At 37.8% G+C, this 57672-nt stretch overlaps 1 protein-coding gene across 1 annotated transcript; it reads left to right on the top strand.

Annotated features, from left to right (window-relative positions):
* Window positions 1-4760: 4760 nt before the first annotated feature.
* On the top strand, window positions 4761-46861 carry SNX4 (sorting nexin 4; the record flags this gene model as incomplete). Its single annotated transcript, XM_084231564.1, has 14 exons — window positions 4761-4901; window positions 14661-14782; window positions 16153-16288; window positions 16366-16515; window positions 17266-17313; window positions 24811-24866; window positions 28963-29035; window positions 30853-30914; window positions 32888-32953; window positions 35416-35505; window positions 39534-39633; window positions 40331-40476; window positions 41605-41719; window positions 46814-46861. The coding sequence occupies 14 exons, from the start codon at window positions 4761-4763 to the stop codon at window positions 46859-46861; spliced, it is 1353 nt and encodes a 450-aa protein (XP_084087690.1).
* Between the last annotated feature and the right edge of the window lie 10811 nt (window positions 46862-57672).

Here is a 57672-nt window from a genome sequence, read left to right as displayed (position 1 = left end):
ATTACGACTGTCATCATTCGTTCAAGTATTTATTGAGCACCTACTTACGGTGCTCAACTCTTGTTACTGCAAACTACCTTAATTTTCCAAGAGTGGTGCCTTACTCTGTTTCTCTCATGTGGTCTTCCAATCAGTGTGTGTAACATATACCTGTTATTCATCAGCCATTGTAGGTGGCTGCATCTGTTGTATCATCATAAGTCTAAGCTTTGTGCTCTGATAAATTGTGTTTTATTGAAGGGGTTATTAGGATGAAAACAGCATAACAATTTTTTCAACAAATTGTAAATTATAAGAAAATAATTGGTTTATGCACAACCATTTTAATGATTCTTTTGTTCATTTTTTGCTGTGAAATGCACTGAAAAAAAATCTCAAAATGGATTGTGGTTCATGTGTTGGGAAGATTGAAGAATAATAAAACTGGAGAACAATGATGTCTTTGTGTGTTTTATGAATGAAAAGAAATAGAAAGGTTCTATTTAGTGGAGTTACTGCCCTTTTCATTTGAGAGGGACATTGATTTTTCTTTTTAAATTCTTCAGGACTCTTAGGGAGATAAGAGCAAATTTATAAAGAGTCTCTAAAATTTAAAACATTTTAATTTTACTATCTTTTAAATATACTAGGAATAGATTAGGAATGTAACAAGAAACTAGAGGGTTTTTGTTTTGATCTTTGAAGCATTTGAATGCCCATTTATTTATTTGAATTCTGATTCATTTTAAGAATTATTGAACTATGATTTTTAAGATTCTTAAGAAAAAACAGTACATTCATGAGTAATTAAGATCTTTCCTATTTTATTGGATTGAACCTTCTGTCAGATATGTACATATTCCAATTCACTGTATTTTGAATAGATACGTTTTAGGCTCCTAAAGGTAAATTTAGATTGTGTGTTGGTTGAGGTGTGGCATTTCCATATTGATTCACTGAACTTGTAACCTACTTACTTCCAATGCCTACTTGTCACCAAAAACAGTGATTAGGAAGAATAAAATTACTGAATACCTGACTCCATAATATGTAGTTATACTTTACTCCCACTATAAAAGCCTGGTTTTAATGAACCAGTTTATGCAGATGAATTCTTAAATGATTTATTAATTATGTAATTCTGAATTTTATTACAGGTATTGCCTTAAAATAAAGGCTAACTTCTGGCAGCTCTCCTGCCCATCTGTGACTATGTAGGGTTTCTTTAATCACAAACATTTTCCCATTGCATAGCAGAAGCAGCAGCTCTCCTGCCCACCTATGATTATGCAGGTGCCTATTTCTCTCCTTTTCCTAATAAACCTCTCCTTTTCCTAATAAACCTGTCCTTTTAAAATGTTAAAAAAAAAAAAAAAAGGGTGGATGGGGGCTAACTTCTGTTCAATGTTTTCCTCCCAGAAAAGGGCAACTTGGTGTGATTTTACTCCAGAATCTACATTTTGGAGTCATATTACAGTGACTGTGCAGTGATTCACCAGAGATAATAGGAGAGGGAGAAAAGATTCTATCAGATGGGGGTAAAAAGACAAAACTCGAGACTTCCCTGGTGGAGCAAGGGGTTAAGCGTCAGCACTATGAAGCTATCTGCAGCCACTGCCAGGCTTGGGAGGTGACGCACATGGCGCAGCAGCCCTCTCCCATCTCGCCCACTGCTCTCCTTAGCAGTGTATTTCAGCCAATCTAACTGTTCTGTTCTCCACTCTGTCTCTGGTGAATCCTCTCGTCCCCCGCACCTCTGGCCTGCACCCCAGCTCTTGTATGCATAAATAAATAAATCTTCAAAAAAAAAAACACTCATTGGTGTAAAAATGAAAATTTTAAAAATATATATATTAGTGGCATAAAGTCCATAATTGTTCCAAAAATCAAGCTGGATTAAAATTTCCATGTACTAAAAGCATTTTCATGTTTTACTTATGTTTACAACAACCCTGTGAAAAAGTCCTACAGATATACTTGGAGGATCTGCCAACAGAAAAGTCCTGACAACCCTGTTGATTAAAGTCAATTCAGCAACTCCTAATACAATCCTTAAACCTCTCACCAACAAATTACACACATCTCATATACCTACTGACACATAACAACACACTATGCCTTATTTTTCCCTCAATTATGTTTATTGAAGTAAAATTGGTTTAGATCATTGTATTCTGCCTTCTTTTCATAGATTACAAACAGCAGACATTTGAGGAAAATTTCCAACATAAGACAAAAACAAAGTAATTAAAAGAAATAGATAATTTGAAAAAGGGGAAATAGCTTCAGGAAAAATTAAACCTTAAGTGGGCCTCCCCGGTGGCGCAGCGGTTGAACGGTGGGTTGCCAAGCTGCCGGAAGCCTCGGCAGCGCCGGTTTGCTGTTTGCTCCCCGGCTGCTCCCCGGCCACCGCAGGAGGGTCCCACATGGTGCGCAGACCTCTCCTTCCATCCCCTGCTCCCCTCAGCAGTGTACTTCGTCGGTCTGCCTGTTCTGCTCTCTCCTCTGGCTCTGGTGAATTCTCTCACCCTCCCGCGCTTCTGACTGTACCCAGTGCTTGTATAAATAAATAAATAAATAAATCTTTAAAAAAAAAACAAAACACAAAAAACTTAAGACAGATGAGATCTTGTTACTTCAATGAAACATGGACAAGATGCTATTTTAAAAATGGGCTTCAGAGAACACAGACAAGTATTGCAAATAAAAATCTAATAGTTCAAATTAAATATTTAATGCAGGTTATAGAAGGTAATCAGAAAAAGTCAGCAAATAGAACAAAAGGACAAGAGGTGGACAAATAGGAGAGGAATGATAGGGAAATTAAAGGTGCATTCCAGGAAATCTAACATGTAATAGTAAGAGTTGCAGGAGAGAAAACCAATGGGAGGGGAGATACTTCAAAATATGTAAATATTTACAATAAAATTTCCCAAAACAAACTGAAAATGCCACAAATAGTTGCACAATAGGGGAAAAATAAAAGCTTAAAACCAAGCACATCATTGTGAAATTCTGTAACACTGAGGATAAAGAGAATATTCCAAAAACAGTGGCATCAGCCTCCTCAACATCATCAAAAGCTAAAAAGGAATGGAACAATTCCTCCAATTTTGCCTAGAAATTTATCCCCACCCAAAAGAGGAATCTGGCTTGCAAAACCATAACACAAAGGGGAACAGCAGGAACTGGAGAAAATAAGTGCTTAAGTAAAACAGGATCCAGCAAAGGAAGTCAAAAATAGGCATCCACTCTTCAATATCTAGACAAATAGTCCCCCATGAGCTGCTTCTCCAACAGCTATTTTATCTGTGGACAGCACTGCCTCTAGAATGTTCTTTGAACCAAAATCTGCCTCACCGTCTGTTATTGGTTCTAATTGTGCAAATAAAAGAATGTTTCTTTTGGGCCTCTCTGGTGGTGCAGAGGTTAAAGTATCAGCACTTTCAAGCTACTCCCTGTGGCATGAGTTTGATCTCCACCCAGGGAGCTAACAGACCTCTCCTGTCTCACCTGTTGGTCCCCTCAGCAGTGTATTTTGGTCAGTCTGCCTGTCGTGCTCCCCACTCTGTCTCTGGTGAATCCTCTCCCACCCCACCAACTCTGGTCTGCACCCCAGTTCTTGTATGTATAAATAAATTTTTTTTAAATGTTCGTAGGGGCCTCCCTGGTGATGCAAGGGGTTAATCACAGCACTCTGAAGCTATCCACAGCCTCTGCAGCACCAGTTCCATCCCCAGCCAGGAAGCTACCCACATGGTGCAGCAGACCTCTCCTGTCTCACCTGCTGCTCCCATCAGCAGTGTATCTCAGTCAGTGTACCCCAGTTCTTGTATGCATAAATAAATACATATTTTTTAAATGTAGAAAAGTAGTAGAAGGTCTCCAGGCCTTCAAGAAACACTTCAATAGAACTCAAGCACTCCTTCAGGTCCACTTCCCTCAAACACTTGGAAGTGTTACCTTTTAATGAAGGTATTACTCAACCTGCTCCAGGTTAATAATTTATGCTAACCTTTCCGGGAGAGAAACAGAACCATTAAAGTATGTCAGGCAGGAGAGAGCCTGAAACAGCGGTCAAACCATGCCAGTTTCTTCTGAGTTTCCTATTTCCTTCAGATAATCACCACCCTGAACGGTCCCAATACCCTACCCTCGCCTTTCTTTCCCTCCATCGCCTCCAGGATTAGTGGTTAACTAGTCTTGTAGACCCTGCTTTTCCCCAACATAGCCGTGAGAGCCCTCTAGCTCTCGGGCGTCACTAGCGAAACCCGGAGGGGGGCGGCCCCGAGTGGAGGGGGGCGGCCCCGGGTGGAGGGGGGCGGCCCCGGGTGGAGGGGGGCGGCCCCGGGTGGAGGGGGGCGGCCCCGGGTGGGGGGGGGCGGCCCCGGGTGGGGGGGGGCGGCCCCGGGTGGGGGGGCGGCCCCGGGTGGGGGGGGGGCGGCCCCGGGTGGGGGGGGGGCGGCCCCGGGTGGGGGGGGGGCGGCCCCGGGTGGGGGGGCGGCCCCGAGGGGGGGGGCGGCCCCGAGAAGGGGGGGCGGCCCCGAGAAGGGGGGGGCGGCCCCGAGGTGGAGGGGGGCGGCCCCGAGTGCGGGGGGGGGCGGCCCCGAGTGGAGGGGGCGGCCCCGAGTGGAGGGGGCGGCCCCGAGTGGAGGGGGCGGCCCCGAGTGGAGGGGGCGGCCCCGAGTGGAGGGGGCGGCCCCGAGTGGAGGGGGCGGCCCCGGCGGCGGTTGGAGCGCGGCGGCGCAGGCGCACTAGGGCCCCTGCGCCGAACGGCAGCTATGGAGCAGGCACCTCCCGAGCCCGAGCGCCAGCTGCAGCCGGCGCCCACGGAGCCGCTGGGCCACCCCACTGCTGCACTAGAGACGGGGATCGACGAGGAAGCGGAGGGGCCCCGGGAAGAGGGCCAGGGGGACGCCACGGTGAGGAGAAGGGTCGGCCGAGGCCGCGGGGCCTGTATCGGGGCCTATCGGGCCGGGCTGGGCCGGGCCGGCGGCGGCGCGTGGGCTCGGTGGGGAGGCCCGGCGGCGAGAGCTTGGCGGGTGGAAACGCGGGGCGCCGGTTGCAGTGAAGGGGGGATTAGGGGGGCGTGGGTAGGAGGCGAGAGCCGCCTTGGAGAGGGCGTAGGATAGAGAGGACGGCGACGAGGGGAGCAGAGGGAGTCTGTGGGTGCGGTTGCGCGGCGTGGAGGTCTGGGCCGACGGCCAGGCCAGAGCTGAAGCCGCCCTCAGAGACGGGGATCGCGGAGGTTTGCCTGGAGAGAAACGCCGACGTTTCTGGAGTCTGGTAAGGGCTTGTGCAGAGGCGCTTTCACTGAGGCTTCCTGGGGCTTGGGCAGCTGTGTGAGAAGGTCGGGGGTGAGAACTCGAGGAAAAGTTGGAGGCGATAAGGGTGGTTAGTAAAGTATCACCGTCAAGAAATTGGAGAAAGTGCTTCAAGAATAGGTAGAAATGAACAAATGATAATTTCCCTCTGAGACACGCATGTCCCGTGTACCTGCCTGCTTTGCAAAACCCAGTTGGTAATTAGTGATTTAGGTTTGATGCAGGAAAGAAGATGTGTCATTTTACATTTGTAATTGCCTTCGTTCCGAGACGTATAATGTAAGTTGGATAAAACTGGTTAAATTGAAGTATTTAAGAATTCAATCGAGTGCTCCGTACCAGACCCACCCTACCCGGAGTACGCCTTGCTCAATCACTTTGCTGATTTTTTCCCTGGAACATGTGTTAATGCTAACATAAAACTGTCCATCCTTAATAATAGATGGAGAAAGAGTTCAAGTTTGTTTACTGAATGTAAAAGTAGAAAGAATCTTAATTCTTTCTATTCTAAACTTCAACACAGAAGTTGAAGGCTTTGCCTTCTCGGGGGCATGTTGAGGGATATTGGGTAGCATGGAGAGTTTTTTTGGCGAATTTTAAGTTTCTTCTTAAAATTTTTGACTAAATTCTAGAATTATTTGGGAAAGGGTCAGGATGTCTTATTAAGTGTGGGAGAAGTGTGTGTATTATGTAGTGCATAATTTGGCGCTTAATTTGCTTTGGGTTCCTATGTGTTACTTAGTCTTTCTGTTCTCTATCTTAAAAAAAAACCAAAAAACCAACAAACAGGGCCTCCCCTGGTGGCGCAGCGGTTGAGCGCTGGGCTGCGAAGCTGCCCGCAGCCTGCAGCACCGGTTTGATCCCCGTTGGCCGGCAAGGGTCCCACATAGCGTGATAGACCTCTCCTGCCGCGCCCGCTGCTCCGCTCAGCAGTGTATTTCGGCTGTCTGCCTGTTCTGGTCCCTGTTCTGGCTCTGGTGAATTCTCTCACCTTCCTGCGTTTCTGACTGTGCCCAGTGCTTATATAAATAAACAAACAAATAAATAAATCTTTAAAACAAACAAACAGGGCCACCCCTCTGGCGCAGCGGTTGAGCGCTGGGCTGCAAGCTGCCCGCAGCCTCTGCAGGGCCAGTCCGACCCCCGGTCACCAGTGAGGGTCCCACATGGCACGCAGACCTCTCCTGCCGCCCGCTGCTCCCCTCAGCAGTGTATTTTGTCATGTTCTGTTCCCCACTCTGGCTCTGGTGAATTCTCTCACCCTCCCACGCCTCTGACTGTACCCAGTGCTTGTATAAATAAATAAATAATCAATTAAATCTTTAAAAAAAACAACAAAAAACAACAATGTGAAGTATTGTTAATGCAGAGAAGCTTCTCAGAGAATAAGTTCCTTTGGAGTCCCCCTATGTTCTCCTGGGCTATAGCTCGGTCCTCCACTACATAAATAATCTGTAGTCTAAATTTTGTATTCATACTGCTCTTCTTTTATTGTTTTTTTTTAAATAATCCACCATATGTATCTCTAAGCAATGTATTGTTTAGTTTTACGTGGTGTTTAAATTAATGTAAGTGGAATACTTTTACTATCCTTTCTTTGCTCAATATTTTGTTTTTGGGATTCACCCAAAATTTGGTTTAATTCATTTATTTTATGGTTTTAATTTTGCCATTTTATAGATATTCTGCAGTTAATGTTTCTTTTGCTTATAGATATTGGAGTTGTTATACAGTTCTTGTATTTCTAAGAAATTACTACCATGAACTTCTTCCTACATACCTCTTGGTGCAAATATCTAAGGTCTAGTATAAACTTAGGAGTGGAGTTGCTGAATTGCAGGGAAATAATGCCTTCAGCCCTAGTAGGTAATGCCAAATTGTTTTCCACAGTGATTATATCCATTTGTACTCATCAGCAGTGACTGATGATCTATCCTTATCAACAGTATTTTCCCTACCTTGAAATAATTGCCAATCTTGTAGATATGTGTTAAAGCAATTTTACATTGTTTCAAAAGGCAAGAGTCTTGCTTTTACATCATGAGTTTAATTTTGATCATCATGATAAAAAGTTTGCTAATTTTTTTGTGAAAGGCTTTAGATAATTAATATGAAGTCACAACTATAGTATGAAATCCATTTATATTAGTGACCAAACTCTGGGGTTTCCTAAAATAACCCATTAATGTAGTAATTCATTGAAACATAGACCATTTGGCGAAAACTTCAGAATCACCAGGAGTTTAAACTGACATATACATTCATATATACTCTGTGTACTGTATTCTTCCTCCATGTCAAATCTTTCCTTAGAGGGTCATCTCCTTTCCCCTGTTTCAATCCCCTCTCCAGTCCATTCCAGTTCAGAAGTAGTACAGTAACTTTAGCCAAGTTGCTGCTGTTACTGATAGGAATGTGGTGTGGGGAAAAGGTAAGTTAGATCTGTTGTTTATGTGTGTGCATACAGTAAGGTTCTGTTTTTCATTTAATTTTCAGAATTGCCTGCAAACGACAGATAAAAATGAGGAAGCAGAGATTCAGAAGGAAGTGATTTAGCTAAGGTCATAAGCTCGTCTATGCTTGGAATTTGAGCCCAGATCTGCCTGGCATTGAAGTCAGTGCTCTTTTCATTAAGTTATGCTGTTTCATTAAAAAAAAAAAAAAAAAAAAAAAAAAGTTAAAAATAATCTTGTAAATTGTTCCAATACTGTATTTAATTTTTTTTAAAGATGAGGTTATAATTTTAAGAAGAAAAAGGCTATGAAAGATGTGTTGATTTATCAAGCAGCTTTTTTTTTAACCACAAAAATATCTATGCAGGTGGTGTGCAGAGATAGCAAAACATTTATTTCACCAGTCTTATATTTGACTGCAAGTTTTGGGTGGAATGTAATGGTACCATTTGCCCTATACTAGTAGTAGCAGAAACAAAAACTGCATACGAGTTGGTAGACTCTTCTGGTTTTAAACATCACTAATCAAGATTCTTTAAATTATGCTGTAAATTATGCTTGCAGAAATTATTAATTTCTGCAAGTCTTCAAATTTCTTTCCCTCCATTGTCTAATTAGAAGACTCCTTTCTTTTTCTTTTTTGCTTTTTCCCTGTAAAGAAGAGTGCTTTAAAAAAAAATACTGTCAGTTTAGGGGCCTCCCCGGTGGCGCAGCGGTTGAGCGCTGGGTTGCGAAGCTGCCAGCAGCCTCTGCAGCGCCAGTTCGATCCCCGGCTGCTCCTCGGCCACCGGAGGAGGGTCCCACATGGCGCGCAGACCTCTCCTGCCGCCCGCTGCTCCCCTCAGCAGTGTACTTCGGTCCTTCTGCCTGCTCTGCTCCCTGCTCTGGCTCTGGTGAATTCTCTCACCCTCGCACGCTTCTGACTGTACCCAGTGCATGTATAAACAAAACAAACAAATGAATAAATAAATAAATAAATAAAGCATGCCTCTATAAAAAAAAAAAAATACTGTCAGTTTTATTTAAAATAATCTAGAAAATGGAAAAATGAGAAACATCCATTCTGAAAGAAAGCAATAATTAGAAGATAGGTACTAGCAAGGGAGTGTAGGTAAGAATATATTTTTTTTAAAGATCTATCTATTCATACATACAAGAACTGGGGTACAGGCCAGAGCTGTGGAGGGTGAGAGGACCCAGTAGAGACAGAGCAGGGAACAGAACAGGCAGACTGACCGAAACACACTGCTGAGGGGAGCAGCAGGCGAGCCAGGAGAAGTCCCCAGCTGGGGATCGAACTCACGCTGCAATGGTTTTGGACAGCCTCACAGGTTGCGTCTCAACCCCTTGGAACACCAGGGAGGCCCAGGAATATTTTTTCAGGCTGGAAGATCTATTGAGGTAGTGGTTAACAGTATTTGTCCAGAGACAAACCATTGCCTCAGGAATTCGTATGTAGTTTTTTGTGCATGTGTGGTTTTGGGGGGAGAAGGAAGCGCCTTCCACATTTGGGAGTGCTGGTGGAGACAGCTGGTACTTAAAAATTTCTACATAGCACTGATTGGCATCAGAGCACTGAAAGGAGTAGGCCAGTGCTTAGAATAAGGTTTGAAGCACTTGTAAGTGGGAATATCATAAAAGGGGGGAGGGGAATTTAAAGGCATATTTACAGAATTAATCAGTTTGGTAACAAATGATGAAATCATACTCAAGAATGTTTTCTACTTTGGACAGTTTGCAGATTTTTTTTTGAGGTAACTTATAGTACAAAATGCATTTTTTACATCATAATCAGCATACACATACAAATGTTTCAGGAAACAGTTCTTAAACATTACTTCATGCAGTGCTTTGATATTTTTCTGTTCCTTTTCATAAAAAATAAATATTGGTCATAACCTACTAAGTTAATTTCATAATCATGAAACTTCAAATTAACATCATGTTTTACTTTACATTTTTTTGGATAGCTGTGTTAGCTGAAAAATATGTTTTCATAGATAAACAGCGCAACTAAACATCCTGTGTTATAACCTAGTTTCTTAGTTCTACATCTGAAGTAAACGTCACTATTAGGCCTAAGTTAACGCAGTACTTTTTGACATAATACCAGTTACTTTTTTTTTTTAAAGATTTATTTATTTATGCATACAAGAGCTGGGGTACAGGCCAGAGATACAGGGGTGTGTTTGAGAAGATTCACTAGAGACAGAGTGGGGAACAGAACAGGCAGACCGACTGAAATACACTGCTGAGGGGAGCAGCGGGCGAGACAGGAGAGGTCTGCTGCGCCATGTGGGTTGCTCTCTGGTGAGCTAGGGATTGAACTCGTGCTGCAGAGGGTGCGGATTGCTTCATAGGGTGGTGCTCAACCCCTTGTGCCACCAGGGAGGCCCAATACCAGTTATGTTTGACTGTTGTAGACATATCCCATAAAGAAAGTAAATTCAGTGTTTTTTTAATTTATGTAACATTGGTTTATAACATTACATAGGCCTTAGGTATATAGTCCTATAAATCAAATCTGTGTATACTGCATTATGTTTGGGACTAAAAGTCTGTATCCATCACAGTACAACTCACTTCTTTTACCACATTCGCCTACTTCTGGTCCCCCTTCCCTTGTGGTAACCATTATGTTGTTTTCATAGTCTAAAAGTTTTGGTTTTGTTAGTTTGCTCATTTGCATTTTATCTACTGTATGAGTAAAAGCATGGTATTAGTCTTTCTCCATTTATTATACTTAGTATAACACACTCTTGGTCCATCCATATTGTTGTAAATGGTAGGATTTGATTTTTTTTAAATAGCTGAGTAGTGTTCCATTGTGTATTCAGTCATTCTTTGCTTAACCATATTATGTGACAGTGGTAGCTTTTCCATATAGCATAGGTGTGTAGTAGGCTATACCACCTAGGTTTGTGTGTAGTAGGCTATAAAATACTCTAATACTCTATAAAATTTACTCTATACCTAATATTCTATAAAAATTGCACACTCACAAAATTACCTAACTGCTCATTTTTGGGGAAGGTATCTTTGTCATTACATGATACGTGACTATGTATAACACATCTTCTTTATCTACACATCCACTGTTGAGCATTTACGTTGTTTGGCTTCTGGCTATTGTGAATAATGCTGCAGTGAACATGGGGGTGCATGAGATCTCCTCAAATTAGTGTTTTCATATTCTTTGAATAAATACCCAGAAATAGTATAACTGATCATATGTTATTTCTATTCTTAATATTTTGAGGAATACTGTTTTCCAGAATGGTTGCAACAATTTGTATTTCCACAATGCGTAGTTTTTAAACTTTAAATCTCTGACCTACTTCAGTAACACAACAACATCATACATAGAACAAAATTCTAAATACAATAAGTCCTTACTAACTTTATAGGTTTCTGGAAATTATAACATATGAAACTATTACATATGAACAAATAATGTTTTGTTCAATTGGCTGGGATTACTTTTTTTGCAGGGACATAGTAACAGAACAACCATTGAATGAAATGGTTGGGGAACCTGCTGTACAGGTCAACAGTAGTTAGTGCTGGACTGTATGATAGAGGTGATTTATGTTTACGTAATCTTTTACTGTACTTATGAATTTTATATATTAAGCATGTATATTAATAATCAGAAAAATTTAAACCCACAAATAACAAACACGTAAATAGGTAGTAACAAATAAATAGGTAATACTCTTGCTGTATTCTACACATATCTTAAAACTTTTTGCATATGTTAACTCATTAAATGTTCCCAACAACTTTATGAGAAGTCCACTTTGAATACATATGAAATATTGTTATCCCTCTTTAAAACATGTCCCTGGTCTTCTAGTCATCAAGACAGTTCATTTCTAAATCCGCTGAATATGTCCTTTTAAAAATTAAGGTATCAGTTGTGTTAATTGGCATTGTTCTGTGCTTTAATGTTGACAGAATAAGCAACTTTATACCATCTACCACTACTGATATTAATGTTGTTTACCTGTTTTCATTTTTTTAAAAAAGATTTATTTCTTTGTTTGTTTGTTTGTTTGTTTATAAAAGCACTGGGTACAGTCAGAAGCGCGGGAGGGTGAGAGAATTCACCAGAGCCAGAGCAGGGAGCAGAGCAGGCAGAAGGACCGAAGTACACTGCTGAGGGGAGCAGTGGGCGGCAGGAGAGGTCTGCGCCCCATGTGGGACCCTCCTCCGGTGGCCGGGGAGCAGCCAGGGATGGAACCAGCGCTGCAGAGGCTGCGGGCAGCTTCGCAACCCAGTGCTCAACCGCTGCGCCACCGGGGAGGCCCCTTGTTTTCATTCTTTAGCTTTCACGCTGTCAGAATTTTTTGTATGTAATTGGATGGCACAACAGGGCAAATTCATGACTCATATACATTATCTTTGGGGGTGGGAGATTATTTGCTTTATCCTTCATGTGCTTCAGGGAATTTTCACTCGAGTAAGTGGTGGTAAATTTTAGTGCTTGACTTTGGGCCCATATTACATATTTTTAACATCTATATTTCAACCAATGATGGCGTCATAATTCTGATATTGAGTGCTTGGTGCTTATGTAATTTCTTGAGTTTTCTTTTGATTGAATGATTTCTTCCTATTTTATTTTCTCTCTTAGGACATAAATATACCACTTAGACTTTATAAACATATGTTGTTTGATAACCAAGTGATACCTGTTTTTGTCTACAAATAATTATACCATTCCATTGGGTTGGTTGTTAGTTCTCTGTCCTTTTTATCTTCCTTTAGCATTTTTACCTTCTCTGTATTCCTTCAGCATTTTGCGGGATGCTTCCTAAGTATCATTTTTATTCATTATTGATTTAACTTTTATACCCACATATAACCTTTTCTGTCCTCATAGCACCTAGGTTTAATTTTCGGTGTAAATTATCACAATGGGTTTTTTTTTTTTTTAAACTTTTTTTTTTTTTTTAATAGAGGCATGTTTTATTTATTTATTTATTTGTTTGTTTGTTTTGTTTATACATGCACTGGGTACAGTCAGAAGCACGGGAGGGTGAGAGAATTCACCAGAGCCAGAGCGGGGAGCAGAGCAGGCAGAAGGACCAAGGGACATGCTGAGGGGAGCAGCGGGCGGCAGGAGAGGTCTGCGCGCCATGTGGGACCCTCCTCCGGTGGCCGGGGAGCAGCCGGGGATCGAACCGGCGCCGCAGAGGCCGCGGGCAGCTTCGCAACCCAGCGCTCAACCGCTGCGCCAACCGGGGAGGCCCACAATGGGTTTTACTATAGCTTTTTCTTTGACCTTTTGGTGTATCCATCATTTTACGTATATCTTTCTTCACAAACTGCTCCTAATTACCATGTAGTGTAGTGTTTTTAATTAAAATCCACCTCAGAATTTTCAAAGTGAGCAAGGGAAAAAGAAATCAAAACAGCAGTTATCACATAGTTTTGCTTTGTCTTTGCTTGAATTTGTAGCTAGTTTGGATATATTAAAGACTCTTGCTCAGTGGTGCACTTTTTACACATACAGCCAAGAACACCAATGATAGATACTTTTTTTTTAAAGATTTATTTATGCATACAAGAACTGGGGTACAGGCCAGAGGTGTGGGATGGTGAGAGAATTCACCAGAGACAGAATGGGGAGCAGAACAGGCAGATCTACTGAAATACACTGCTAAGGGGAGCAGCGGGCGAGACAGGAGAGGTCTGCTAGGCCATGTGGATTAGCTCCCTGACTGGGATCAAACTCATGTTGCAGTGGCTACAGATAGCTTGATAACGCTGTATCTTTAACCCCTGCTTCACTAGGGAGGTCCACTTTTTTTGTTCTTTTTGGTCCTTTGACACATGCTTGAGGATAGTCTAGCAGGAAAAGAAAGGATTCTGTTCTTAAATACTATTGCTGTCTCCTGGATGTCACCTACTATTACTGTCAAAAAATTTAGTCTTTTAAATTTGAATATAAGATGACTCCTTTTATTTTTTTTTTTTTAGTTAAACTGCCTGCTGAAAACCTTGCCTTTTAGCTTATGTTTATTATTTTAATTTGAGAAAGAGATTTGATTTCTGTATTGAGGGCCATTCATTTTGTATAAATGTTTTTAGATTTTGTTCTTATGCATTTATATATAGACTTATTCTTGATCACTTATATGAAATGTCTACATTTTAATAATTAAATGGATATCTGTCAAAAAGCTTCTGGACACCTCCACCCCTATGTTTATAGCAGCACTACTTACAATAGCTAAGCTATGGAAGCAACCCAAATGCCCAAAAATAGATGACTGGATCAAGAAGATGTACATATACACCATGGAATATTACTCAGCAATCAAAAAAGATAAACACATGCAGTTTGCAGCTGCATGGATGGAGCTCAAAGGGATCATGCTCAGTGAAATAAGTCAGAAAGAAAAAGAAAAATACCGGATGGTCTCACTCTTAGCAGGAATTTAGAAAACCTAAATAAGAGATCAGGAAAAAGACTAATGATAATAAAGTAAAAATCAAAATCAACAAGCAACTATAAACCAGAGACACACTATGGGGTGAGGTGGGGAGGGAGGGGCGGGGAAAGGAAGGACTAGAGTCAAAATAGGGGGGTGGGGGCTGTAATTGTATGGGGAATATAACCAAAATGAAAATGCATACATTGTGCAAAGATGAAAAAAGATGTAAGAATTATATAAAATAAAATATTTAAATTAAAAAAAAAAAGCTTCTGGAAAAAGTTGAATGTGCCACAGTATGCTGATAAAAAGCAGGCATATAACACCTGGTATTATCACTTAGAAACCCCTACCATCTCAAGAAACTCATTTGAAGTCTGTACCAGTAATTTTATTATGATAGCTGTTCTTTAATACCATTTTAAAATTTTTTTGTTGTTGTTCCATTTGTTTTTGTCCAGATGACAGAAAATAATTTTTCGTTGAAAAAGATAGAAATTAGTGTTTCAGAAGCAGAAAAGCGAACTGGAAGAAATGCCATGAATATGCAAGAAACATATACCGCTTACCTCATTGAAACAAGGTAGGTGATGAGATTTGCACTTAGCTTTAAGTAGAAAAAGCTTTAATGCAAATGATGTTGTATAACAGAATTGTTTACAGGTTATTATCTTTTTAGGGATTTTTTTTGTTTCTTTTTAACAGGTAAAATAAATAGATATTTCTTTTACTATGGTACTCTTGAAAGCTATGTTATAATGTACTTATTTTCAGGGGAGAGGAAAAGTTAGGGGACTACTTTCAGAATCTGGAATGTTATTAGACCCATGCTTTGGAGGCGTTCTGGGTGTGGGATATAATCCCTGTGCAATTTTGGTCAAGGATACCTGGTTCTCAGGGACTGTGAAAGGTCTGTGAAATGGAAATGGTTAACAAGGAAGTCTAAGAGGAGGTATACATCTAAATCATTTTAGAAAAGTTGGAAATTACAGAGAAAATGAACAGAAACACATTTGTTTAGATTTAAGCTTAAGGCTTTTGAGTAAAGTTGAAAAGACAAGTAAATCATGGAGTAAGCAATTCTATCTCACCAGGATGGCCTAGGGGTTAAGTATCACCACTAAGGCCTGAGTTCGTTCCCAGCCAGGGAGCTAACCCACATGGTGCAGCAGACCTTTCCTGTCTCGCCCGCTGCTCCCCTCAGCAGTGTAGTTCAGTAAATCTGCCTGTTCTTCTCCTTACTCTGTCTCTGGTGAATCCTCTCACCACCCCACACCTCTTACCTACACCCCAGTTCTTGTATGCACAAATAAATAAATCTTAAAAAAAAAAAAAAGAATGTTATTCTTTCATTGTGGCAGAAGTGCGGTACTTTTATTATGAAAGACTAGCTAAACCAGATTTTACTATATTGCAAAATTAATTATTGTATATTAACTGAATTATTATACATTGAGTGTTTAGAATGTTCCTAATATGGTTATTTTTAAAAAAGATTTATTTATTTATGCATACAAGAACTGGGGTGCAGGCCAGAGGTGCGGGATGTGAAAGGATTCACCAGAGACAGAGTGGGGAGCAGAACCGGCAGATCTACTGAAATATACTGCTGAAGGCTAATATGGTTATTTCTTTTGAGTTCAAATAGGTTATTTATGACAAATTGATTAATTAGATCAAGGGCTTTGGAATGAAATGGATTTTGAGTGCTCTACTATTCACAGATCTTTGTGATTTTAGGAAGAGCATACACTATAGGTGCTTACCCTCCTATAAAATGGGGACAGTAATCCTGCTTCACAGGGTTGTGGTAAGTTAAATAAAATACATGAAAAGTTCTTCATTCTGTGCCTGGTTCATAAGCATTTTATAAATGGAATTATAAATTTTAAAGGTATGTGTACATGTATTATATATTTTAAAAATAATTGAAATCTTACTCATTCTTTTCAGGTCAGTTGAAGATGTTGATGGTCAGAGTGTCCTAACAGACTCACTTTGGAGGCGGTATAGTGAATTTGAGTTGTTGAGAAACTACCTTTTAGTTTACTATCCACATATTGTTGTGCCACCTCTACCAGAAAAAAGGGTAAGAAGTGAAATGTCAGTATCATTTAGGAGTATTTAGCATTGAGACTATTTTTCATGATCATTTTGTTTACCTAGGCAGAATTTGTTTGGCATAAACTCTCTGCTGACAATATGGACCCAGATTTTGTGGAAAGACGACGAATTGGTTTAGAAAACTTTCTCCTAAGAGTTGCTTCACATCCCATCCTTTGTAGAGACAAAATCTTCTATTTGTTTTTAACACAGGTATATTTATCTTATTTAGTGTTTTTAAAAATTCACTTGACTTAGTTTCTTTTAAACTATAGAATGTGTTTATTCTCAAGGATCCTTTTATAGCAGCTTCGTTAATTTATATGCATGTTTTTGTTTTGTTTTGAATTTCAAAATTATTCTTTTGTCTAACATCTTCATACTTAAAAATAAGAAAAGTAGTACTTTTGTCTGCCACTTATGTCACTTAAATGATACGGTCATTAGGTTTAGTTTTTTTTTTAATTTTTTAAAGATTTATTTATTTATTTATACAAGCACTGGGTACAGTCAGAAGCGCGGGAGGGTGAGAGAATTCACCAGAGCCAGAGCAGGGAGCAGAGCAGGCAGAAGGACCGAAGTACACTGCTGAGGGGAGCAGCGGGTGGCAGGAGAGGTCTGCTCGCTGTGTGGGACCCTCCTCTGGTGGCCGGGGAGCAGCCGGGGATCGAACCGGTGCTGCAGAGGCTGCGGGCAGCTTCGCAACCCAGCGCTCAACTGCTGCACCACTGGGGAGGCCCAGTTTTTAGTTTTTTTTGAGCCCCAGACCTGTAAAATCTTAGGTCTCTTTTGGAATCTGATTATATGTTTCATTTTGAAGTGAAAAATTCTCTTTTTTTAACATCTCTCTCCTTCTACCTTGAAAAAAGAAGAGAACAATACGTATTTAACTTATTTGATTAGGAATATTCCTTATGGATTGTTTTGTTTTATGATGACTTCTAAAACTAACTTAATTTTTAGGAAGGTAACTGGAAGGAGACTGTGAGTGAAACTGGGTTTCAGCTGAAGGTAAGAATATTTGCATAAAATAATTTGCTGTGTGTGTTCTTTTACAGTTCTCAGCCTAATGTCATGCACTGGGTACTTGTATTTATTGAGTGAGTGAATATTGGAAATGGGGTTTGCATTTAAAGTTTTTAAAGGAACACTGCAATTTACTTTTGATTTGAGTAGATTTAGTTTCACTAGTGAGACATAATGGGCATGTTTATTAATTAAATTCTATTGAAAAAGAACATTTTTGAAACAGTAATTTAGAGACAAGAGATAGATTTTTCCTATAGTATATGTATATATTATTTTGTATCTTTTTTTCTTCACTCTGTCCTTAGCCACTGCCACTCATAGTAACCCCCACCCCAGCAATTGTTGCTCACTTTTTAAAATCAGAAATGAAAGATACTTAGGAAGAACCAAGTTCATGTTTTCTGGGATGAGTCATTAGTTATGCTTTTACTGGGATTTGGTGACTAGCTTTGGGTGGGCTAGTTTTGAATTAATATCTTTTAGTAATACACACTTACTTGGTTTTATACAACATTTCAAATTTAGTGATTAGAATTAGTATTTGAGAATAAAATTGTTACTTGTAAATTGAAGAGCATAGTGATAGCAGGATGACTACCTTAATTCCATTCTGCTCTCCCCATTGGACCCAAAAGTAGTATAGTACTGGTTTTTACAGATTTTAGAAAGTTTTCCTCTTTTATGTAAACCAAGTAGGTGAAGAGAGAAATAGGTTATAAATTGATAAATGACTGGAATTTAATACATTAACAAAAGTTCAACAGATGTAGACAAGAACAAAATATCTTTACAGGATTTTTAAAAATACCCCTTAGAGACTTAGGCACTGGCATATGAATATTTGAAATTTAGCACAGGGGCCTTCCTGGTGGTGCAGGCTGTTGAGCGCCACACTATGAAGCTGTCCGCAGCCTCTGCAGCGCGGGTTCATTCCCCGCCGGCTGGTGAGAATCCCACATGGCAAAGCAGACTTCTCCTGTCTCTCCTTGCTCCCCTCAGCCGTGTATTTTTTCAGTCTGCCTGTTCTGTTCCCCACCCTCTCTCTGGTAAATCCTCTCACCCTCCCGCACATCTGGCCTGTACCCCAGTTCTTGTATAAAAATAAATAAAATCTTTAAAAAAACAAAATGAAATTTAACACAAAAGAAACTAGGAAGAGGAAAATTTTTTTCTACACAGAATTGTAATCAAGTGTTTAATTCTCTCATAGACTGATTCTAATTTATGAATATTGACCAGTTACATGAAAAATTTCGAATTTTTTTGGTTTTTAATTTAATTTTTTATTTAAAAATTTAGAATTTTCTTGGGTATATTTCAATATTTTATGGTGCTCAGAGAGAATACTGGAATTTTGATTTAGAGATGGATTTGAAATAACTCAAAACTTAAAATACTGTATTTTGGTAGGGTTTTCTGAGAACTAGTCCAAGGTATGTTAGGAGCTGATAAAGAGCAAACTGAAATATAATTATATGGGTAATGTCTTTATATCTAGTAGAAAATTTGAAAAGTTTCAGCTATTAGTTTAGTAACTAGTTGTCAGTTGTTTGTCCTTAAACCCAGTTTTTGGCTTTAACTTTATGATCTTGAGAAAACTCTTGAATTTCTCCATCAGTATAAGACTATATGAGTATTTTGAATCTTGTGTGTTGGTGCTACTTAAGAGTTTGGCTATAATGTTTCTTTTTTTGGTAGTCTTATGATAAAGTTTTTATCACTTTCATAAAGTCTTTGAAAGGCGATACTTAATTTATAATATTAATAACTTGAAAAGTCAGACTTTTAATGAAATGAACCAGAAATAAAATGTATGCAGAGAATTTGGAAACAACATGTGTTTTATTGTTTTCCTTATTTTTTTTATGGCTATTTTTTGAGTCCTTTCTTTCATCAAGGAAATAGAATCTCTCATACATATGTATGTACATGCATGCACACATACAAGCATGCCATGTGAGGTTGTCCACATACATGCATAAATACAATCGCATTTCATTTCTCTGGACGCCATGTATTTGGTAGTCACAAACTAACCTGATCACATTTTTTTTTTTAAAGATTTACTTATTTATACACGTAAGAACAGGGGCACAGGCCAGAGGTGCAGATGGTGAGAAGATCCACCAGAGACAGAGTGGGGAACAGAACGGGCAGATTGACTTAAATACACTGCTGAGGAGAGCAGCGGGCGAGTCAGGAGACGTCTGCTATGCCATGTGGGTTGCTCCCTGACTGGCTGGGGGATTGAACTCGTGCTGCAGAGGCTATGAATAGCTTCATGGTTTGCATCTTAACCCCTTCTGCCACCAGGGAGGTCCCCTGATCACATTTTAAAGATTTATTTACTTTTTTCATTTTTGCATACAAGAGCTGGGGTGTGGGGAGGTGAGAGGATTCACCAGAGACAGAGTGGGGATCAGAACAGGCAGATCTACTGAACTACACTGCTGAGGGGAGCAGTGGGCGAGACAGAGAGGTCTGCTATGCCATGTGGGTCAGCTCCCTGGCCAGGGGTTGAACTTGTGCTGCAGAGGCTGCCGATAGCCTCGTAGTGCTGAGACTTAAGGTCTTGCACCACCAGGGAGGCCCCTAACCTGATCACATTTTTTTTTAAATTTAAATTTTATATTCCCCATACTATTACAACCCCCTTATTTTGACCCCAATCTCTCCTTTCCCCTCCCCGACCCCCCATAGAATGTCTCTGGTTCATAGTTGTTTGTTGATTTTGATATTTTCTTTCTTATAGTTATTCTTTTTCCTGGTCCCTTATTTAAGTTTTCTAGATTCCTGCTATGAGTGAGACCATCCGGTATTTTTCTTTTTCTTTCTGGCTTATTTCGCTGAGCATGATCCCTTCCAGCGCCATCCATGTTGCTGCAAATTGCATGTGTTTATCTTTTTTGAATGCTGAGTAATATTCTGTGGTGTATATGTACCACATCTTCTTGATCCAGTCATCTATTTTTGGGCATTTGTTACCTGATCCCATTTTAAAGCTGGAATTTAAATTTAAGCAAAACTAATTGCTGAGATGTTTGAGTAATGTGACATGGTTCTTTCAGATAGGAGGACCCACTTAATTTTATTATAGCTATTCAACCAAGCTTGACTATTTTCTAGGGTACAGCATATTAAAAGAAAATTTGAAAGATCTAAATACTAATGGACACAGGCATCCTGTGATAATCATGACACTTGATAGCTGAACCTGCTGTGAAGAAACAATGATACAACAGCCAGACACTGCAGTGTGGGGATATTTCGCATGCGACCATACCCCCACACACTACCCCCATGTAGGTCTTATGGCTTCATTATATCACTAATGAGTTTAGTATTTTATAGTAAATACCTTGAGGTCTGAAGAAAAGGTTGAATTATGCTTGCTGTGTAACTATACTCTTAACTCAGTGTTTTTTTCTTAAAGTCTACAACTGCTTTTTTTTTTTAATTTTTCATTACAGTATTTCTTAAAGCATAGAGTGGACTTCGTGCATCTGAATTTGTTGAGATTGTTTATTCAAAATACTGAATCCTAGAGTTCATCCCACATACACAGATTCTTCCCAACCTAAAACTTGCTCTAAGTGAACCTTTGCTGTAAGGAGATAGATAATTTTTTTTAAGAAGGTAATTTTAGAAAGTGTAAAAAATGTTAAATAAAATTTTTTTAAACTTGAAAGCAGTATCTTATCTGAATATCACAACCATTATAATTATGTGTTTGCTCTGTGCTAAACACTTTAATATATATGTGTATATATTTCTGATTATTGCCTTAGTACATTTGAGGTTAGTCAATATTACATACAGTTTTTTAGATGAGGAAGCATAGAAAGTGACTTATACAAGGTCAAATAGTTACAAGTGATGGAGGCTGAATCTTAAGTCTAGGTTTAAGTCAAAAATTACCATCCCGTATTACCTTTTACTTACTAGAAATGTAATTAAGGTAAGTTAAGACAGTTGGTAAAGGAAATGTTGGAAATGGTATTTTAGTGAAAATACAATCATTCTGAGTCAGACCAAATATTTATATTTTTTAAGAATATTTGATTGTCATTCTCAAATTGAAATATCAGTTTCCTTTTTTCCAGGCATGTTTAATTTAATTATGGAATGGGCCTACTAGATTAATATGTTCTTAAATCTTTTTAGAGTAATTATTTCACCTGGAAAGATAATTATAAAAAATGAGTTTCTTTTTTATCAGTGCTCTTTTTTTTTTTTTTTTTTTTAAAGATTCAATTTATTTATGCATACAAGAACTGTAAGCCAGAGGTCTGGGGGTTGGTGAGAGAATTCACCATAGACAAGAGTGAGGCGTAGAATAGGCCACTCTACTGAGACACACTGCTGAGGGAAGTGGCTGGTGAGAAAGGAGAGGTCTACTGTACCATGTGGGTTAGCTCCCTGGCTGGGGATTGAACTTACGCCATAGTGGCTGGTGATAGCTTGATAGTGCTGAGGCTTTAAACCCTGTGCCACCAGGGAGACTTCTAGTGCTCCACTTTTAATATATCTATGAACAAAAGATCTTTTCATTGCTTTCTTTTTTCTTGAATATTTATATATAATACTCATGTTACATATATTCAGTGAAAAGGAAAGAGTTTATATATGTAGATTAATGAACATATAAAACTGGTTACTTCAGTATAAAGTAATATTTTAACTCAGTTAGCTCAGTAAGTTATTTAGATGAAATTGTCATCCTTGTGCCCACATCTTAAATGAATTTTAGGCTGGCTCAGAAGACTCTAGAACACTGTTGCTTGGAGCTGGACTACCAAGAGGCATGATCTTGGTTTTTAGGATCTCTGCTAATCTGTATATTGTACAGGAATTCGGAGAATCAGTGTGGAGAATCCAAGTGCTGGTTGTCCTCCAAAGGGTTAGGTACTCTTTTAGGTGCTGTGGATATGATAGTCAGTGAGCTGGAAACATTCATAAATTCCATATTTCTATGGAGTTTCTATCTTGGTAGTTGGATACTTTAGTATTTAAATAGTATACTTTAAAATAGTTACAAGTGGTATAAAGGAAATAAAGCACCATGTTGAAAGAATATTATAGCAGGGATTGTTTTTCTACCGGTTATTTTTATTTTTAAAGATTTATTTTGATGTATTTATGCATATAAGAACTGGCATGTAGGCCAGAGGTGCTGGGGGTGAGAGGATTCATCAGAGACAGAGTGGGGAGCAGAACAGGTGATATGAGATACACTGCTGAGGGGAGCAGCTGGTGACATAGGAGAGGTCTGCTGTGCCAGAGGGGTCAGCTGCCTGGCTGGGGATCGAACTCATGCCAGTGCCTGGTGATAGCTTGATAGCACTGAGACTTTAACCCCTGTGCCACCAGGGAGGCCCCTCTACTGGTTATTTTGAGATAGGTAACCATAAAATTCATTGTCCAAATGTCATGTTTGATTTGCACTATTATTAATTAAACTTGAATGACAGACACAGACCAGAGCTGTCCTGGGCAAACTGGGTCACATGCTTGAAGAGAGAATGTCATTAAAAAACCTGCAGTAGAGCCAACATTGTGGGCCAAGAAAGAAGAATGTTAGAGAGCAGCTCATTCTGGATATGGTTTACTAGGCAAGATTTGGGGGAGAAACTAGAATCAGAAGTAACAAAGGAAAAACAAGGTCCAGGACAAGGAAAATGAAAGTATGTAATAGGAATTGGTAATGGGAGAAGAGGTAGGGATTAATGGAAAATGTAAAATTGGGGGTATAGAATAATTGAGGTTATTTTTTTCATTCAACCAATATGTATTGTATGTTTATTTTGTGCCAGGCTTTGTGTGGCATTGGGGATACAGCAATGAACAAAGCATATTAAAGTACTGCTGTGGCACCCCCTTGTACAATTCCAGGGTGCACCATTCACCTTGTACTTTTTTTGTGGATCTTAATATATTAGTGGACAGCTAGGAAACAACTGTTTCCGATAGGACTGTTAAAAATAATAAAATGGATCATATGAAATGATGTAAGATTTAGATATTTAAGCTTTAGATATTTAATAGGGAATCCAATAGGAAGAATGGTAACTTGTCAGATTTGAAAGTGTTCGGGTAGTTTTTAAGAGATCTGACTTTAGGGAGAAGCTTTATGCAGAAGTTTCTGGTATTGTGATACTTTAGGTGGCTTCTATTTATGAAGTCTTATGAAATGATGAGCAAATGTGTGATGGATCTGACCTGACAATAGCAGAGATTAAGAAGGTGACATTTTACATTTTATATGACTTCTAAGTTGGTAAATTGGTGATACTGAAAAAAAATAGGATGATAATGAAAAAAATTAGTGGTATTAAAAAGTATGAAATTCAAGAAAATGTGTAAATGAAACTTTTCTTCTTTACTGATGATTTTTATATAATTTTATTCCTGTTTAAAGAATCACATTTGCATACAGTCATTAACACTTGGGTACTTAGTGATTTTAATTAAAGAACCTAATGCATTTGTCTACTATATGCCACTTAACACAGGTATGCCTTAAATTCATAGGTGCTTTTATTTGTAATGGCTTTCACATGCATTAGCTCATTTGCCCTTGAGATGTAATAAAGGTCATGAATTGATGAAATATTGGTTTTAACAATAGGAGAGTCTCCTAAAATCAGTAATAAATTAAGCTTCATTAGGTGTTCTTGATCTTTGAATTTCTTTTGAAGTTCTAGGATGAGTTTATGGAGTAGAGTGTTGCATTTAAAAAATTTTCTTCATCAAGTAATTGAATATATATCATTATGGATTGAAAGTGGAAATAATGTAAATTTTCAAACTTATTAGGATTTTCAAAATCACATCATATCATTAGATTGATTCCTGAGTTATCTTGTATGAACCCTAAATTTATGTACCTGGGTCAGAAAGGTGATTTGGTCTTTGTTTACAAATGAGAATTTAGGATAGTATAATTAAGTAAGCAATTCAATTTTTATTTTACAGTTTATCCCTCTTTCCCTCCTGGAAATCAATCATATAGAAATAAAGATAGTTTAAAAGTTTTGTTTATAATATTTTCTGCCAGCTAGGAGTAATTTGATGTCAAATAGCTTGTTTTATTTTAGTACATTACTACTGGAATTTCCATGTTTCTTTCTTGTCTAAAATACTTATCATGAAAGTGAGAAAAACCATGGTACATTTGATTTGAATTCAATCTAAGAAAGTTGCTTTTTCACACAAACTATTTAAAGTATGCAAACCTATATCTTTGTTAGCATGATGGTTTTTACAGTTGTTTTACTTAGAATGTATTTAGTTTATAACATTTTTGTAGTATTTTCAGAAATAACCAAGTTGGGTCTTTCTAGATATGTTTAATGTATTTGTCATAAATGATATGAAGAAGATTACACTTGAGCATCTTAATTCTAGAAGAAAAGTAAAACTGTTTGGATTTATACCCTGAAATGTAATTGTATTAAGTGAACAAATTATTTTTTCCAGGCAGACTCCAGGTTAAAAGCGCTTAATGCAACATTCAGAGTGAAAAACCCAGACAAGTAAGGTTTTGTTTTAATAACAGTTACAGTGTTGTTTTGAGTGGTGCTTATCTATTTAATTTTTCATTTCTGAATGTATGCACTTTTATTTGCTGAATATTTTAAATCACATTTAGTGAAATCCTTTTACAGTCTAAAACTGATTTTGAAATATGGTACCTTAATTGGGTTTAAAGTTGGTGAATTTTTAGAAAACTAAACCAACACTTTTTCCTACAAGGATTTATTAGTTATTGTTGAAGCTATTAGAAAAAAATAGGAAAATTATTTTAATTTCATAGAAAATAATTTTTCTTATATGATTTTGTCAAATACATACAAATATATACAAATAATGTATAAAAATACATTATAATAGTTTTATGGAAATGCATTTATATGACAATTACTTGACTTCATTAATGTCTTTTTGGTTTTTGTGAGAGCATTTCCATGTTAAAGGAAGACTGTATTCAGAACACCTTTCCTTAGGATGGGGCTAGGTATTACTTAAAATTTTAGTTTTGCTCATTCTCTGAATTTGGTGGATAGCTCAGGCTCTTTGTTATACGGATCTTTACTTGGGATTTGGCTTAGCTAAGTTTTTCAGTTAGGAAAGTGCTTAGGCATATGAGGCATTTCCATTTTTGGTGACCAAGTCTATGAAATCTGTTAGAATTTCTTTAGTTAGGCCGTCAGCAATAATTTCTACATAGTCTAAATTCTTAGCAGATAAATTCCAATAATTTATTATGTCTAACTTTATAAGCCATAACATGTTAACATAATTAGCCTTGTTTTCAGTGTAAATTTTGAATATAAAATGAAAATAAATATTTCAAAAATTAGAGAATTGTGATAGTAACCATTGAGGTATCTTTTTATTTTTAATAGACTTTACTTTTTAGAGTAGTTTTAGATTGATAGCAAAACTGAGTGGAAAGTGCAGAGCTCCTGTCCCTATACGTGCACCCCCTCCCCCACACTGTCAACATCCCCCACCAAGGTAATACATTTGTTAATATCTATGAACCTGAACCTCTATTGATACATTATATATTACCCAAAGTTCATAGTTTTTATTAGAACTCACTCTTAGTGTTGTATATTGTATGGGCAATCATTGGTCTTTTTGTTGTTTCCATTGTTTTGCTTTTTCCAGAATGTCGTATCATGCAGCCTTTTCAGATTAACTTCTATCACTTAGCAATCCTATCATCTAGGATTCCACTGAGATTTTCATAAAGTTTAATGGCTTCTATAGTGTATTAAGAACTAAAACTGTCACTCTTCAAAAACAGCTTTAGAAAGCCTAATAAGCACACACACACCAAAAAAACCCTAAAAGGGAAAGCTTATTATTATTGCTGGGTGTGCATTCATTAGTGGAGCACATAGATGAGACTTTTTTATTAATATTTTATTTTGTCAGTTAAGTATTCAATTTAATGAAAAATATTTTGTCAGTTGTATATTGGTTTTCTCTTTTCTGACCAGGCTTTCTAGATTGTTAATTTTTTTAAAATATCTGTATTATAGATAGAATTTAAAATGTGGTAATATGACCAATAGTATAACCAAAGTAAGGTTTTGCTCCTAGGTTTTTTTTGTTTTTTTTTTTTAATATTTATTGAAGTAACATTGATTTACAAAACTGTATATGTTTTAGAGGTTTAGGTTCACAGCTCTACAAATGTAGCTGCTAAGTTTTTGCTAAACTGTGTAGTTAGTAATATAATTTTATTTGCCTTAAGTTCTATATAAGAGAATTATCTGTATCAGTCATTGTTATAACAGATTCTTTTTTTTTTTTTTTTTTTTTTTTTAGAGAGAGAGGCATGTTTATTTATTTATTTATTTGTTTGTTTGTTTGTTTTGCTCATACATGCACTGGGTACAGTCAGAAGCGCGGGAGGGTGAGAGAACCCACCAGAGCCAGAGTGGGGAGCAGAGCAGGCAGAAGGACCGAAGTACACTGCTGAGGGGAGCAGCGGGCGGCAGGAGAGGTCTGCGCGCCATGTGGGACCCTCCTCCAGTGGCCGGGGAGCAGCCGGGGATCGAACCGGCGCTCCAGAGGCTGCGGGCAGCTTCGCAACTCAGCGCTCAACCGCTGCGCCACCGGGGAGGCCCTATAACAGATTCTTAACATATGGAATCTCTGTTCTAGGTTCTAACTGGCCCATACCATTATTAAAATATACCATTAAAATATTTTATTTTCTTGGAATCTAGAAAACCAGATTGTTTCACAGGGATTACCAAAGTAATACTTGCTTCATGCATGTTTATCTTTCTTCAAGATACCTTGAGTAAGATACCTTGAGTTGTTTTTTTATGTAGCAGTATTTGGACAATATTTGGGTAATATTTAGGAGATAGACTGGGTGATTAGAATGTAATGTTTTAATTTAAAAAAATTTAACAGTGTGTGGGATGAAAGAGAAGGAAAGGAAATAGACAGCACCCAGCTTTCATTCTTTAACGTGATAAGGGAATATAGGGGTGTAAGATTTAGAGTGATAGGGGACATTAAGTTGAACTTTGGATATGCAAAAAAATACAAAATTCTGCTAGTCTGTAGACTTTATAGATCTGGCATTTAAGGAAAAGATTGAGCTGAAGGTAGAAATTTGTGTTTTAGTAGCATGTAGAGCCATAACCGGGAACCTTAGAGAATGACAAATAAGAATGTGTGATTGAACAATTGATTGTAAGATAGCTGAGGACTTAGGACTGAGCACTTTAGTGGCATTTTCCAAAATGTAACATGAGGATTACAAACATCTAAATCCTGTGGGGAAGCTTGTTACAAATTTAGGTTCCTGAGACCCACAAGAGTCTCTGTGTACAGTTGTGGTGGTTACTCACATCCCTTGCTTACTGAGAGACCCTCAGTAGTGTTTATTTTTATTTTTTATATACTTTTTACACATTGTTCATTTTTAAACAGTGTTTGCTCCCCTCCTCAGGTGTGGTCCCCATAGAATTTCCTTCGCCAATGCACCTGTGCACCATCACCACAGTCCCCTGTGCTCCTCCCTCCTCAGTAGTGTTTTTAACAGGAGTTCTTTACATACTAAAGTTAGAGGATAAGAGATAGGTAAAGGAAGTGAGTACTCAAAAGAGGGCTTAGAGAATAAAAGGGCTCAGAGAATAAAAGGAAAATCATGAGAAAAGTAACACTGATGTTAAGGGAATACATTTTAAATGAGGACCAGGTAGCCTTTCATGTTGCTGAAAGGATCAAGTAAGATGAAGCCTAAGGTATATTGTTGGACTTTAGCAATATGAAAGTAGCTGGTGACTTTGTCAGGAATGTATTTCCAGCAGAGTGGATGGCAGTAAAACTAGATTGTAGTAGGGTTAGCAATGAGTGGAGGCTAAGAAGTGGTTATTGCTAGACAGGTAAAGACTTGTCAAAGTGTGGCTATGAAAGGGATGGATATTGAAAGGGTGTTGTCAAGGAAATGTGTTTGTATTTTAACTTAGATCTAATCAATTGATAGGCTAATGAGCTTCTTGAGAAGATGTTGTTACATAGGATTATGGAATGTAGCTGGAATACAACCTAAAATATTGGAAAGAAGGATTCTAGAAGAAAGGAAAAAAATAACAGATGTAGATATAGGAAAATTTCTAAATTTGCTGGGAAGAAGTGAAGGTGGAAATAGTTCTTATCTGATGGCTTTCATTTAATCTTTGAAGCATGGTTGGAATGTGACAGATGATGGCATCAGAAGTCTCAGGTCTTTATGGAGAATAGAAGTTAATAGATTGGGGAAGTAGATTATTGAGCAACATTATGATTGAAGTTAGAGATCATGGGTTTGTGATTGGTTTTGCCATAAGATTTTTTTTTAGCACTATACATTTTTCCCTGTTTTTAGGTAATTTTTCCCAAGGAATTTTATTTCTCAGTGCCACAGTGTAAATTAGGAAGTATAACATCTTTTCTTGACTTTAAAAATATCAGAAGAAAGTATGGTGGTTTTATTTAAGTTTTTTATTGTGTGTAAATGCTCATGTCTAGTCAGTTTCATTCTCAGGAACTACTATTTGACTTTTAGTTTTTGACTTATTTTCATGAAAAAAAAAAAAATTTTTTTTCCTGTTTCAGGAGATTTACCGAACTAAAACACTACAGTGATGAACTTCAGTCTGTCATCTCACATCTTCTTCGAGTCAGAGCTGTAAGTCGTCCCCAGGAGTCTTTAGACACACAGTTATGAGAGTGTGCTCCTCATTCAATCACTGTTTTTAAGTAATGGATGTTACTTATGATGGATAACTGATTTTTATATTAAAATTTGGTTTGTTCATCCAAATTGCAGTTTAAAAAACCTGTGAACTGTTTTTCTGGCATAAACAACTTGAAGAATTTTAGCTTGTTGTTTTCTCTAGAGTTTGACATTTGTCAAAAACTCTGCCTTTTTAGTGTTGGAATATAATGCATAAGTGTGTGGTTTTATATCTACATGTAATTATATTCTTTCAAGACTTTTAAGGTTTGTGAAATAGTTTATATATGTTATGTCATGTGTCTTAAATTGTACTAAGTTAACTTACTTGGGATAATAATAGGCCATGAGAAAAGGAACTAGAAATTATTGTACTTAGCCACATAGTTTGACTATAACAGACACAGAGAAAAATACTTTTGAGTAATTAATTTACCTGGAATATGCTGTATTATTCACTCTAGTCCTTTGGAGTAACTTAGAGGAATGCTTACAGCTTGCCTGGCTAAAGGCTTTTGAAAGACAGTAAGTTACAAGGTCTAGAATCACATCTTATGCTAATTGGAATCTTTGTGAAATGAAATATATTATCTGAGATTTGTTATAATAATGATTCTACTGGTAGAGGATGGAGAGTGGGAGGTACTTTTAGCTCAAAATAGAGTGACCTTGTAATAATTGCTGAAGATGAGTGTTGGGAAATGAAAGTATGTCCTATTATTCTCTGCTTTTTATATGTTTGAAAATTTCCTTAAATAGTATAAATAAAGAGAATAAGGTATAAATATCCTTATGAAGATCCTCACATTGGCCCAATCTCCTATTTAACCATTCAGAGTATCGTTAGATTCCTTAAATAAATGTGGAATACTTTCTAGGAAAAGGGAAGTATAGTAACCTTTCTTTATATAGTGAAAATGATTAGGCTAGAGTAAAGACCTGCCTATTGGAAAGGACTATGGATTAATGAGGTAAAATTTCTAGACCTTTAGTTGCCTTGAAATTACCAAACAAAATAGACAGCAATTCTTATGAAGAGTAAGATGGGGAACAGAGACATCCCAGAAGACCCTAAGAACAGTTCATACTACTTTGTCTTCTGTGCCAGATCTTAAGAGGATCTACTTAAAATGGAGGTCTGGCTGACTGAAGGCTAATTGAAGGAAAGGAGTGGGGAAAACTTCATTTAGCAGGGAAGGTAACAGTTCTGAGAGTTGAGGTTAGGTAGAGATGTGACAACCCCAGGTATTAAGAAAATTCTCACTCACACCCAGAAGAAACTATGGGACAAAGCATAGAGTAAGATTTATCAGGAATTTCAGAGATGAGTGATGAATTGAACAAATTAATAGTTAGCTACTCAGAAAATCTATGCAGCATAGGGAATAAATTTACGTGAGAGCTATAGGAGAATGAAATGATTGTCATTGTGGGAGAGTGTGCTATAGATTACTTAGCCTGAAAAAAATGTAATGTTAACCTGTTGGATAAAACTATTACTGCCCTTCATAAGAAATTTAAAAACAATAATTAAAACCTACAAAAAGAAAGAAGTATAAAAGTAAATAAATAACATAAATATGATACCATTAAATTATTTTTTCCCATGATGAGACTTTTTTGGAGATTTAATTTTTTATTTTCCATATTTTGTAAGTATTGTATTAAGCATGTATTTATTTGCTTTTTTTATGGGTTCCACCCTTTTTTAAACAGTAATCTCTATATAACTTTTACCTAAGAGCAATTTCTTTAAATATTTATTCCAGAGAGTAGCAGATCGTCTCTATGGTGTATATAAAGTACATGGAAATTATGGGCGTGTTTTCAGGTAAATATCGTACAGGCTTTTAAAATAAATAACAATTAGGTCTAATTAATTTTTTTGTCTGAGAACTATAATTCTTGAAAACTTATGAGTCTGGTAAATAGAAGATTGTTAAAAAAAAAAACACTACTTTATTAGTGATATTCAACCTTTGTTTTATAAGCTTCCTTTAAATAAAAGCTAGTGAGGCAAGCCAATACATTGAGCCAGTAAAAGTGAAACTACTCTGATTAAAGCTGTGAGCAGAGCCTTTTACTTTTTTGGGAGAATGCCCAAGGAGATCCCTTTAGAAATCAGTCATAGAAATAGTGATTTTTCTTGTTCCTTTCTTTTTGTGTGTCATTTTATAATTACTGAGGGGTTTTGCGCGATGGGTTTTTCAGTTTTTTGATAATTTTAGTTTTGTTTTGTTTTTTTAATATTTATTTATTTATACAAGAACTAGGGTGCAGGTCAGAGGTGTGGGAGGGTGAGAGAATTCACAAGGACAAGAGCGGGGAGCAGAACAGGCAAACAGACCAAAGACACTGCTGAGGGGAGCGGCGGTTGAGGCAGGAGAGGTATGCCTCACCATGTGGGTTTCTCCCTGGCCGGCCAGGAATCGAACCCGTGCTGCAGACACTCTGGACAGCTTCATAGTATGGCGCTCAACCCACTGCGCCACCAGGGAGGCCCTGGATAATTTTGGTTTTAAGTAGAATATTTGTACGTGTAACTTGTAGTTTTGATTATTAATCTTTTTTTGTTGTTTTTCATTATTTTGGTTGTGATATTTTAGAAATTATCCAAATCTGGAGTCTCAGCTCTGTCATCACTAGGGCCTGAGTTTGATCCTGGCCAGGAGCTAACCCATATATGGCACAGCAGACCTCTCCTGTCTCACCCACTGCTCCCCTTAGCAGTGTATTCCAGTAATAATCCACCTGTTCTGCTCTACTCTGTCTCTGGTGAATCCGCTCACTCCCACACCTCTGGCCTACACCCCAGCTCTTCAATGCAAAAATAAATAAATAAAATCTTTTTTTAAAAAAGCAACAATCTGCTGGTGAGAAATAGTTTCTCACTGTAGTTCTAATTTGTATTTCTCTAGTTATGAATGAAACCATTAATTTTTTTCCTTATAGTCAGCCTTAAGCCATTTTCCCTATTTCATAAACTCTATGTATTTTTTGCCTTTTTTTCTGCTGGGTTGGCAGTTTGGTTTCTTAACTGATTTACAGTTGTTGTTTATCTTTTAAGAAAATTAGAACTTTGAGAAAGGACTTGTAATTTGTTTTTTCTAGTTTGTCATATCTTTTGACTTCAGGTGGCTTTTGAATGCAGAAATACCCCATTTATTAATTTCACTAACTAAATGATTAGTTTTTTTCCTTTCTAAAATAATAGCCTCTGATTTTTGTATATATCTTAATAAGGCCTTTCCCACTATGGATTATAGAAAACATTATCTCATTTTTTCCTACATCTTTGTGTTTTATAAGTTTTTGATTTCTCTGAAATTTATGAGAATGTGAGATGTGAATTATGGCCCATATTTATTTGATTATATTATTAGCTGTTAGATAGTGGTGGGTAACCATAACCAGGTATATTTGTCAGTCATCCATGGAACATTTAAAAATATACATGGCTCAGCTTTATCTCTTGAGATTCTGATTAAGTAGATCAAGTGCACAGCCAGCTTCCATTTTCTAAAAACTCCACAATTGATTCAGATATTCACCCAAGAAAGGAATTGTTTTGTATGATACTTACTTTGCCCTTAATAGCAGTTGGTATCAACTTTTGAACTAATATTTTGAAGTCTCTACTTCTATTTAATTGTTAAGCTTAAGAGAAAAGTAGCATATTTGAATCACAAAAAAATAAATCCAAAATATAGATACTCTACATTGTTTAATAGCTAGCTAGGAAAAAGATTCCATTTAACAATATACCATATCTAATACATGATGTTTTTGGTTTTATCTTCCTAGTGAGTGGAGTGCCATAGAAAAAGAAATGGGTGATGGACTACAGAGTGCTGGCCATCATATGGATGTGTAAGTACTAGAGGATTTAAGAGTAAAATTTGAGGTGAAGTTTAGTGGTGAAATGTTAGTGATTCTTCTGTTCTTTGTTTTTATCAAGTTTGCTGACATATATATTATGCTTTATGTACATAGATCTTAAAGTTTGTCTAAGGAATGCAAGATTAACACTCAAAACTCAATCCAGTTCACCTATTAGCAGAATAAAGAAGAAAACTCCTATGTGTATTTCAGTACATGCAGAAGAAACATTTGAACATCCATTCACAGTAAAAATTCTCATGAAACTACAAATATCTACAAGTTTTTACTACTTATACTTTCTGCCAAAGGATGTGCCATTTATCCCTACACGCTTTCCTATCGTCAAGCCACCAGCACTTTGTTTCCTGTTTTGTTTTTTTTTTTATTTCCCATACAATTGCAACCCCCTTATTTTGACCCCAATAACTCCTTTCCCCGCCCCCCACCCCCCATAGTGTGTCTCTGGTTCATAGTTGTTGATTTTGATTTTTTTCTTTCTTATAGTCATTGTTTTTTTTTTCTATATATTTTTTTTAATAATAAATTTTATTTTTATATTCCCCATACAATTACAAGCCCCTTATTTTGACCCCAAGCCCTCCCCTCCCTCCCCCCACCCCACAAAAAGTGTCTCTGGTTCATAATTTTTGTTGATTTTCACTTTCTTATAGTTATTCAATTTCCTGGTCCCTTATTTAAGTTTTCTAGATTCCTGCTATGAGTGAGACCATCCGGTATTTTTCTTTTCTTTCTGGCTTATTTCGCTGAGCATGATCCCTTCCAGCGCCATCCATGTTGCTGCAAATTGCATGTGTTTATCTTTTTTAAATGCTGAGTAATATTCCATGGTATATATTTACCACATCTTCTTGATCCAGTCATCTATTTTTGGGCATCTGGGCTGTTTCCAAAGCTTAGGTATTGTAAACAGTGCTGCTATAAACATAGGGGTGCAGGTGCTTTTTGGAATTGATGTTTCTGTGTCCTTTGGGTAAATCCCTAGGAGTGGAATTGCTGGATCATATGGAAGCTCTATGTTTAGTAGGTCCAGAAATCTCCACACAGTTTTTTTTGTTTGTTTGTTTCCTTAACAATTCTTTCAGAGTCATAGACTTAATAACTAAAGGCAATTTTTCCTACTCTTAACAATGATTCTCAGGGCTTTTTTCCAGTCACATGGGAGAAATAAATGCAAGTTTGTATTTACAAAGTATGTACTTTGCCTACTTTCGTAAACCCTATGAATACGTTGCTTTTTAATTAAGTTTATTTAATTTTACAACTTAAGTAAATTTTGTTTACATGTTACATGAAGCAGTCCTGGAGACATAGAGCATATTTTTCTTTTATTCTCCTGCCAAGGAAATAGAATTAATTTGAATAAAGGTGCTTATTGCATCATAAAGTAGTACATGATGTAGCCCACATCCTTATGGAACTTAAATGTGATTAGAGCTATAAAACAAACACACAAAGCATTGCTTTGATAAATTTAAGTTCTAAATAATTGATAAGAGATCAGAAATAGAGTAGGGAAGTTGTCTGAGAGACCTCCATGTGTTGCTGGAGATATGTGCTCAATTTGGAGAAGAAATGTAGAGAGAGTCATCACATTGCTGTACTCAGAAAGATTCAAGTCCAGAAATGAAAATGGCATGACATTCAGTGACTTAACTGCATCAAAGCAGAGTTTACTATTGAGAATTAGTATAAAATACAGCTGATAAAATTTTCTGTAATCTTCATTTTAATTTGCCTTTTGTAGCTTTCTGGCATTATTGTCTATATCTGCTACCAGGAATACTTGTGCACTGATTATTCTAAACTCTTGTTCTTTCTATAGATTTTGTAGCTCTAATATCTTTTAAAAAAGATATTACAGGGCCTCCCCGGTGGTGCTGCGGTTGAGCACTGGGTTGCGAAGCTGCCCGCAGCTTCTGCAACGCCGGTTCGATCCCCGGCCACTGGGCGAGGGTCCCACATGGCGTGCAAACATTGCCTGCCACCTCCTGCTCCCCTCAGCAATGTACTTTGTCAGTCTGCCTGCTCTGCTCTGCTCTCCGTTCTGCCTCTGGTGAATTCTCTCACCCTCCCGCGCTTCTGACTGTACCCAGTGCTTGTATAAATAAATAAAGTAAAATCTTTAAAAAAAAAAAAAAAGATATTACAGTCTTAACAATGCTTCTTAATCCACCAAGGACCATTTTTTCTTGGATTGTTTTTATTTCCAAGTCATTGCTAATATAAATAGTTTGGTAAAGTTTTATAAGTGTCACAGTGACTTAAAAATTAATATAAGTATTTTTTAATTGCTTATTCTCACTTTCTGTAGCATTGTCACTGATAGGTAACAAATGGTCTTGGACCACACACTGAAAAACACTTGAGAACATCAATACTTCATATCCTGATAAAAGTTACCCTACACAGTATCTTTTTTTTTTTAATAGGTATGCATCATCTATTGATGATATTTTGGAAGATGAAGAGCATTATGCAGATCAGTTAAAGGAATATCTTTTTTATGCAGAGGCACTGCGGTAAGTATATTTGTTCCAAATGCAGCTCTGTGGCTGATCACCATTGTCTTTGCTACTGTAAAATAAAGATTGCAAGATGATTTTTTAAGTGAATTCTTTCTGCCAGATATTAAATGAGATCTCATTGAATTCCTCTGTGTTGCAGAATGCTAGGCTAGAAATGTAAGGTGAGCCCTGCCTTTGAAGACATTTTATTGATAAAATCCATCAGTCTCAGGCATCAGACCTGTTCTAATTTTTTAGTTTGAAGATTGGAACTAAAATACATACTGAATGTGTATAGCACTGTCTGTCACTAGGCTGTGTATTGCCATTTTATTTAGTGATTTTTATTTCTTGCATATCTAATCTTAGTGGAAAGCTGTAAAACATCAGTTTTATTTGAACATCAGGATTTTTTTTTAATATTTTTTTTTTACATTATGGGTCATCTTTCTATAGTTACTGTTCCCCTTAGCTGTCGCCCCCCCACCGGTAATCCACCTGCATACCCCCCCAGCTCTCGTGTCTTTCTCCCCTGCTCCAATCACTCCCATACCTTCCTTTTTGCAAGATATGGATTGATGGTTGGCCCATGGGCCTTGTCTTTTTCCTGGAACCTTGTCCTTTTCCTGGGTGAGTGCCTGGGCTCCTGGACCACAACAGACCAGGCTGCTCTAATCCCCAGGTGGAACTGTGAGGCATCAGGAACATCTAGGACTTTGTCTTGTTTTTATGGCATCTCCTAGAAATCCAGACGGAATTTTCTAGGCAGTGGTGTTTAATGAATAAGTTACTGTATTTTTTCTGTCCAAAATAAATCATTTTCCTCAAGGTAGAAAGAATGGTCATAACCATTTTTGATTACATTTCTGTTACTTTATGTCTATTCTTTCTTTTTTTTGCATAGAAGAACTGGGGTCTAGGCCAGAGGTGGGAGGGGAGGGGAGGTGAGAGGATTTACCAGAGACAGAGTGGGGAGCAGAGTACACAGATTTACTGAAATACACTGTTAAGGGGAACAGCGGGCAATATGGGAGAGATCTGCTGCACCGTGTGGGTTAACTCCCTGGCTGGGGATCAAACTCAGGATGGTGACAGTGCTGAGACTTAACCCCTAGGCCATCAGGGAGGCCCCAACTCCTGTTACTTTAAAAGCAGTATAAGAATTTTGTTAAATAAAATAGAGGAGTATTTAGTAGAGCAGTAAGTGTTGTAAAATATCTTTATGTTGTTATTTCTCCTTCTAGAGTGTAGAACATTAAGATATTTCACTACCATATTTTCAAGTACCAAGCAAAGGAAATCTGCCAAATACAGTGGAATTCTGTACACTCTTAAAAATTTATAGAAAAGATTAATGTGTGGGTCTCCCTGGTGGCGCCGGCCGTTGAGCACCGCACTGTGAGGCTATCCACAGCCTCTGCAGCGTGGGTTCGATCCCTGCCAGCTGGCGAGAATCCCACATGGCGAAGCAGACCTCTCCTGTCTCACCTGCTGCTCCCCTCAGTAGTGTATTTCGTCAGTCTGCCTGTTCTCTTCCCCACTCTGACTCTGGTGAATCCCGTCACCTACCCGCACATCTGGCCTGTACCCCAGTTCTTATATAAATAAATAAATCTTAAAAAAAAAGATTAATGTGTATTGACATGATAAGATGTCAGTGGTATCAAATTAAGAAAAGTAGAACCTCTTTGTATTTAGTTAAGAAAAGTAGAATCTGTAGTATATTTGTAAATGCCTAGCTAGTATATGGAAGATACATTCTATATTAACAAAGATGACCTCTTGGTCATGGAGTTGGGGAAAAAGAGAGGGTTTTGGAAACTTTTTATTAATTTATATTCTTATATTAGGATCTTATTTTTTTATAGTGAATACAGGTAACTTATAATAATTGACCTTTTTTAAAAAAAGAAAAAAATTTTTTTAAAGATTTATTTATTTACACATAAGAGCTGGGGTGTAGGCAAGAGGTGCAGGGAGTGAGAGGACTCAACAGAGATAGAGTGGGGAGCAGAGCAGGCAGATCTACTGAACTACGCTACTGAGGGGACAGTGGGCGAGACAGAAGAGGACTACTGCGCCATGTGGGTAGCTCCCTGGCTGGGGATCAAACTCGTGCTGCAGTAGCTGCCGATAGCTTCATAGTGCTGATGAAAGGGCCACCAGGGAGGCCCCAGAAAAAGTTTGTTGTTTTTTTTTTTTGAAAAAGTTTTGAGATATCTTTTCAAAGGACACTCAGTTGCCTTTGACATAAATACAACAGATATTTTTAAGCATTTATTGAAAATAATTTTGCAAATATTTAGTAAACCACCTTTCTTGTGTCAAAGATTGTATGCCCACGTTTGGATAGATCTAATTTTTAATTTTGGGTTACTAAGGTCATTATGGGTGCATAAGTTCTGGGTACGTAAGTTCTGACCCTAGTGAGACATGAATGCCTCCCCTATATCCCTAAGAAATTTTACCATTTTAGGTCTCTACATGCAAAAGAATGAATCTTGACCACTACCTAACACCATGCACAAAAACCAACTCAAAATGGATTAAAGAACTAGACATAAGACCTGAAACCATAAAATACATAGAAGGAAATACAGGCGAAACACTACGTGATATGCACATCAAAGACATCTTTACAGACACATCACCCAAAGCAGTGATAGTGAAGGCAAAGATAAACAGCTGGGACTATATCAAATTAAAAAGCTTCTGCACAGCAAAAGAGACAATAACAAAAACAAAGAGAAATCCCACCAACTGGGAGAACATTTTTGCACACAACACTAATGATAAAGGACTGATCACAAAAATCTACAAAGAGCTGATGAGACTCAACAACAACAAAGAAAATAATCCAGTCAAAAAATGGGCAGAAGAGCTAAAAAGAAACTTCTCTAAAGAGGAAATGCAAATGGCCAACAGGCATGTGAAAAAATGTTCAACATCACTTGTAATCAGGGAAATGCAAATCAAAACTACAATGAGATACCATCTTACACCAGTGAGAATGGCACATATTAAAAAAACTAGCAACAGGGCCTCCCCGGTGGCGCAGCGGTTGAGCGCTGGGTTGCAAAGCTGCCCGCAGCCTCTGCAGTGCCAGTTCGATTCCTGGCTGCTCCCCGGCCACCGGAGGAGGGTCCCACATGGCGCGCAGACCTCTCCTGCCGCCCGCTGCTCCCCTCAGCAGTGTACTTCGGTCCTTCTGCCTGCTCTGCTCCCCGCTCTGGCTCTGGTGAATTCTCTCACCCTCCCGCGCTTCTGACTGTACCCAGTGCTTGTATAAATAAATAAATAAATCTTTAAGGGGAAAAAAAAAAAAAAAACTAGCAACAACAAATGTTGGCGTGGGTGTGGAGAAAAAGGAACTCTTCCTGCACTGTTGGTGGGAGTGCAAACTGGTCCAACACTATGGAGAGCTGTGTAGATTTCTTGACCTACTAAACATAGAGCTTCCATATGATCCAGCAATTCCACTCCTAGGTATTTACCCAAAGGACACAGAAACATCAATTCCAAAAAGCACCTGCACCCCTATGTTTATAGCAGCACTATTTACGATAGCTCAGCAACCCAAATGCCCAAAAATAGATGACTGGATCAAGAAGATGTGGTGCATATACACCATGGAATATTACTCAGCATTCAAAAAAGATAAACACATGCAATTTGCAGCAACATGGATGGAGCTGGAAGGGATCATGCTCAGCGAAATAAGCCAGAAAGAAAAAGAAAAATACCAGATCGTCTCACTCATAGCAGGAATCTAGAAAACTTAAATAAGGGACCAGGGAAATGAATAACTATAAGAAAGAAAATATCAAAATCAACAAACTGCTATGAACCAGAGCAGAGACACTCTATGGGGGGTGGGGGCCGAGAGGGCGGGGAAAGGAGGGCTTGGGGTCAAAATAAGGGGCTTGTAATTGTATGGGGAATATAAAAAATAAAATTTAAATAAAATGTGAAAAAAAAGAAAGAAATTTTACCATTTTAAAAGAGAAGCTGCAAAAATTAAGTGACAGCACTTTCATTCCTAGGGCTGTATGCAGGAAACATGAACTTATGCAGTATGACTTGGAGATGGCTGCTCAGGACTTAGCATCCAAGAAGCAGCAGTGTGAGGAACTGGCAACCGGGGTGAGTGTTTCTCCATTTAGATCTTTGGTGGCATTGTAGCAAGTCTTCTGTGGAATGAGCCATAGTTGCCATATTCATGTGCCTCTAACTTTTACAGGGAAATAGTTTTGGCGCAACTTTACTGATTGTTTGGGTTGTGTTCTTCATTTAAAAAGCTGTAAGCCACTGAAGCAGCAGTTCAATCCCTAGCCAGGGAGCTACCCACAGGGCACAGCAGACCTCTCCTGCCTTGCCCGCTGCTCCCCTCAGCAGTGTATTCCAGTCGATCTCCCTGTTCTGTTATAAAGATTTATTTATTTATGCATGCAAGAGCTGGGGTGCAGGTCAGAGGTGCAGGAGATAAGAGGATTCACCAGAGACAGAGTGGGGAGCACAACAGGTGGATATACTGAAATACACTGCTGAGGGGAGTACCGGGTGAGACAGGAGAAGGCTGCTGTGCCATGTAGGTCACTTCCCTGGCTGGGGATCGAACTTGTGCTGCAGTGGCTGCTGATAGCTTCATAGTGCTGATTCTTAACCTCTGTGCCACCAGGGAGGCGCTTCTTTGTGACTCTTATTTCACTTAGCATAATGTCTTCAAAGTTCATCTATGTTGTAGCATAAATCATAATTTCCTTTTTAATACTGAATAATATTTCATATGATAGATATATTTAACTTTGTTATCCATTCTTCTATTTCCATTTCCTTTTAGACTGTGAGAACATTTTCTTTGAAGGGAATGACTACAAAGCTTTTTGGTCAAGAAACTCCAGAGCAGAGAGAAGCCAGAATAAAGGTGCTGGAAGAACAAATCAGTGAAGGAGAACAACAGCTGAAGTCTAAAAATCTGGAAGGCAGGTAAAAATGCTGAGATGTTTAACAAAGCTAGACTGTCTGGCAGAATATGTAGACTGTCTGGCAGAATATTTCTTTATAATAATTCTCACTTTCATTATCATCCATGCATGGTTGTATTTCTAAGAAATTTTTTAGTGTGGAAAAAAGAGTAAGAGCTTCATGATATTCTTTTCCTGAACTTCTCATGATTTCTATCTTTTTACACACTGCCTTTGCCCTTTCTTCATTTGACAAAAGCCTATTCATTTTTTAGTGCCCAACTCTTGTGTTACTTCATTTGTGATACCTTTTCTTACCCTCACAGGCTATTGTAACAGCTTGGTAGTTTTATATAAGTGATCAGTTGTTCTTAGTGTCTTTTCCTGGATAATTTAGAGGCCCTTCAAAGTTAATGACTATCTTTTTCATCTTCATGTCCCAACATGTTGCAGAGGGTTTGGCATGGAATTATTTCATAAATATTTCTAGAAATTCAATTCTTACATATCTGCAATTAGTATGGCTTATTTTCCTTATTGTTCTTTTCACCTGATAATCAAAGAGTAGTAGACCAATACAGATCAAGGGTGTTATCATTAATTTCAAGGTGGTTTTGTCAATTATTTTGACACCTAATAATTGAAAGTGGAATATTATGAATAGAGTTTAAAAGACAAATGTCTCTGACTTTTTAAAATGCTAGTTGTCATTTAAAATAAATACATAATAAATATATTTAACATATACATAATATATATTTAATGTAAACATGATAAATATATATAATCCATCTTGTCAAAAAAGAGCGTTATTTTTTTTTTTTTCCAATGGCCTCAGGAAGCGGCTTCATGCGGCATCTCTCAGACTTGTGAGCTGTTCAAGGAACCATTAGCATCCATTATACAAATAATTTGAAGCTGGGATTCTTGTGGCAAAAATACAGGTTATTAAAAGCGAGAAAAATGTATGATTAGTCTGCTTTTTCTCCTACTGATTTTTAGGGAGAGATAAAAATAGAGCTGTCTTATAAAAGTGATAGCTTTTTCGTTATAAAGACAAAAATCATTTCAAATGAGAACTGGCTATTTGAATGTAGAATACATAGTTTATTTCATTTAAATAATAGTAATAACTTTTCTTTTATTTCAGAGAATTTGTGAAAAATGCTTGGGCTGATATTGAACGCTTCAAGGAACAAAAGAACCATGATTTAAAGGAGGCCCTCATAAGCTATGCAGTCATGCAGATCAGTATGTGCAAAAAGGTAGGTTTCGGTTTCAGTGAAGAGGCAAACATACTCAGAAGTGCTTACAAATTTCTTTAAAATGGATTTTTCTTATTTGCATCAAAGAACTTTATCATTTTCTTTCTTTAATTAATTTTTTTATTTATATCTTTTACATTATTGTGTATTCCTTTTAAAATTCCCACCACCATTTCACCCGTAAACCATCACTGTAGTCTTGCGCTGTTCTCTCCCCTGTTTTGATCCCTTTTCTTCCCCACTCCCTCGCAGAATGTCTCTGATTTATAGTTGCCTGCTCATTTTTTTTTAATTATTTTTTTTCCTGATCCCCTTTTTGGTTCCCATATATTCCTCCTCTAAGTGAAACCATTGTTATTTTTCTTTTCCCTCTTGTCTTATTTCTCTGATCATGATACTTTCTACATCCATGTTGCTGCCAATGGCATGAGTTTTATCTTTTTTTGATTGCTGAATGGTATTCCATTGTGTGTAGATAGCACATCTTGATCCAGTCATCTATTTTTTGGCATTTGGGTTGTTTCCATATCTTACCTGTTGTAAATAGTGCTCCGTAAGCATAGGGGTGCAAGTATCTTTTTGAATTAATGTTTTTGTGTCCTTTGGGTAGATTCCTAGGAGTGAAATTGCTGGGTCATGTGGTAGCTCCAGATTTAGTAGTTTGAGCAACCTCTACACAGCTTTCCATAGTGTTCGGACCAGTTTGTATTCCCACCATTAGTGTAGGAGAGTTCCTTTTTCGCCACATCCTCACCATCATTTGTTGTTTCCTGTTTTTTAATGTGTGCCATTCTCACTGGTATAAGGTGGTATCTCATTGTGGTTTTGATTTGCATTAATTATAAGTGATGAACATTTTTTCATATGTCTGTTAGCCATTTGCATTTCTTCTTTGGAGAAGTGTCTTTTTGGCTCTTGTGCCCAGCTTTTGACTGGATTGTTTACTTCGTTTTTGTTGAGTCATGTGAGCTCTTTTTAGATTTTTGTGATCAGTTCCTTATCAGTTGTATTGTGTGCAAAAATTTTCTCCCATCAGTAGGGTGTCTCTTTGTTTTGGTTAGTGTCTCTTTTGCTGTACAGAAGCTTTTTAGTGTGATGTAATCCCAGCTGTTTATCTTTTCCTTCACTTTTTTTGCTTCGGGGGATGTGTCTTTAGACATGTTACTGAGATATATGTCGTGTAGTGTTTTGCCTGTATTTTCTTCTGTATATTTTATGGTTTCAGGTCTTACATTCAGGTCTTTTATCCATTATGAGTTGGTTTTTGTGCATAGTGTGAGGTAGTAGTATAGCTTCATTCTTTTGCAAGTAGCAGTCCAGTCTTCCCAGCACCATTTATTGAACAAACTGTCCTTGTTCCATTGCATAGCCTTTGCTCTTTTGTCAAAGATTAGTTGTCCATAAATATGTGGATTTGTTTCTGGGTTTTCTGTTCAGTTCCATTGGTCTTTGTTTCTGTTTTTTTGTTCCAGTTCCATACTGTTTGAATTATTATGCCTTTATAGTATAGTTTGAAATCAGGGCGTGTGATACCTCCATTCTCCTTCTTTTTAGTCAGGTGAGCTTTGGCTATTCGAGGTTTTTTGTGGCTCCATGAATTTCACAGTATTTGTTCTATTTCGTTGAAGAATGTCACTGAAATTTTTATTGGAATAACATTGAATCTGTAAATTGCTTTTGGTAGGCTGGCCATTTTGATAATGTTAATTCTTCCACTCCATGAGCAAGGGATGTCTTTCCATTTCTTTGTGTCTACTATTTCTTTTAACAGTGTCTTACAGTTTTCTTTGTATGGGTCCTTCACCTCTTTTGTTAGGTTTATTCCCAAGTATTTGATTTTTTTGGTTTCAGTTATGAAAGGGATGGTTTTCTTAGTTTCTTCTTCTTCAGATTGATTGTTTGCATATAGGAAGGCTACTGATTTTTGTCTGTTGGTTTTGTATCCTGCTGCTTTACTAAATTGGTCTGTAGTTTTGATTAGTTTTTCTGTGGAGTATTTAAGATCTTTATATATATTATATCATTTGCCAATAGTGATAGTTTTACTTCTTCTTTCCCTGTTTGGATTCCTTGTATGTCTTTCCCTTGTCTTATTGCTCTGGCTAGAACTTCCAGTATTATATTGAAAAACAATAGTGAGAGTAGACTTCCTTGCCTTGTTCCAGATCTTAAGGAAATTTATTTTGCCTGTATTTCCTTCTATATATTTTGTGGTTTCAGGTCTTACATTCAGGTATTTTATCCATTTTCAGTTTGTTTCAGCTTTTCACCGTTGAGGATAATGTTGGCAGTGGGTTTGTCATATATGGCTTTTATTATTAAGGTATGTTTCTTCTATTCAAAGGAATTTGAGGGCCTTCATCATAATTGATGTAGAATTTTGTCAAATGCTTTCTCAGCATCTATTGATATGATCATATGGTTTTTATTTTTCTTTTTGTTGATTGGTTGGATTACATTAATTGATTTTCAGATGTTGAACCATCCTTGTGTCCCTGGAATAAATCCCACTTGGTCATGGTGTGTTATCTTTTTGATGCATTATTGGATTCTGTTGGCTAAGATTTTGTTGAGGATTTTTGCATCAGTGTTTCTTAGAGATTGGCCTGCAGTTTTCTTTTTTTGTGTTGTCCTCCTTTTTTTGGTATTAGTGTAATGTTGGCTTCTTCCAGAATGTTTCCCAATATCGCTACTTGCTTATGAAGTGTTATAACCGAAGTATCAATTACTGTGTCTCCAATATATCTAAAGTTTCAAATTTGTAGTGCCTATTCATGACTTGTATTTGAAAATATATAACAATAACATTGCTTTGACTCTATGATGTTCTTGCACAGGTTATACTTTAACTGGAAAATAACTTAAACATCATTTTGGGTAAATGCAGTTGGGATATGATTTGTTATCTGAGTAAAATCCTTCATATAGCTGATATCTGAAGATATAAATATTGCCACTTATCCTGGGTAGAATAAGCATTTGACAGTGGTGGGGGATTCTTCCTAAAATGCTGTTGTAAGAATAAAATATAAAGCATTACTCAATCTCTTTTCATAACATTTGCCTGTGTGACTACCAATTAGTATAGACCTTTACATTTGTCTGATACTTCACAATTTATCAAGAAATTATATGCATTGTCTTGGTAAATCATATGTTAAGATGAATTCCCATATTTATGAAGATTTCCTTAAAGGAAAAAATTACTCCTATCAACATTCTTATGGTTTAATTTATCCTAAATTTGTCTTTTCTGGTTAGGAATCATCCCTTTCCTAGATCTTTTCACTTTTATCACCAGCAATAGCAGTTGAGGACTAAGACATTTTGAAATGTTAACACCAGGCTCTTACATTTGGTCAAATAGACTTCTTTAGTATTGGGCAAATTCTTATTTATGTCATATTTATGTCATGAATATGTCATATTCATATTTATGTCTCAGTGAAACTGTTGGTTACTTCATGTTGTATGTCTTTGGGGTCATTTGAGAGAAGTTAAAATCATGACCAGTCAGAAAGCAAATAAATGCTGTAGGTTGGGTAATTGTAATTTGGTGGTTTTCTGTTTCTGTTGCTGTCATCCTGTCAGCTACTTCCTGCCTGCCTGGAGTGCTTCACATTGACAATCTTCTTTCTAAACTGCGTTTTTTAATCTCAGGAAGTCTAAGAGATCAGATAACAAAGGTTTGCAGAGTTGACTTTTTTTCTTTTTTAACTATAGAAGACTTATTAAGAAGTTTCTTTTGATCTGTCTTTTAAAGTGCAGACTTCTTAATACAAAAATACTTTTAAAATATATTGTACTTTATTATGATATCAGGTATTCAAAGTGGTATATGACTATAATCAAATGACTAAATTGCATATTAATGAGCTAAAAAGAATTTTAATGTTAATGTTAACATTTAAAGAAGCAAATATGACTTCTAAGTATTTTTTGGTGGACCTTTTTGATGTGAATATTCTAATTCGTTGAATCAAGGAAGTGATGCTTTTAAGAAATACTTAATTTTCAAGCTACTTGATCTTTTTAAATTTAAAATTTTGCTTACAAAGACAACATGCTCACTGTAAAAATTTTAAATAATCCAGAAGCATATTAAGTAAATGTTCTTTCTTCTTCCCCAAATCCCATTTGGAAAATTGACCACTTAAAATTTTCATGTGTATCCTTTCAGATTTTTTTGTAACTTAGATAATCATTTAGAAAATAAATGCTTTCCCCTTCCTTATGAAAATAGGATTGGCATTATATGTGATAGCATGTAGTTTTTGTTTCTTTAATTGCTGTCTCATGGATATCTTACTGTGAAAGTTCAGAAGATCTGTCATTTTTTTTTAACAATGAATATTCCATTAGATACTAAAACCAGGTGGTCTGAGACATATTAATGGCTTTTTAATTTTTTTAATTTATTTGCTTTGATTCCACCAGCAAGTGAAAAAATTAAAAAGATTTTCATTATTTGAAATCCTAGCTGTTGATACACTGTAAAAATTTTTGTTTCTACCACTTCCTTAAATTTTACTGTTAAATTTTTACAAACATGTATTGTTTAAGCTCAGTCATGTGGGGTTTGTTATACTTAGCATATGCAAAATAGACAGCTAGAACCACTGAGATGGATTTGGTAATGTAGTCTATTGGACTAATACTTTAGTAACTAATTAATTTATAATTAATTGTTACAGTAATAAGGTTTTTCTTTTGTTTTAAGTATTACATAGAAAACAACTGCCTGAAAACCTGTTTGGTCTATAAATTATGTGACTATGTGATGTGAGTGAATGAGTTTAGGTTATGAACCTTGAAAATTTAGTTTTCCAAATAGAAGTTGTGGGATTCTTTTTCTCTGTTTGGAAGATAGGCTCATTCAAAGGTGATTCTCTTACTTATTTCAGAAACATAAGACATTCATTCATACTAGCCATTGTCATGAATAGTTTTTTATTTGCTGGACTTGTTAATTACTCCCAAAAGCAAAACTTAGCTTACCAGTAAGCCAAATTCTTGGGCTTTCAGAATCCTCCGAAAGCCACATTTTAAAGTTCCTTTTTGTTTATTTCCTTTTTGTTTATTTACTTTTTTAAGGGAATACAAGTTTGGACCAATGCTAAGGAATGCTTTAGCAAGATGTAATCCTGTGAAGTGAATTTCTCTTCAATCAAAGTGCCCCAAAACAGAAGCACAAGTAGAAAAAAAAATTATAAGTTGCTAACCCAGTAAATACAAAAATATTTAATAAGTTGAATAATTCAACTTTCTTTGATTTGATTGTAGTTGTGTTAATATAGCACAAAAAGGATGTCTTTCAGTGAAGATTAAATATTATAATTTGAGGTTTTGGGGACTGGTGCTGATTCCAAAAAGTTAATTTGATAATATATACCAACAGATTGTTTGTCAGGCTTCTGAACCAATGATTGAATCTTAAGATGTAAGATAATTTCTAGATGTTCATTTCAATTCCAGTTCTTTCAAAAAATCTGTTTATGTACAAACTTTTTCCCTAAGATTGAAGTCCTATCTTTCCTTGGTAACACCCGTTAATCTGTTATAGGGGGTTATTTTTTCTTGCCTTATAGTTGAGCTGTTTGGTTTGACAAAGCTCAGCAGAAACTTAGTGTGAAATCTAAGATTTTCCCCCACATTCATTGATGCCCCCTGTAACATTTGCGTATACTAGAAAATGCCTTCAATTTGTGTTTTACCAGAATTTTGATACTGGTCGGAAATTTTATACTGCCAACAAAGAAGATGCAACTTCTCAGATAGGTAGTGGAATACATTGCTATATGATCTAGAAATTGCTATATAGGAAGTTGTAATGTTGAGTATATTATGTATAAGCATTAAATTCTTCTCAGATATTTCTTAACCTCAATGATGAGCCTAAATTTATCTGCTTGGCTCTCCACATATGGCATTTCAGGGTACAAGATGTAGCATTTCAGTGTATGGGATATATGTAGTAAATGTGTCTTTGTGTTAGTATCCTCATTAACATTTTTCATTGCTTGGCTGTAATTTTTGTAAAGATAAATTATATTGTTTTGTGTGTGTGTGTGTGTGTGTGATATATGTTCAGAAGCCAAGTACCCTCATTTTGCTAGCTTTGCAGAATCTAAAATGTGTACTCATTATTACTAATGGTGTAAAAAAATTTCCCCAGTCCTGTTTAGCATTTGACTTTTTTACATGTTTAAATGTTGCTGGATTTTTGTGCTGTTTGCCAAACTTATAAAATAAATTAAATATTGTGCTGATTTTCATATTTTTGTTATTGTAACAAACTTTTGTTATTTAAAAAGCTTAGTATTCCTTAAAAAAAAACCTCTTAAAAGAACTTGTGATGGGTATCATTTTTGGTACTATGCAGAATAAGTATAAAATAAAGTAGAAATACACATATTAGTATTTGATGCCCTGGGAGAAAATAATACATGCCATGTTATTTTTGAAGTGTTTAATTGTATATATTTGTCTTACCCCAAAATGTTGTTCTTTGTAAAAAAAAAAAATTCTGAAATGAAATATGACTTAAATTTTTACTTTTTAAAAAATTCCTAGAAACAAAAGTTACCTATATGGATACACATTTTATTCTGTGTTAATTCTTGATTAATGAAATGAAATACCTTTCTGTTTGGCATTTAAAAATCAATAGTAACCTTAGACTAAATATAAAATTTTTTCTACTTGATGACTTAATTTGACAAGACTATTATTACCTGTGTTTTATAAAATGAAATTAGGAAAATATCTTCCCTAAAATATACAAGTATTCACTTGGTTATATGTTACTCATTTGGTTATATGTATATAGGAATATCTTGATGGGTTGATTTTGAAAAAAGTTTTATTTGATAACACAAGTGTTCCTTTAAAAAAAACAAAGGAATTTTATGATGGAAATAATTTTTGGTACTATTTTGAAGAATTATAAAGAAAATAATATATATGCAATAATCTTTTTGGATATTAAAAGGCAGAACTCAAAATACATTATTAAAACAGGGTTAGATTGCCAAAGATAAACATAAAAAGATAATACAAATAATAGGGAAATGGCTTGTTAACGTTAATGTAAATAACAGGAAGATTTTTTTCTTGATATAATGTACTAGTGATGGAATTGGTATCATCGTGGCATTAAAATTAAGTCATTACTTAACCTTCATTTACTTCCAAAAACTTGAATATGGATGAATGAGTCACTGGTAATTACAACAGAGCATCCAAAACAGTAACTGAGGGTTCTTAAAATTTAAGCATCTTCAGAATAAACACACACTTAACTTGTAATAGAATGAAAAGCCTAAAGTTATGTAATAGGAATGCCAGGCTTTTTATATCTGTATAATCGTTTTTTAGATTTATATGCATACTTTCTTCCTGAGTGGATTCTCCTAAAAAGTTTTCCCTAAAAAAAGATTTAGGAATCTCTTTCAATGATGAATAAACTCAAAGAAATTGAGTAATAAAAGGCCAAATTAGTAGAATTGTACTTGTTTCCTAAGTTATGTAACTGTAAATATTTATACGTTTGAAACAAAAGTTAGAGGAAAAAATGGACAAACTAAATCCAAAGTAAGTGGAAGAAAGAAAATACTAAAAGTGGGCCTCCCTGGTGACGCAAGGGGTTAAGACGCAACCTGTGAAGCTCACCGCAGCCACTGCAGCATGAGTTCGATCTCTGGCTGGCCAGGGAGCAACCCACATGGCGCAGCAGACCTCTCCTGACTCTCCCACTGCTCCCCTCAGCAGTGTATTTCAGTCAATCTGCCTGTTCTGTCCGCCACTGTCTCTGGTGAATCCTCTCACCGCCCGCACCTCTGGCCTGTACCCCAGTTCTTGTATGCATAAATAAATAAATCTTTTTTTTTTTTTTAAAGAAAATACTGAAAGTAAGAACAAAAACCAATAATGTTAACTCTTTGGGAAGGTTAATGAAGTTAAACTTCTACCAAAAATAGATGAAAAAAGCACAAATTATACCTAACAGGAATGAGACATTAAAAGAGTAATAGGGAATATTATTGACAACTTTGTTTTATTTTATTTTTTTAAAAGATTTATTTATTTATTTATACATACAAGCACTGAGTACAGTCAGAAGCGCGGGAGGGTAAGAGAATTCACCAGAGCCAGAGCAGGGAGCAGAGTAGGCAGAAGGACTGAAGTACACTGCTGAGGGGAGCAGCGGGCGGCAGGAGGGGTCTGCTGCGCCATGTGGATCACTTCCCTGGCCGGGCATCGAACTCATGCTGCAGTGGCTGCAGATAGCCTCGTAGTGCTGCATCTCAACCCCTTGCGCCATCAGGGAGGCCCCCCCAACTTTTTTTTAAGGGAACACTGTTACCACTGTTTCAAAGCTGACCAAAGACATTACAAGAAAAGAGACATATCAGTATATACATCATTAACACAAATGCAAAAATTATTAACTTAAAATTAACTATAAGCTAATTGAATTTAGCAATATGTAAGGAACATTGTATACCATAACCTAGTAGAGTTTATTCCAGAATCTAAGGTTGGTTTAATAACTACTATAATCCATCATTTTGACAGAATAAAGGATCATTTCAATATATGTGGGAAAAAAAGATTTGGGAAGATTCAATACAGATTTAAGATTTAAAGCTCAGAAAACCAGAAGAGAAGGAAATTTCCTCAGTCTGATAAAGGGCATCAATGCAAAGTCTACAGATAACACCATACTTAGTGCTGGGAAACTTAAGCTTTCCCCCTAAGATCGGTTACAGACAATGTTCATCACTAAACAACTGCCCACTAGAGTATATGTATACCCATTCCCCCTCCCACCAGTGGGTTCCTTCAGCTTTCACCCCAACTTCCCTCCAACTGTCCCTCTCCCCTATTTTTCCCTATGATCTTTGGTGAGCCTTTTTTCTTAGAATATTTGTTGAACCCTGAAGCAGTTGGATGCACCATACTTGCAGCTCTGAGAGTATGTTCACCAGGTTGGCACTCCTAGTTGAGAAGGTTTGTGGGAATTTATTGATTGAGCAGATAGTTACAAACTCCATCCCCAGATGAAAGTGGAACTGGTTGACTCAGTAGCAAAAGCCAAATGAATAAAACATTTTTTTTCATATACCTATGTGATGGAAGCACCATTCAGCAGAAGACAAGGAGAAACTCCAAAATTCTTAGTTGTTAAGGCTTTGATTTCAGAAAATATAGCTAACATGCATCAAATACTTAGTAGTAAAGCCTAATCTCAGTGCAGTGATGTGGCTGCCCCAATGTTTATCAGTTTGTAGTTGATAGGGCCAGAGTTTGAACCCAAGTAACATGGCTTCAAAGCCTGTACTTACTGAGGCTTTTGCTTTTTGAAGGAACAGGGGATTTAGATTTCAGAGACCTGGAGGAGAGCCTCTGAGACAAACCCAGAAGGATGAGGAAGAAATAGAAAAGCTAACTTCCGTGATGTTCACTTTACAAGATATTTAGAAGGAGAATGTCTGAGGTACTACTAGAAGACGGAATAGGGTGAAGAGAGGCTATGGCGAAATGGAGTAGTCCTCCAGCTTTAATGTACTCATGAATCACTCAGGGATCTAGATAAAATGAAGATTCTAGTTTAGTTTGGTGTGGACCCTGAGAGTACATTTCTAATGTGGGTTCCCAGATCAGGCCACCCAAGATGTGCCAAAGTAGCAGATTAATTATTTTGAATTAAACAGGCTATGAATGACTGATACCCTAAAACTCACCTCCTCTCACACCTCCCCCACTGTTTCACTGGAAATAAAATCTGTTGGCAGAGACAGGGTCATGAAACTAGGTAAACAAGCTTTGCCTAGCTCACTAAGCTGTCCAAACCAGAACTTTCAATAATGCCTTGTCCTGTCTATTCTTCATACATTTATTGCTTCTTTATCTAAAAACTGTACTGTTGATCATTCACTGGGTTCCGTATTTTGTAGATCTACATGCACACAAAATTAAATTTGTCTTTTCTCTTGTGCTAATCTCTCTTGTGTCAATCTATTATTGAACCAGCCAAAGAAAGCAAAGGAGGTAAGGGAGAATCCTGTGGAAATTTCCCCTACACTTAAGATAATATCAGTGTTACTGGCCACACCTTGAGTAGTGAGGTGCTAAAGAAATACATGTGGTGGAAAATAAAGGACAGGTACCAGGTCTGAGGAGTTCCCCCAGCTGGCTGTTCCCCTCATCCCACCTGACTCAGCCATTCTGAGGTTGATTCTGGTTCTACAATAGGAGGGTAGAATTTTGCAACTGCTGCAACCTATAAATAGGATGTTGATGAGTGTAGAATTCAAGCTGGCTGTGGGCATCTCAGGGCAGTCAACCTTGGCTGGAATGGCCAGTGTGGTTCAGAGCTTCATACAGCATTTGCAGGGCCCTTGCTGTTTGGGTTGGACGGGGCCCTTTTCTTCCAAGGGGAGAAAGGCTTGGGAACTAGGCCAAGGCCAGTGCATATCTGGCTTCGTGGCATAGGGCCCCTCTGCCAGCCCTGGGCCCCAGGGCTGTGAATGGGAAGGCAAAGTCCTCAGGCTTGAATTTGAACTCTTAAGTGGCTGCGGGCCAGAGGGGCCAGAGGCCATCCACCTGACCAAAGACCTGGGAGTTCACACGGGACCTGGGGGATCAAGGGGAGCCATGCTGGGGTCTAGCTGAGTTCTCAGGGTATGGGACAGAGGGCCGTGGTGAGGCTGTGGTGTCTCTTGTGGACCCCGAGGAGCTCTTCATTCTGCTGATGTTCTTAACCTTCCATTTCCCATTCCAGATGCTTTCCTCTTTCAGCTGCAGCACCCAGTGTAGCTTCATGTAAAGGCGGCGAGTATTGCATACTGGCTCGCCATCCACATTGCACCGCCAGAGCATGGTGTTGGCTGTGTGGCAGTTCCCACCTTTGATGGCTAGAGCCCTTGCACAGAGAACTTTCCCTCTTGTCAGTGCAGAACTGCCAGGGACAGATGTGCAGGTGGCACACTGTGCCAGGATACCACCCCAAGGGAAAACCATTCACGTCATAGTCATCAAAGATTTGTGTATTTATTTGGACAATTTTCCCAGTGGGGGCAATAAAGGGCCTTGTTCTGACAGAGAAAAAATATATATTTACACACACACACACACACACACACACACACGGGACAAATTGCTAGCCATTATACCAGTGGCCTGGTCAACAGACCCATTTAGGTGTAGTTATTTGGCAAATACATAAAAATTGGGCAGTTATGTAAAAAGAAAAATAGGTAATAGTAATTTCTTAGTACAATTCCAAGCTTATATCAAAGCAAAACTTAAAGCTATGTGGAATGCCTGATGAAGGGACGACGAGATCAGTAATAACGATGCAAAATCAAGACAAGCTCAGTAGTATGGTTAGACATCATACAGTCACAAACCTAGCAGGCACTAAGGAAGTGAGGTTGCTGAAGTTAAGAGGAAGAGGGTCATAGGGTAGGAGGGTGGAAAAAATATAAATGTCAAAAGAAATCAATGGGGTTGGGGAATAACAAAGTGGGGCAAGGGGCAGCTGGGGTTTTTTAATCAAACTTTTTTTTTAAAGATTTATTTAAATCTTTAAATAAATGGGGCCTCCCCGGTGGCGCAGTGGTTGAGCGCTGGGTTGCGAAGCTGCCCGCAGCCTCTGCAGCGCCAGTTCGATCCCCGGCCGCTCCCCGGCCACCGGAGGAGGGTCCCACATGGCGCGCAGACCTCTCCTGCCACCCGCTGCTCCCCTCAGCAGTGTACTTCGTCAGTCTGCCTGTTCTGTTCCCCGCTCTGGCTCTGGTGAATTCTCTCACCCTCCCACGCTTCTGACTGTACCCAGTGTTTGTATAAACAAATAAATCTTTATGAAAAAAAAAAGATTTATTTATGTATCCAGGAACTGGGGTGCAGGCCAAAGGTGCGGGAATGGTGAGAGCATTCACCAGAGACAGAGTGGGGAGCAGAACAGGCAGATCTCCTGAAATACACTGCTGAGGGGGGGCCGCTGGTGAGACAGGAGAGGTCTGCTGCACCATGTGTGTCGATCCCTGGTGAGGGATCGAGCTCATGCTGCAGTGGCTGCCGATAGCTTCATTGTGCTGAGACTTAACCTACCATGCACCACCAGGGAGGCCCAATTGTTAATCAAACTTTTTTTTTTAAAGATTTATTTATGTATCCAAAAACTGGGGTACAGGCCAGAGGCGCAGGAGGGTGAGAGAATCCACCAGAGACAGAGCAGGGAGCAGAACAGGCAGAAGGACTGAAATACACTGCTGAGGGGAGCAGCGGGCGAGACAGGAGAGGTCTGCTGTGCCATGTGGGAATCTCCCTGGCCGGCCGGGTATCGAACCTGCGCTGTGGAGGCTGGGGACAGCTGCACCACCAGGGAGGCCCTTTAATCAAACTTTTAAGTACCATTAAAATTGTAAATTTTTGATAAATAATTGATTAAAAACAATAAAAAGCAAACATTGATGTATGTCCCCTATAGAGAGAGCAAATAATACAAGTTCAAAACAGTATATATAACATTGAGCCAATTTAACTTTTTTAATAAAAAGATTGATTATGTGTCTTGTGTTGGCATATGCTTGGAAAGTGTCTGGTTCTCATTTAAGATGTAGGTTGGCAGTTAGTTGAAAAGTAACATTGAAGTTTTTACACTGTTGTATATTACTTACATAATAAAAATTAATTATTTTTTAAGTGTGGATAAGAAATAATTGCCCAAAGGAAATGTAATCTATCAAAATAATACCCCCCATACCTGCAGGCGATAGGGATAATATTTATCAAAAGATATCACTGTAGGGCCTCCCCGGTGGCGCAGCGGTTGAGTGCTGGGTTGCAAAGCTGCCCGCAGCCTCTGCAGCGCCGGTTCAATCCCCGGCTGCTCCCCGGTCACCGGAGGAGGGTCCCGCATGGCGCGCAGACTCTCCTGCCGCTCGCTGCTCCCCTCAGCGGTGTCCTTCGGTCCTTCTGCCTGCTCTGCTCCCCGCTCTGGCTCTGGTGAATCCTCTCACCCTCCCGCGTTTCTGACTGTACCCAGTGCATGTATAAACAAAACAAACAAATAAATAAATTAAAAAAAAAACATGCCTCTATAAAAAAAAAAAATCTTTAAAAAAAAAAAAAGATATCACTGTATGCCAGACTGCTTTGCAATCTAATCACTACCTCAGATATGACTCAATGGGAATTTTCTCACAATTGGTACATGTGCTAGACAGTGGGGTACACTGAAGATTATAGAAACCTGGGTAATAAAAGTGACAAAATCATATGTCTTCTCTCCAAAAGTGACTCCAGAGGGAATTTTAACTAAAGAAATTAAAGTCAGAAGATTAAAGCAAATAAATATCCAGAATCAGGTTACCAGCGCAATGTGGCTGCAGCAAACTGTAATGAAAGGGCAGTCTCCACATCTACCCTTTTCCACTTATTAATAGACCATTTTGCTAAATTATGGTTTCTAATAACCACAGAGAAGTGCACTGCCTGCATGTTAGAAATGCTGCTTGGTGTGTAAATGCTTAGCTTCACACGACTGGATGGAGAAAGGAGGAATAACATGAGGCTATAGGTAGCTCAAAATATGTGAAATGAAAATGTAAAAATAATTCTTTTATAAGAATCAGAGATAAAGTTAGAGAACAGCTTTAAAGAAAAAGCACATAAAGGCACCCAGCGAAGTAAAAGAGGTCAAATCATAGAATAAACAAAGGATAAGTTTGCTATCAAATTCAAGTTTCCTTTAAATTGTGGAATTCACATTTGACATGCCAATTGAACATTTAAGTATCTTCTCAAAGTTACATGAAAATGAAAATCCACGTGGTGCTAAAGGCCTGTCCATGAGGAGTCGTGTCTTCCTTTCTGGTCAAAATGGATTGAGCATTGATGACTGTGCAGGTACTGAAGAGCCGATGTGAAGGGGTGTTGCATAATACAGTTCTGTGCTAATTTTAACATAATTTGGCAATCACCTAATTAGAATTGCCTACATTTTATCCCTACACTACCATCCTCAGCCCCTAAGCCCATAACCATACTTTGTTTGTTTAAAGGGAAAAGCTATCAAAAATACAGAAAGGTGACCAGCAATGCATTGAAGTTCCAAAATGACAGGTTCTTGTCAGGAGAGCTAAGTTGTAGGCTGGAAAGTCATCATCCTACACAGGCTAAAAGTATGACTTGAGTACACTAGAAGTTGCTGCAGACATTAGCACCTTTCAGTCCCCACATTAGCACCTTGCTCTGTTCCTGACCTTGCAGTTGGAGGGAGGGAGAGAAAGAGTTTCCTGGTGAAGGTGCTAGCAAGGGACAAGGTATTCATTCCCGCAGATCAATCCTTGATCTTTCCTACTGGGAATAATAAATGTAAGAAATGAATTTTTAATGACAAAATGTATGACTTGATAATTAGCGTAACTGACTTTCATTGATATCATTACTGGGATTCAAAATTTGGGGGAAAATTTGGGATTTTGATTCAAGGAATTTTGGGTAGAGCTTGGAAATCTGCATTGTCCTGATAATGTCCTAGGGGATTCCAATAAGTTACCAAGATTGTGTGTGTGTATGTGTGTAGAGGAACTGGGTGTAGACCAGAAGTATGAGGGACGGAGAGTGAGAGGATCACCAGAGACAATTGGGAGCAGATCAGGTGGTTTGACTGAAATACACAGCTGAGTGGAGCAGCGGGCAAGCCAGGAGAGGTCTGCTGTGCCATGTGGGTAGCTCCCTGGCTGGAGATTGAACTCATGAGGCTGTGGCAGTGGTGATAGCATCGAGAATTAATCCCTAGGCCAAGTTTGAAAACACCTCAGCAGCCAAGTTTGAAAACACCTCATTTTAGGGTAGAGTCTATGGAAAACAATAGCCACCACCCTAGAATGTGGTTGTAAATGGCATATCCCATGCCCTTCCTTACTCTCCAGACATGGTCAGTACAAATGGAGCTTGAAAAAGTTGAAGCCCTTCCCAATATGGTCCCAGGTCATCTGGGTAGTGGACAGTTCTCCTTAGGATGCGTTGAGCTTGGTATGCATGAGAGAATCCAGGTTGAGTTGACCAGGAGGAAGTCGGATGGTCAGACCTGAAGGTTTGGAGAACATTCTTGGATGAAGACGGGTCTGGGAGACATCAGCAGGTAGATAGACGTGAACCCCGAGAATGGGCAGTCACTGAGGGGAAGGGAGCAGGCTGAAAGGAGACCCGAGGATGAACCACAGGTATGGATATGGGTTTGTTTATTCTAAATTTTCTTTCTCTCCTTTTTGGGAAAAATCAACTATTTTTATCCCGATCTATTTGTCCTTTACCTTTCTGTGTGTTGTTATTATATTCTTCCTGTTGGCTCTGGTCTAAGCTCTGAATGCATGTTCCTTCAGCCATCACTCATATGCCTTCCCAACCCCATATCACCTAAATTAATATTACCTGGAACCTCTGGTTTAAAGGATCCTTCTTGACACCTGGAATTAAGTATGACCTTCAGGGTTTAGCCCAGAATAAACCAGTTACAGGAAGACGGCCTCCGGCAAGTGTAGGCACTACTCAGTTACCACCAGCAAGCTGAAGACATCCTGTGTGAACTGGACTATCTGCACTTACACCCCCAGAGTGCTCAAGAACCAAGTTGACATTTGATCATGTAATTCTTCTGTTCATGATTTATGATAGACAGAAAGATAGGTAGACAATCCCAACACGCAAAGGATTGAATTCTCATTAGAACTTATTAGCATGTCAAAAACGTTGGTTAGGTTTCTGTCTCTGTGGTTCGGTAGAAATCACTGAAGAACACTGCAACCCCTTGGAAGGTCTAGTTCCCACTCGAAGGCTCAGCAATGGCACAGGGATTCCCACCCATGTTTCCTTCTGCCTCACAGCAGCCAGGAAGTCAATGGAAGAAACCATGTCCTCTTATTAAGAAAATGCTCAAA

The sequence above is a fragment of the Talpa europaea genome (assembly GCF_964194135.1).
Source record: "Talpa europaea genome assembly, chromosome: 4".
NCBI lineage: Eukaryota > Metazoa > Chordata > Mammalia > Eulipotyphla > Talpidae > Talpa > Talpa europaea.
This window is presented reverse-complemented; position numbering and strand designations above follow the sequence as displayed.